Below are 71,333 nucleotides of genomic sequence, written 5' to 3'. Positions count from 1 at the left end.
GAATCAACAAATGGGACTTACTCAAACTAAAAAGTTTTTTCTCAGCAAAAGAAACAATAAGAGAGATAAACAGGGAGCCTACATCCTGGGAACAAATCTTTACTCCACACACTTCAGATAGAGCCCTAATATCCAGAGTATACAAAGAACTCAAAAAATTAGACAATAAGATAACAAATAACCCAATCAACAAATGGGCCAAGGACCTGAACAGACACTTCTCAGAGGAGGACATACAATCAATCAATAAGTACATGAAAAAATGCTCAGCATCGCTAGCAGTCAGAGAAATGCAAATCAAAACCACCCTAAGATATCATCTCACTCCAGTAAGATTGGCAGCCATTATGAAGTCCAACAACAACAAGTGCTGGAGAGGATGCGGGGAAAAGGGTACACTTGTTCATTGTTGGTGGGACTGCAAATTGGTGCAGCCAATTTGGAAAGCAGTATGGAGATTTCTTGGAAAGCTGGGAATGGAACCACCATTTGACCCAGCTATTTCCCTTCTCGGTCTATTCCCTAAAGACCTAATAAGAGCATGCTACAGGGACACTGCTACATCGATGTTCATAGCAGCACAATTCACAATAGCAAGATTGTGGAACCAACCTAGATGCCCTTCAATAGATGAATGGATAAAAAAATGTGGCATTTATACACAATGGAGTATTACTCTGCATTAAAAAATGACAAAATCATAGAATTTGGAGGGAAATGGATGGCATTAGAGCAGATTATGCTAAGTGAAGCTAGCCAATCCTTAAAAAACAAATGCCAAATGACTTCTTTGATATAAGGGGAGTAACCAAGGACAGGGTAGGGACGAAGAGCTTGAGAAGAAGATTAACATTAAACAGGGATGAGAGGTGGGAGGGAAAGGGAGTGAGAAGGGAAATCGCATGGAAATGGAAGGTGTTCCTCAGGGTTATACAAAATTACATATAAGAGGAAAGGAGGGGTAAGAGAAGAATAATACAAGTGGAAGAAATGATTTATAGTAGAGGGGGTAGAGAGAGAAAAGGGGAGGGGAGGGGAGGGGAGGGGAAGGGGGATAGTAGAGAATAGGATAGACAGCAGAATACATCAGACACTAGAATGGCAATATGTAAATCAATGGAAATGTAACTGATGTGATACAGCAATCTGTATACGGGGTAAAAATGGGAGTTCATAACTCACTTGAATCAAACTGTGAAATATGATATATTAAGAACTATGTAATGTTTTGAACGACCAACAATAAAAAAAAAAAGAATAAGGTTGAACATCTTAGGCCTCCAAGGTCGTTTTAAGATCGTCCAGGCATCTTGCAGTCTGTCCTCTTGGTCTGGAGCACCTGGCTCAGCTGGAGAGCCTGCCCCAAGGACCCTAGGATTGCTCCTAGCAGGAAGAAAGGGAGCAGAGATATTAGGCCTGGAGGGTTGGCCAGGGAGAGGAGGGCGGGTGTTCTGAGCCAGGTGAAAGGAGGCAGGGGGCTGGACATTTGGGGGAACGTTTTGCTTTTAGCTGTGGCACATCCAAGAGAACCTTGAAAATTAGTTTGCTGTAGAAGATGGTCTGAATCAGTGACTTACTGATCCTGGGCATACCACCTGCCCCCAGCAAATGAGATCCCTGTGAGTGATGTGGATAAAACTCCAGACGCTCCCGCATCCTTCCTGACCATGCTTTCCTCCGGGAGAAGACTAGTGTGTGTGTGTGTGTGTGGGGGGGGGGGGTGCAGATTAACCTAGAGGGAAGGAACATCTGGATATTAAAGCCAACTCAAAAAGCATTGTGTGTGTGTGTGTATGTGTGTGTGTGTGTGTGTGTGTGAGAGAGAGAGAGAGAGACAGAGAGAGAGAGAGAGAGAGAGAGGGGGGGGGATTCTGGGCAGGGGGAATAGAGATGGGGAGGGCACTACTGGGGACTTATGGTTGGTGGCAGTTGGTTTGATGGTCTAGTGACACTAGACACAGAGGCCTGAATGCTTACCTCACAGCCACATGGTGCCACATCAGTGCCACAGGGAGAAAGCCAGCCACAATGTCATTCTCCACCTCTCCTTGTCCCTTCTTCTTTTTCTGTCCAGCCTGTTGACATGACTGGTGACAGGGCACAGTTCCTGACAGGACACAGCAGAGAGAAGCACTTTGGTCCCGCTTCCTGGAGAAAGTCGGGGTTCCACCTACAGTACTGATCGGGACCCTCCTTTGGCTTGAAGTGGGGCCATACACCATCCCCAAGGAGGACCTGTCCCCTACTGTGCCAGTGCAGTGCCCTGGCCTCACCTCGTACCCCTGTCAAGGGATCACTCTTATTTTGCCTAACAAGCCCAGGGCTCCAACAGACTGGTGTGAGATGGGGGACTCCCTACAGCTCCCCCAGTTCCTTCTCGCCCGCCCCTCCCCCTGCCTTCCCTCTCTCTCCTCAACTTCAAAATGTCCTCACGGGTGGCTTCACGGGAGCTTCCCTTACGCTGCCAGTCATCCCTCTCCTCCTTGGGGTCAGTGTCACAAAGGCCTCATAGAGCTGACAGTCAGGTGGGTCTGGTCCTTGAGTTCTGTCTTTGAACATGAAGAATCCAAGGAGAGTCATGCTTACAATGTCCTTCTGTCCCCCACATCAGGACACCTTGGGTGAGCATTCCAGTCATGCTCAGGACTCAGGCTTTGGTGACCTGGCCGGCTGATGTGGTGAAGGCTGGATCAGTGTGAGCCTGTGGACAGTCTCCCAGGAGTAGATCCGCCGTGTGCCTGGCCCACGATGTGGTTGGCCTTGAACTTTTCCATGTTGACCAACCGTGACTCCTGAGGTCGTGAGGGCGTCTAAGCTCGTGACCTAGAGGCACTCTGACGTGCCTTCTCACTGTTTCCCTTAGCCTTTTCATCACTGTGACCAAAGACCTGACAAGGACAATGTAGGGGAGGAAACGTTTATTTTAGTTCATGGCTTCAGGTGTTCAGTCCGCGACGGGCCAACTCCGCAGTTCTAGGCCCAAGATGAGGCAGAACATCATGGCGGAGGAAAGCAGCTCAGGACGTGACAATCAGGAAGCAGAAAGAGCTCTGCTGGCCAGGGACAAAATATACACCCAAAGGCACGCCCCCCGCCCCCCCCCCCGTGCCCCACCTCCTCCAACCACACCCTGCCTGCCCACGGTTACCACCCAGTCAGCCCATATCAGTGAATTCATTCACCCATTAGGCTACAACTCTCAGGATCTAATCAGGTCACCTCTGAATATCTGCATTGTCTCCCTCCTCAGCTTTCAGGGGACACCAATTATCCAAGCTGTAACAGTCACCTCACATGGCAGTTCTAGCCTGTGTCTGCCTCTCATTCCCGGATCTTCCCTAAGGATGAAAGTGACGTGGAGAAGGAGTGATAGCTCTGGGCCTGGCAGCCTGTAGAGTCTTTTACCTTTCCTTATCTGGAAGGCAGCCATGATGTCTTCTCCGCAGCCAGACGGGTCCAGATCCCAGGGGACATCAAACAGAGAGTCTCTCTTTGGTATCTCCTACGAGAGACCTCCCGCCTTGCCAGGCCGCACAGGTGGAAGGGAGCTTGTATGTTCTTGACAGGCTCAGGCTCACGTAGGGACGCTGCCTGGCGCTCCAGCTCCTTCTCCTAATTGTCAGGAGACCAGGCTCCACACGGTGCCACTGGAGCCTGGTAATGAGATGCCTGCTCTCCCAACACAGGCCTCGTGGCTAGTCCCAAGAGAAGCTCATTAAGTGAAAGGGCTGATAATTCAATCACGGCCCGGCCAGACATCAGCAAACCATGCCACCTCCCCTGGGGACACAGCTCACCTTGTTCTCCCCCGTGTTTCTCCCCAGATCAGGCCTCAACCCAGGTTTCAGGAATGAGAGCCACGTCTAGAAATGGGCAGCCTCTCTCCATGGAGAGGTTCAGTCGGATGAGTCATGGAGAGAGGGCCAGCGAGGCCTCCCCTCTTGTAGATTCTAGAATGGGAGCTGAACTTTGAGTCAAATCATCCTCACGGTGGAGAATCTAAGAAGGCTCTGGATGCTCTTCCCAGGAACATGCATTGACCACCCAAAGGCCAGCATGCAATTTGAACAGTTCACTCGCAGGCCTCGGGAACAACCCCTCTGTGGACCCAGGAGACAGATAAACACTCCTCTGCAGGTTAGGCCCCACAGGTCAGCTTCTCCAGCACACGTCCCTTCAGTTCGAGGGGAGCCGTGACAATAAAGTCAACAGTAATGTGTGTGATGATGCTTTTATGCTACCTTTGAGATGAATGGCATGGACAGACCCCACCTGCACACACCCCCATGTATGTTCTTCGGGCCTCAGGGCAAAGCATCTGAAATCCTTCCCATCCTCCTCCTCCTTTATCTGAGCAATCAAAGAACTGTACTCCTAACGATGGTGGTCATGTCCTTCTTGCATTATGCTCATATCCCTCTGTCCTCTCTGAAGGAGACCTTTCCCTGCAGGTGGGGATCACCCATATTTGTCCCATCACTGACTGACCCTCTGCACAGAATGCCAAGTCTTTTGTGTGGATTCAGTGTTCACTGGGTGGATGAAGGGGTGACGGACAGCTGCTCATGTATAACCAGCCAGTCCACAATGGGATGCAGCTGGACGTTGGTCAAGAGCTGTGCACCTGGACTTCTCTCAGGCTTCTGGCATGGTTGATCCCCCATGCATACCCACACAGGGACGCGGAGGAGGATGTCCCTCAGATGAGGGGTTCCTCCCTCCCCTCTCCTGCAATGTGCTCAGGGGCCTTTGACATTTAACTCCAGTGCAATTTGTTTGTTTTCACCAGAGTTTAAAATACCAACAAATGTCACCCGCCTTCCCTCGCCTTCCCAGTGTGTCCATCACACAAGACTCCACACAAATGGACACTCAGGTGTCCACAAATCAGGGGCGAATGGCTGAGCGCTGGTTAGGTGAGAAGGGTGTGCAGGCTGAGCATGGCCTCAGAGAGGGTGGTGTCAGAGATGGAGAAGGGCCAGGAGAGGTCCGTCCTGAAAGCGTCTGCAGAGGGAAAGTCAGCCAGATGTCCTGTGCTCCTCGGTGTTCCAAAGGCCTACCCACGTGTCCTGAAGCTTCCTACTTCCTTGCACCTGTGCAGATCCATCTGCCCACTGTGTAGGTCTCATGGAAGGGGCTAGGATGACCCCATATTCTTTTGGGAGTGATTTAAAAAAATTAGATTTCTTTGGGAGAGATTAAAAATGCAGAATTTATTTCTAAGAAACAGTAATCCCGGTCAACAGTGCCATGCTTACATGAGATATCATCAGCAGGAAACTGGAGAAAAGAGTCTATAGGCACCATTTATGCTATTTTCATGACTTCTTATGAATCTTAAACTACTTCAAAATTAGAATTGGTAATGAAAAGAAATTGCAGGAAGTCTTCAGGGCTATATGGAGCTGTCATCATCATCTGGTATCTGGGTTTTTGTTTTTTTTTTTTTTTTTATGTTTTGCCTCCTTGAAACATGGCTACCACCTCGTGGCCCATGATGGCTGCTCAAGCTCTACACATTGGCCTATCTCCCAGTCACCAGGAACAGAGAGGAGCTAGGAAGAGTGTGGACTTTCTAAAGGATGCCTGTAGGCATCACAGACCTATAACCCATTGGCTAGAATTTAGTCACATGACCATGCCTAGGTACAAGGGAGGCTGGGAAATGTAGTCTTCTTCTGGGCTGACCTTGTGGTCAAATAACACTTGGGGATTTTGATTATTATTATTATTTTAAATGGATAGTTTATAAATTGCGTATTTAGGAGGTTAAAAGTAAGGGCTATAATTTATAAGTATGATAAGGAATAATTAAATACTCAACATTTGGTGGTGAAAACATTTGAAATTTATTTTCTTAGCAATTTTGAAATGTGAAACATTCTATTATTAATTATATTCACGGTATACACCTGGAGGTTCTTAGCAGGGAAAGGGGACAGCGGGAGGCTCTGCACAGTTCCCTTGCAGGAAGGGCCATTTATCCCTCTACAGCAGCGGGAAGTTGCCCCCACTTCGTTTCTTTAGCCAAAGTCCCCTCCTCCTCTGCTCTGCAAGTCCTCCATGCAATCTCCTGGGATCCACAGGGAGCTGAGCCAGGGGCCTCGGTTTCCTAAGCTTGCTTCACGTCAAATGGTGGGGGGTGCATATGTGATGTGAATTGGGAGAACCAGGCAGGCTCCCCCAGCCCTGCAATCCCTCCACAAGCCACAGACGCCATTAGGGACCCAGCACCTGGGTTAAGGCAGTGCAGATCCTCAATTAACACAACCAGCCATTAATATTTCAACTACCTACTTAGCTGATCTTTTTGAGTATTGCAGCAAGACAAGCATCTTAAAAGGTGAGGGCTGAAAGAGGATTCATCATCTTATCGTCCCCCAAAACCCCTCCTATTTTGCATTGGAAGCAACAGGGTAATGGTCTGGCTTGGCCAGCTGTGGTCACATGCTGGCAGAAGTGGGTCTCTTTCGGCTTCAAGCTCACCCTGACCACATGATCTCTAGATCATTGTTCATTCACTCTAACTGAGGCTGGCTGGGGTGGGGTTTGGAGAGGAGCTCTCACTTGCTGAGCACACTAATCCCCACAGAATCACAGAATCTACTACCCCCCTTAAGACAGCTTCCTCTTCTCCTGGTCCTAGAGGGAAGGTGTGGGCACCTACCCAGCTCTGCAGGTGTGAGTCAAGATAAGGCCACATTCCACCCCAGGTGCGAGGGACAGTGCTCAGGAACACCCAGGCTCTTGGTCTCACTGCGAGGGCACCTTTCTGGCCTTTAGTACATCTGGCCTGCCCACCCCCAAGCTCTGGTGCATGCTCCTTATGATGGTTTGGATGTGAGACAAGAAGGTTCAGAGGAAAAATGATCGGGTTGTTAGAGTCTTAACCCAATTAATCCCCTGCTGGAATTAACTGAGTGGTAACTGGAGGCGGGTAGGGGGTGGCTGGAGGAGAAGGGTCTCTGGGGGCATGGCTTTGGGTATATATTTGAATTTGGCAAGTAGAGATCTTTCTGCTTTCTGATCAGCATGTGAGCTGCTTTTGCCATGATGTTCTGCATCACCTTGGGCCCCGAGGAATGGAGCCAGCTGTCTATGGACTAGGACCTCTGAAACCATGAGTCCTCAAACTTTTCTTCCTCTACAGTTACTCTGGTCGGGTCTTTTAGTCACAGCAGCGAAAAAGCCGACTAAAATACTCCCCATTCTCACTCAATTAATTATCAGTTATTATCACTGCTTGATAATAAAGTGATGGCTGTTTGGTGAGCTTCACGTCTGTTTTGTTGGTTGGTTCTATTGGAGGAGAGCATGGTGGGCCTAAGGGTCCCTAGACCCTATTGACATCTACAGGGACATGAGTGCCCACTCACTAGGAGGGCCACCTGGGCAAGTCTTCTAAACTCCAGCCTAGGAGTTGCTCATCTCACCTGTAAAGTGGGGCTGGTGACCATGCCCACCTCCCAAGTGGAGGCCAACGAAGAGGGTTACAGCAGGAAGTGCTTAGCATATAGTTGGCCCTCACTAGTCTTTGCCATCAGATGAGGAGGAGGAGGAAGAGGATCTACATTTGAAGTAACAACGAGTGACAATTAATTGAGCTAAATGCAAGTCAGTCACCTTCTGAGAAATTCACTGAAAGATAAAGATTGAGGACAAACTTTGAAGATTCTAACCTCAGGTTCCCAGTTAGGTCACCTGGAAGCACCCCTCTCCTGCCCCCAGAGTGGCAGCTCTGCCTATGGAGATGCTAAAATGGCAGCCAGATTTGGAAAGAGAAGAAAGACTGAGGGCGTGGCCCATCTCAGAGTCTGTGGTTGGTGTGGCAACATAATGGCAACTTTAAAGGTAATTAGTATCTCCCAAGTGTGGTGGCACATGCCTGTTATTCCAGTGCCCCAGGAGGCTGAGGCAGGAGGATCTCAAGTTCAATTTGCCAACCCCTGCAATTTTAGTGAGAACTTGTCTCAAAATAAAATAGCACTTTAAAAAAAAAAAAAAGAGGGCTGGGGTGTAGCTCAGTGGTCAAGTGCTTGCATAGCACATGTGAGGTTCTGGGTTTGATCCCCAGTACCACACACACACACACACACAAAGGTTAAGTTACGTCCAAATTTACACAGGACCAACTGGGACATAATATGGGGACATGCTTTGTTGGAGGTTAATGAGAAGTTCCTGGGGTCTTCTGTCTTGCACAAAGAGGAAAGAGAAATTCTTGGAGAACTACTCTCATGGCGAAGAAGTGGAGGGCCCCAGGGTGTCCAAAAGGGAGCCTCCGTCTGAGGGAGTCAGCCCCCCACCTTTCTCAAGTTCCAGTTTGAGGAAGAGGCTGTCAGCTTTTTCCCCTGTCACTTGTCCCCTGCCCCATACAACTCTCCCTGCCTCTGGAAGAAGAAAATTGTGTGTCTTCCCTCTCGGGAGCATTTCTATCTTGCGTGTGTGTAAGAGATGGAAGCCTCCCAGAGGACAGAAGGGAGCTCTCGCTCAGGCGACAGGGAGCTCAGCACAGCAGGTGCTCAATAAATATTTACAGCTGATAATGATTCAGCTCAATAAATAGTACAGCCTCCTGGCAGCAGCAGAAGACAGCACTCAGCAGCCATTGGGGGTTAGGAACCAGAGGGGTGGAAGTTCTTAAGAGACCCATGGTGACCCGAGAGGAGGCTGGGACCTCTCTCCTCTGTGACCCCCATGGTCATATTAGATGGCCAGAAGTGTCAGAGCAGGGCTGCACATTCCTCTCATGGGCTCTGGACCCTTTTGCTCTGGTAGGTTCCCTTCTTTATTAAGCAAAAATTCTGCCTGTACCCTTGGCCACCTTTCTCCTGGACCAGAGGACTGCACCCTACCCCGCCCAAGCCTGTACCCTGGGGTGGCAGGTGGAGAAGAGTTGGTGGCCCAGGGTCACGGCCTTCCCTGTGCTCTCCTATCCACACAGCCCACTACAACCAGCGTTTCTTCAACTAGTGGCCCAGGTCCCCCTGGGAGCGCTGAGTTCTGCGATAGAGCTTTGCGGTTTCACGTTCTATTTCAGTGGCAATCGAAAATCCATTCTGTACCCAACTTCCATCTGAGAGCAGCAGTCCACAGAAAAAGAATTCTACCAGGCAGCACCATTTTGAGATTTCACAACGTGGCTTCAGTGTTTTACCCAGTGCATCCACCCAATGAGTCAATTTTACAGATGAGGAAAATTGAAAGCCCCTGAGAGGTCAAGTAACCTGCCCAAGATCACACAGCTGGTGAGAGGTAAGGCGGGATTCGAGGTGAGGTGAATCCCTGGCCCATGAGGGCGAGCCCATGGGTTTACCTCCTGTCACCTCTCTGCTAAGTTCTTAAGACGCACTTCTTATACTTGGGCCTCCCACAGGGTCTTGCTTTAAACGGGATCTGTAATGGCCCACCTTGGTCAGCACTGCCTCTCCCCAACGACACCTGGAACCTCTGTTCTGCCATCTAGAACATCCCCATTAAGCACCTCGCCCTTGCATTTGCTGCATAGATCCTCCCATCTGTCACTCAAGGCCACAGTCAGTGCCACCCATTCCAGGAAGTGTTCCCTGGCTGTGAGGAGGAAACTTCTGCAGAATTTCCACAGAATGTTGTCCCCTCCTTTTCTACCATGGAAACGGTGTCACGGGATGGGGCAGGGCACCCCTGGGCTGGGGTCTCTGCTCTGCCTCTTGCCATGGGTCACTGAACACGTTACATGAGTTTCTGAGCCTCTGTTTCTCTGTCTGTGGAATGGGCAGACGGTATTGCATTCTGGAATGGTTGGAATGAAGTAGCATGTGTCGAGGGCCAGGGTCACTGTAAATATTTCCCTCCTCCCCTGATGACAGTCATTGTGGGGCGTGTTTGTAAGCTAAGCACCTTTGAGAAGAGGGAGTCAGCCCATCCAGCCCTGCCTGTCCCTCCCGCCCCGTGAATGAGCTGCCTGACAGGAGCCTGATGCAGGGTCTGCAATGGTGCTGCTGAGCAGAGCATGTCCCCATGTTGCAGGGTGGGGTGGAGGTGGACAGGAAGGAGGAGTTGATTAGAGGGGTCCGGATCTAGGCTCCAGATGAGGTCTCAGGGAGGAGGCCAAAGGAGGGGGAAAGAAAAGCAATGGAGAAGAGAGATGTAGAGGGAAACACAGCACCTTGAGAAGAAGGGGGGAATCTGTTTGAACTTCAGGACGTTGAAGGAGACAGCCAAGGTCTCACCCTGCACACCTGAGGGCCTGGGGTGGGCTCTGGTAGGTGCTGGGGTGGCCTGGGACGTCCTTGCTCCCTCCCCAAATCTCATCAAACTGGGGTTGGAAGGTGAACTTGCATTGATGGCCGTCCCCATCCCCCTATTCAGCCAAATTGCCCAGGTGAGGAAACCAAGGCAGGAAGAGGAAAAGCAGCTCGTGGAGGCCCAAGGCAGGGCCAGCATGTGGCCTAGAGAGCAGAGGCCCTGGCCTCGCTCTGTCTGCTACCCTGCAGGTGAGAGCCGGATGCTCCTGTTCCGATATGGAGACGGGCGGTATTAGGAATGCAGAGAGCAAATCCTGGGGTAATGGAGCCTGGTGTTTGCAATAAAAATTTAAATGCACCGTCCTGGTGGCAACAGTGGCTTTTATCTGATCAGTCTGTCAGCGCCTGGGAAGGCTGGATTCTGTAAATGGCAAAACCAAATTGAATTCATATTTACTGCCCCTGAGTCTATGGGGCTTGTTGTTTCCAATGGATTAATTTCTCTTCTTTCTTTTTCCTGTCTCCCCGTCCTTCTTTTTTCCTTATATTTCCGAGGTTTTTCTTTTAATTATCCAACAGCTCTTTGGGACAGTTGAGGAGGGGAAGGCTCTCTGGTTATTCTCCATTTGCTCTTCCATATTAACTCTCTACCTTATTAGCCGGGCTCTGGGCTGCTCGGCCAGGTCCAGGCAGGTGGGCTCCCTGTCCTCTGGCTCCTGGCTGGGTTTGGCCCTGGAGCCATCAGTAGGAGGTGGGGTGGGAGCGAGATGCTCATGCCCTGGACTGCTCCCTCCCAGGCGGGTGGCCAGTTGGTACACCTGTGGACTTGGGCCTCAGCTCCTGGACTGCAAACTTCTCCTTCTCTGTGGCTAGGCTGGATGAGTTCTTGAGGGCGCCCCCCCCCCCCCGTCTCACCCCTTCAGGCTTGGCACTGAGAGGGTGAAGGGGTCCCCGTGCTGCCAGCCTGGGGTGCTGCACCCCCACTCCTGCTTCCTCAATCCCACCCAGGCCTCTATCAATAGTCCCCTCCTTTCACTTCCTGCAGGTGTCCCTTTGATTCTGTCATCTGTTTCCTCCCAGGACCCTGATTTTGTGTCAGGGGACAGAGAGGAGTAGCATAACAAAGGTGCTAGGTTGGGAGGAGCCTGTCCCATCTGCCTTTGGCCAAGTGGAAGAGACGGGGAGGGGCTGGGCGCTCCCCCCCACACCTGGTCTTCAGGAAGTCTTAGCAATGTGTGCAAAGGGGACAACGAGGACACACCAGCCCAGCACCCTGTGCCCTCAGAGGCCCTGGAAGTCTTGTCCCACATCCGATCCTGCCCCTGAGCCTACTGTGGCTTCCTTGTGACTTACGTCTGCCGAGGGACTTGGGGAGAGCTCTCACAGCTGAAAGGCTCTCCTGTGAACCCAGGTTGGAAAGGCCAGGCCCAGGCATGGCACGGGAGCCTCGTGTCTGCCACGTTCCCCTGGCAGAGCACCCTGCCTGCCACCTACCAACAGGTGCAATCCAACAGGCAAACAAACACCCATCGAGAAGCAAATTTCATGTTCTACACTCTTTTTGTCTTAATAACTATAAGTGTTCTCAGGAGCCTAATATTAAACCTGTCATGCTTGATGTCCTACCAAATGCAAAAGAGGGCCCACTAAGGACCGCCGGCCTGTGTGAGGCTCGGTCCTCAGAGCAGACTCTGAGCTATCCTGAGACTCAGCACGGCCTGTGTCCCTGACGAGGCCCAGATGTACAGCACTGGGAGGGGTGTCCAGGAGACCAGGCCTCACAGGGCAGCTTCCTGGAGGAGGTGGGGGGACATTGTGAACATCTGCCTCAGACCTAGGAAACAGGAATTTAGTGCTTGGGATAAAGGAAATGGACACTGCCCCAGCCTCAGAGAGCCCCAGTCTGCTGGCAGAAACACAACCCCTCCCTCTAATGATCTTCAAATCTGATGTCCCTCATAAGATGTCACTGCACAATCATGTCCCCTAGTCACAATGGACTTTACCACTACCTCGCCTGGGCTAGCCTCCAGCCTGGGGGGCTCGAACATGAAAAGCCAATTTTAATTTTAGCCTGAGCCAAATGTAATGAGGAGAGTAAATCATAGAGTGAACATTCTCCGGCCAAATGGAAATGCGGTTTGGATTATCTGCTGCTTTGAATTATCCACCCCACTGCCCCTTCGCTAGCCCCATCCTGCAGAGGACCGGGACACGTGGTCCTGGGGCAGAGCCAGAGGGCACTGGGAGAGCGGTGTGCTGGGCAGTCAGGGCGTCTGGGGCATCTGTGATTCAGATGTGAAGGGTGGAGATGGCGAGGGCTGGGTCCTTGGGTTTCACCTGCTGGAGAAGACCCAGGGCAAGGGACAAAGGCCCCGAGAGTCCCCAGTGACTGGAAACACACCCCTGGGTGTCCACATTCTCCATCCTGGCTCTCTAGGGTGAGAAGGTCACGTCCCCTCAGGTTTCTAGAGATACTTCCTAGCTGAAGATTTCGAGTGATGAACCCCAAAAGATGCTTGGAATCGGGGCAGGGAGGATTTTAGAGAAAGAACCTTGAGAGTCACAACTGAACCAAAGCAGAAGTCTGTATGTGTGTCACCTAAGCCCCATGGCTCACACCTGAGGCTCGAGTGGAGGCTGGCAGGCAGGAGGAGGGTGAGTCTGAGGCCCAGAAGGATACAGAGAGCTGCCAGCCGTGGGCTGTCTGTGTCCCCAACACAGGGACAGATCACAGGCAACCATGGAGATTAATGCATTTGAAGTTGACAAGGCGGCAGCAAAACGGCATTTGTTTCCATCAAAGCCAAACCAACAGGCCCCTGTCCCTCTCCTTCCTCCTGCAGCCTCAGTACATCCGGGTGGTTTGGGAAACCAGCCCTCCTCCACCCACCTGGGCCTGGTCCTGTGAGCACACCCTTCCCTCCCTCCCTCAGCGCCATTCATGCCCCTCTCCTCTGTCACACACACACACACACACACACACACACACCCTCAGAGGCTGTCATTCACACCCGCTGTCCAGGGGTCATGCTCCATTCGCACTCAGACCCTCACTAACACAGGGGTTCCCACCAGGTCATGGCCACGCTGGGCAGGAGACGTTGCCATTAAAGGGCGGCCACCCATCATTCGTGTGCAAACTGAGGTCTCCTTCCTCCAGTAACTTGCTGGGTCCGTTGGTCATTGAGAAGAAGCCGCATGGTTTTCCTAACAGTTTTCATTCCCCTGTATCTCACAGTGCCACGGTGCCCGGGCTGTCAGTAGCTTATATAATGACAGCTATAATTAAGGACTTTGCCTTGGGCTGGCTTCCTCAGAAGTGGAACAAGGATTTGAAACGAGGGTTTGAGTGTAAGTGGTTTATTTGGGTGATTTCAGGAAACATGAGAAGAGAAGTGGGGAAATGAGTCTGGGCCAGGGAAGGAGGCCAGCAGACACTGCATTAAGGAGCAGGTGACTTCAAGGGAAACTGAGACTCGGTCCCACTGGGGTTCTCTAGGGGACACGGTAGAACATGCCTCCATGTTGTCTCTGCCAAGGCGAGAGGGAATCCAGGTATTCATCCCCCATCTGCTACTAGCCTTGGTGGGGGACTGTTCTCTGGGTGGGGCACTCATTCCCCAGCAGACCTGGCCGGCCCACAAGGACAAGCCCTCCCCCTGCAGCAAGTCAGAGGATACAGGCTGTGACAAGTACCAAAGGCTATGGCCATTCCTGGTAGAGCACCTATTCATTCACTCATCAGACCCATCTGGGTGCCTACTTAGTGCTGGGTACTGGGCTTGCTACTGGGGGATTCAGAGCTGAACAAAATTCAGTCCCTGCCAAGAAGGGGGTCCCTGGTGAATGGGGGGTAGAAGGCAGGCAAACACATAATTACCTTGCAACACAATAAAAGCCATAGTGGATGCCGTGACAGAGAGGCGTAATGCTGTCATTGAGCCCAGGGAGGAAGCGTTCTGTGCTTAATAACTTAGGCTAACAACTGCTTATCTTGCACAATAGAAGTTTAAACAGCCTCAATGGTCGCCTTCTTCCCTTGCCACGTTTTAGACATTGTTTTCCCTTTTCTTCGCTGTTGTCTGTGCCAACAGAGGCTGCTCTTCTTCTCTGGTTTATGAAGGGGTTTGGCGGTTCAATGTGTGGCTCCTTGTCTCCACCAAGCTAGGGATGGAGTGGGCCAGGGCCTCTCGGTGATTCTCTCTCTCCCTGTCTGTTTTCTTTCTCTGGAAGCCAAGACTCCAATATCAAAATCGGGGCTTCTGAGGTCACGGGTTGTGCCTCTCCTGTCAGGCCAGGGCTCTCTTCTTCCCCTACACACACTCATCACACATCTTTTGTGGTTCTAGAAGGATCCCTATAAGTGGTGGTGCTGGGGAGGGGAGTGGGAAATCACCTTCTGAAGCCTACTGGCTTTTCTTGCTCTTAGAATAACTGTGGTCCAGATTGTCACTTTCTGAGTCTCTAGGCACCCCTGGGGCCCGGGATCCCCCCACCCCTTGCCCCAGAGCCAGTGCCCCAGGCTCCTCTGGAGTGGTGTGATGCGGAGCAGGAGCAGCAGATTGCTGGGAGGGAAGTTGGAGAGGAGCTCAGGCAGGCAGCTGCCTCTAGGAGGCACATCCCAGCCCCTCCCACTCTTATTAATTCACACTTTCCCAGCCTGGAGCACCCTGGAGGGGCTGATTCTTTTTACCTGAAGCCCGAGACAAGCATCTTGCTTGATTTACAGGCTGGAGGGGCGGGTGGCTCGGCTGGTTGCTAAGGTATCTTTTAAATGGAAATCAGGGTGGAGAGATGGCACAGACATTGAGCCAGCCATCTGCTAAATGCTGTTCCTTCCGTCTGGAGCAGCTTGGAGGTGATGCTGACAGGGAGGCGGCCCCAGGAGGGAATGGAGGCAGCGCCTGGGGTGGGAATGACAGGGCCTGCAGTCCTCTGGCCCAGGAACGGGACCTCTCCTTTCTGCTTCCATTCTCTGTCCAAACCTTTCTTTTTTCCTTTTGTTTTAAATATAAAATTCTGTCTGGAGCCTTTGACTACAAACACACAGCCTCGTTTCACAATTCTGTATTCATTGCCAATACATTTCTCTCTCTCTCTGTGCGTGCATGTGTGCATGCGTGCATGTCTGTGTGTGCACGTGCATGTGTGCGGGGTGTGTATGACTCATCACTGTTGGGGGCTGGCATGCGGGTCTTTCTGAGCCAGTGCAGTTTCTGAGAACCTCCGTGTTCCTTCCAGGCCTTTCTCCAAGACTGTAGTGGAACAGCTGGGGCATCACCAATTCCTAGGCAATCCTGTAGTGGAAACAGCCAGTTTCCCTGGGTATACCCAGAGAAACCTCCAAAAGGGGACTCCTGCGCTCTGAGCATGGCGTGGAGCCAGGCAATCCTCAGTGTGAATCGTGGTTCTTTCCAGGGTAGCAAGGGGAGTTTGGGGAAACCCAACCTGCTTTCTGCATAGTGGTTTAAATGTTGCTAACAGTACCCAGGGCCACAAGGAAAGGTGGGGCACGTTGCTCACCGTCCTGGTGACAGCACTCACCTTGCAGTTTTTCAAGGACTCATGAAGAAATCCAATCAAGGGAGGGAGGAGATACTGTTCCTACACTGGATAAACACCCAAGCCTGAGCTGACTGGGACAGTGCAGGCTGGAGCCCGGAAAGAGTTTCTTCCCTTTTCTGCTCCTCTGATTCTGCCTCTCCTTGTGTCCTACCCTCTCCGCTAGTGCCAGTGCACAGCCTTTCTGAGCTGAGGAGCTCACCTGGACTCCTCCTACAAAGCTGATCCTGACATTTGATACCAGCATCTATTCCACAGTCTGGCTTCTGATCTCAGTACAGCTCTCCGCTTTGCCCGCAAATAATCCTCTGGCCCTTCCACCTACTTTCCTTTGTGATCTTGTACCTGGTCTCAGCCCTTGTCTCCTAATGGCCACCTCGCCTGTTTCCCTCCACCAACCACACCACAGGGGTTGATGGAGTGACCTACCTGGGAGATTCCTTCCCACCCCTCCTTCCCACTCCGGATTCACACCATTGCAGAGTCACTGAGTTCATTGTCTTCCTCTGTTCTTGGGGTTTAAAGCGCCTTTTGTTTGACTGTTAGAGGAATATGTTAAGTGACAGTTCTCGGAATACAATTTTAATTAAGATTCAATAGTCACTTCTCTGTCAGTAATCTCTTCCATGCTGATTACTTAAAATATATTTACCCGGCTCTATTATGTCACAGATTTGAATTCATTAGACATTTGTTAATCCCCCCAAAAACTTTTTTTTTCTTTTTTTTAAGTGTGGTTGTTTAGCATTTACAAAGACACGGCTGTTTGAAGTAATAGGCCCTGGGCTCCAGCTCGGGCTCCAGGGGCTGCATCCCAAAGTGGCCTTCCTTCCCTGCTTGCTGCCACCTCCTCTGCCAGCTCCTGAGAGCCAGCAACAGAGCCACAGGATGCAGCAGGCAGACATCCACATGACCCTGATGTAGTCCATATGGGTCACCTGCCCAGGACACAGAACAGCTGGGGAGGAAAGAGGATCCCAAGGGACAAACAGATATCTGACAAATATTATCTTTTTTTTTTTTTTGTATCAGGGATTGAACTCATTGGCACTCGACCCCTGAGCCACATCCCCAACCCTATTTTGTATTTTATTTAGAGACAGGGTCTCCCTGAATTGCTTAGCGTCTCTCATTGCCGAGGCTGGCTTTGAACTTGAGACCCTCCTGCCTCAGCCTCCCAAGTGGCTGGGATTACAGGCGTACACCACTGTGACTGACAAATATTATCACATCTGAGGTACGCCACGATGATCCAATATCGGACAGCGTCACTTGGCCTTAGAACACTGCAGCAATTACTCACAAGGGCTCATGAGGAAGACAGCCTTCCTCATGGGGCCACAGAGCACACACATGTTAGCCAGGGACTCAGGTTCTGGCTGTCCCTGATCCCCAAGGAGTATGGGGTACCTCTCAATACAGTCAGTCAGCCATGGCAGGCAAAGGAATGTCACCTCCTTCACACTGCATCATGGGGTCCAATAGCTGGAAAGCCTGAGAGGACTCAAGGCACAGGGAGAAGACTCCGGTTGCTCAATTAGGCCACAGCTGAGCAGGGACCCAGAAGGCCCGAACACGTGTGAGCACAGCTCAGGGTAGCAGGTGGAAGCTACCATCTCTCCACATGGGGGGGATAGATGTACTTACATGGCAGGACGTGGGGCGGGGTGGGTGTGCCCACCTCAGGCAGGAGCTTGGTGAGAATAGGTGCTGGGGGGCGGGGCAGCTGCCCATGGGGAGCCCAGAGCAGAACTGGGTGGAATTAGGCATTTTGTAAATGCTTTCAAACAGAGTCCTCACAATAAAGAAGATGAAAAGAAATTAAAATCCTCTAGAACAGAAGTCAGAAAACATTTTACATGAGGACAAGTAGTAAGTATTTTCAGCTTTGCTGGCTACATGCTATCTGCTGCAACTACTCCCCTCTGCCACTGTGGCAGGAAAGAAGCCCTAGACGGTATGCAAATGAATGAGAGTGGTTGTGTTCCAATAAAACTTTATTTACACAAACAGGTGGCAGGAGAGATTTGGCCTCTGAGCTACAGTTCCCATCACTGTCCTTTATGGAAACCAAAGTCCATCTGTGGTGGACAAGCTTTTGACATGTGCACTAAGTATAAAATATACACCCGATTTTGAAGATTTCATACAAATAAAAGAATGTTCAATGCCTCATTAATAATTGTTTTGACGATATACTCAAATAGGATTTTGGATATAGTGAAATAAAATATGTTATCAAAATTAATCTCACCCATTTCTTTTTTAGGTTTTTAAAAATATAGCCACTAGAAAATTTACAGTCACATTTCTGGCTCACATTGTATATCTGCTTGACAGGGCTGTTTTTAGAGTACCACTGTCTCCTGCTGAAATGAAGGGTGAATCACTGGCCCTTGAAGGGTCTCAGGTGGGGATTTACCCTTCAACAGGCTGCATAATGGAATTCGAATCTACATGATAAAGATTCTGATTGGAATAGTGTTTTAAATTACTACAGTATACATCCCTTTTTTAAAACTCTGCCAGTTTTTTGTGTGCAGCAATGGTCTTCACATTGGGACCTCTGGAACTCTACTTCCTCAAGATGTTAATAACTGTTGCTTACGAGGGGATGTCTTTAGGGTTTAAAAAATGGGAGTAAAGTGGAATTAAACGTTAACTGCTGTCTGACTGCCACAGTCTCCCTCAACTCTTCTGAACTGGTGAAATGTGTGTAGAGCTTCTGCAAGAGCAAAGGAGTAGGCAGCACTTCCCCAACTTATTGGTCTCAGAAGCCAGTTTTGCAGAATCCTAATTAGCACTCCTAGAAGGCAATTTGAGAAATGCTGGTCTTCAAGATGCTGCACAAGAATGTGCATGATTTTCCCAGAGTCCAACTCAATTGGTTGTTTTTAGTGCCACACAAATAAGGTTCAGAAAGTTGCTCTAACATGGACAACTGAGAAAACTGTAGGATTAGGAGGCACAGAGGCTGCAGCCAACCGCTGTTCCACTCTGCCTTAGAGAGTAGATTCATGCAAAAAGTGCCTACTAAGTACCAGTGGTGCACACAGTGGTGAGTAAAAAAGAGCCCCTTCTCCTGGGGGCTTTGTCACCAGCATGGAGGACAAACAATAAACCAGACAAGTAGGTGAAATATCAAGTCAAGTAGACCATGGCAGGTTCCAAAGAAGAAAGACCCATCAGGGGAGGGGGATACACTGAGTGGGGGACCACAGGGGAGGGTGGTCAGGAAGCCAAAATGATTTTTGAATAAAGACCCCAGGAGACCCTGTGGCCACCGATAGTCCTGGCCTGCATGCGTGGGCAATCCCTTCCTTGTAAAGGGAGTCCAAATACGTGAGGGGCCACACAGAGGACCCTGCAGGAAGGAAGTGCTCAGTAGTTGGTTCCTTTGCCTCCCTTCCTACATCTCTCTTCACTTTCCCCAACTCTCAAAGACCTGTGAACTATGTGGATTCCCCTTGGTGAAGATACTATCCAGTGCCACTTCCCTACCCACCCTGGTGCTCTCAAGGACAACTCTTCTTGTTCTCATCTTTATCCTCTCCTCCTCCTCCTCCTTCTCCTCTTCCTCCTCGCCTCCTCCTCTTCCTTCTTCTCCTTCTCCTTATTCTTCTCCATACCACAGATTGAACCTAGGAGTGCTCTATCACCGAGCTACATCCCCACCCTTTTCAAATTTTATTTTGAGACAGGATCTTGCTAACTTAACCAGGCTGGACTGGAACTTGCAATTTTTCCTACCTTAGCCTCCAAAGAAGCTAGAATTATGGGCATGTTCCATGTTCTTATTAAGTTCTATGTCCTTATGCTTAAAAAATGCTAGCCTAATTTTATTTCATGTTAAGTCTAAACCAACTAAGCAGATAACACTGTACTTCAAAAGACAGCTATAATATGCCTTCAAACTCAACTACCATTGGGTGAACCATTGATATGGTATCATCCATCCATCCATCTATCCATCTACTCATCCATCCATCCACCTATTCATCTATCCCTCTATCCATCCATCCAACACATATTTATTGAGCACCAACTGTGTTCCAGGCACTGTGCTAGATGCTTGGGATATAGCAATTCATGGAGTGTGGAGCTGGAGTTCTAGCAGTGGGTATAGGAAACAATCAATAAGCACAATAAATGAGTAAATTAAATAGGATGTTAGAAGATGGTAAGAGCCAAGGAAAGAAGAAAACTAAGACCTGGGTTAGTGGGACTGAATGAGAAGGCAGGAGAGCTCGCCTGGGCACGGCCAGCCTCTGCCTCTCCCTGAGGCAGTGGGTTGGTGGAGGGAGGACATTAGGAAGTCACCTTCTGACCTTAACCTTCTATGCCTCCCTTTCAGGCGCCAAGGCGGAGTGACCAGACCATGGAGACCCTGCTTGGTGGGCTGCTGGCGTTTGGCATGGCGTTTGCCGTGGTCGATGCCTGCCCCAAGTACTGTGTCTGCCAGAACCTGTCTGAGTCACTGGGGACCCTGTGCCCCTCCAAGGGGCTGCTCTTCGTGCCCCCCGACATCGACCGGAGGACAGTGGAGCTGCGCCTGGGCGGCAACTTCATCATCCACATCGGCCGCCAGGACTTCGCCAACATGACGGGGCTGGTGGACCTGACTCTGTCCAGGAACACCATCAGCCACATCCAGCCCTTCTCCTTCCTGGACCTGGAGAGCCTCCGCTCCCTGCATCTGGACAGCAACCGGCTGCCCAGTCTGGGAGAGGACACCCTCCGGGGCCTGGTCAACCTGCAGCACCTCATCGTCAACAACAACCAGCTGGGTGGCATCGCAGATGACGCCTTCGAGGACTTCCTGCTGACGCTGGAGGACCTGGACCTCTCCTACAACAATCTGCATGGCCTGCCCTGGGACTCCGTGCGGCGCATGGTCAACCTCCACCAGCTGAGCCTGGACCACAACCTGCTGGACCACATCGCCGAGGGCACCTTTGCCGACCTGCAGAAACTGGCCCGCCTGGACCTCACCTCCAACAGGCTGCAGAAGCTGCCCCCAGATCCCATCTTTGCCCGCTCCCAGGCTTCTGCTCTGACCGCCACGCCCTTTGCCCCGCCCTTGTCCTTTAGTTTCGGGGGAAACCCGCTGCACTGCAATTGCGAGCTGCTTTGGCTGCGGAGGCTCCAGCGGGACGATGACCTGGAGACCTGTGGCTCCCCGGGGGCCCTCAAGGGGCGCTACTTCTGGCACGTGCGTGAGGAGGAGTTTGTGTGTGAGCCGCCTCTCATCACACAGCACACACACAAGCTGCTGGTCCTGGAGGGCCAGGCGGCCACGCTCAAGTGCAAGGCCATCGGGGACCCCAGCCCCCTCATCCACTGGGTAGCCCCCGATGACCGGCTGGTGGGTAATTCCTCAAGGACCGCTGTATATGACAACGGCACCCTGGACATCCTCATCACCACGTCTCAGGACAGCGGCGCCTTCACTTGCATTGCCGCCAACGCTGCGGGGGAGGCCACGGCCACCGTGGAGGTATCCATTGTCCAGCTGCCACACCTCAGCAACAGCACCAGCCGCACGGCGCCCCCCAAGTCCCGCCTCTCGGACATCACCGGCTCCAGCAAGACCAGCCGAGGTGGTGGAGGCAGCGGGGGCGGGGAGCCTTCTAAAAGCACCCCCGAGAGGGCTGTGCTGGTGTCCGATGTGACCACCACCTCGGCCCTGATCAAGTGGTCGGTCAGCAAGTCGGCGCCGCGGGTGAAGATGTACCAGCTACAGTACAACTGCTCCGACGATGAGGTACTGATCTACAGGTGAGCGAGTGGCTGTGGCAGAGGCAGGGGCTGCATCTGGCGGGAAGGAGGAGGGGGCCACCAGGGTTTTGAGCTGTTGCCACCTGTACCCCTTTCCCCTGGGTGCCTGTGGGACTCACCGTACCATTCATGCAAGTAAAAGGAGATAGATTACTACAAATCTAAGAAAAGCACCTGCACAGGGTATGTGTGCAGCAGAACTGTGCCCTTCAGTGGCTGTGGTTGCTGGTCCTTGGTCTGGAGCCTCTAAACGTTCTGCTAGGAGCCCAGCTATGGGTCCTACAAGAGCAATGAGGAGACCTCTTGGTGGAAAGAGGTCCAAGGAGGAAGGCACTTGGCAATTTGCCTTGGTTTCTGTGCAATTGTGGTGAAAGCTTTTGAGGTCTGAAAGAGTGGGATTCATGTCATGGCTCTTCCACTTGCTAGTCTTTTGATTATTCTGGTCTATCTCCGTTTCCTCATCTGTAATTCGGTATGATCTATGCCTGACTTAATAAGTACATCTGGTGGCAGAGAGTTACATCAGACTGGCTAAAGAAAACAGAGGGCGGGGAAGAGAAGAAAAAGAGCACAGTAATGTGCTGACTCATGTAATTGGAAAGTCAGGATCCCATTTCAGGCTTAGCTGGGTAGAGGTCCCCACAAATGCCTTGCCTTTGTTTCTGACCTCCCCTACATTCCGTTTCCCTCTGGACTGGCTGCACCCTCAGGCAGCCTCTCTCCTTTGGGAGACCTCTGCTAGGTCTTCTAAGCCACCCTAGAGGGAGAAGAGCATCCCTTTCTGGGTTGCACTCTGCTGTGTGGGACCAGGGTCTTAGAGGAGGTTCATCTTGTCATCTGTGCTGACCCCACTGGGCTCCATTCTGCTGATGGAGGTGGAAACAAGGATGTTGACCTTGCAGACTTACTGTGAAGGTCAAGGGGATCATTTCCTCAGCCTGGTAGAGAGAAAGGAGCAGAAAGCTGCAGTAGCTGCCTACCTTACTTGCAGAGGGACACGCAGAGGCCTAGGGGCCCATGTTTCATTTTACACATGCTGGTTTGAGAAGGGAGCCCATAGGCTCCACCAGACAACCAGAGTCCCCGGAACAAGAATCCTGGATCCATTACTGAGGACTTTGTGATTGGCCTAGTCTCTGGATGGGAAGCAGTGGGAGAAGAGAGCTCAAGAAGGAGAACAGGTACATGTGATTGGGGTGGGAATCAGAGTGGGGCTAGGGGACTCCCCCTCTCCACATCTGCAGGACTGCTCTGCAGTTTCATATCTCAGAATGGAAAGGAAGCAGTGTTAGATTTGAACTCAAACACATACACATACATACATATATCAAAATATACAGAGATATATCATTCAGCTTAAGAATACAGGTATTTTTCTACTTATAAAAGCCATAGTCTTCATAGAAAATTTGGAAAGAAAAGAAAAATTATAAAGAGAGAAATAAAAATGACTTGCAGTCTCATTATCCAAATGTAACCAGAAGCATTTGGAAACTGCCTTCCGTTTTACATCAGTTCTAAATGATATTTATGGTCAATCTAGTATACGCTATTATATCTTAATTCTTTCCACTCAACATTACAGCTGGCTTAGTTCCCGTGATATGAACATATTTTTCATTTCTCTGGACCATAATTTATTTAACCAATCTCCAATCCTTGGACATCCAGGTTGTTTCCCATTTTTCCATATTAAAAGTAGCACAAGGATGGATATTTTCGTACATAACTATGTTGGTGCAACTTCAGTGATTGCCTTAACCTATTTTCCTAGGAGTCGAATGATGGATTTAACAAGTCAATTTCCATCTTTGCACGTACATGTGAGCGCTTTCCTGCCCTTCCCTGGTGGTGGGTGACAGCGCCCCCTACTTGACCACACCTTTGCTGATATTGAGTACACAATGCCTTTTATCTTTGCCAATTCCAGAGATGAAAAATAGAACTTGTTTTAATTTACATTTTTTGATAACTTGGGAGGCTGACCTTTTGAAAATAAGTCTATTTCTTCCCTGGTGAATTTATTATATGGTCTTGACTTTGATAAAAAGCATGAAGGGAACGAGCCACCAGCAGAGGGAAACACAGCTGAGGATTGCAGAGAAGACGTGGGCATCTAGGCAGCGGCCCACCCATGTCACCAAAGTGATGTCTCAAAAATACACCGGGGGCTGGGGGAAGGCAGGGGAGGGCTTCAGGTAGTCTTCCTGGAAGAGGAAGTTTAGATATACAATTCAGTCTTATCTTTAAGAAGACAGACTTCCAAAATTTGGGAGAAAAAATGTTAAACGTGGGTCTGGAGCCAAATAATAGTGAGAGACTCCCTAGCCAGCATGTTTACAGGCTTAATGTGTGTTTGATGCGCTCAGCTTTGTAGGCACTATCTCATTTAATCCTCCTGCACACACCAAGAAGCATAAAAGGTCAAGAGAATTTGACAAAACTCTCCCAAGGTCACTTAGCCAGAAAGAGGCAGGGCTGTTGCTAGAGTTTAGATGTGTGTCCCTCAGAGGTCCGACTATAAAGGCCTGGTGGTATCAGAAGGTGCCGTGGGCCTTTAAGAGGTGGGGCCTTCTGGAAGGTCCTTAGGTCTTAGTGCCCCAGAAAGGATTGTGGGGCCCACAGAGTCTTCCTTTCTCCCTCTGAGTGGTTTGTTCCAACCCAGCTTCCTGTCAGTGGCATCTGGCAGCCTCATCAGAGGCCCAGAACCAAAGGACTCCCAACTTTGGACTTGAACCTCCAGAACCATGAGCAAATACACCTTTTCTCTTTATTAAGCTAATTGCTTCAGCTATTCCTTTATGGAAACACGAAACCGAACCATAAACCATATGTGTACCTTGGCCCCTGCCTTTAATGGCCAGCTCAACCACTGTGGTCACTGTCCTCATGGGACCACGGCTAGCAGACTTTAAGCAAGAAACTGGGTTTTTAGAAAATGAATCATCCCCATGAGGAAACAAACAAACAAACAAACAACAACAAACCAGATGTCAGCAGGCTGCATGGACTCTCTTCCAGGCTTAGGTTTTAACCAGAAGATGGACCAAAGAAGGAAGGAAAGTCCTGATCCGAAGGTGAATATTAAAGGCAGCCCCAAAGGGCGTTTTAGTCTGTATTCATAGCAGGAAGAAATAATGCTGGTCAGGAAAGAGGTTGCAAGGCACAGATAGAGGCAAACATGGGCACCTTCCACTGGCCTCCATCTCCCCCAGCAAGGAGAAGGGCACAGCAGGGTGGCGCAGGCTGCCCAGAGGGAGGCCTTGCCTGTTGCTGTTCCCAGGGCTTTAATGCACACAAATGGCCCTGGTTCCCGAGGAACCCCAGGGGGTAAAACCCATTACTCTGCTTTTCATACAAGAAACCTGCCCAAGGTGTTCCTCTGCAGGTAAGTAGCAGAGACAGAACCCAGATGCTGGCAGTCTGTGCTTGCCCAGAGCCCGGTCCAGGAGGGATGAGACCGGTACCACGGAGAGGGATGTCCAAGCCCAACAGACATGCCTCGGAATGTCAAGGGCGAGTTCTGAGCTCCTAGGACACGTTCCAGGACTGGAAGAACACAGAGGCGACAGGTGCAAGCCTTGGCGGTGACTTTGAGATAGACGAGCAGGAAGAAAGACATTCTGGTTTTCAAAGAATAAACCCAATAAAGCTTACGGTGCAAGACTGGGCATGAAGTCCCTAGAAAATTCTAGAAAGACTTTTTTATTAGATGGCGGTGAACCCTTGACAAAGACTGCTGAGCCAATATGGGTTCACAAAGGACAGATCTTGCCCAATTATTGAACCCACGTCTTCAGGAGACGCAGTGGGCTAGTAGTTCTCGACCCGGTTATCCCTTGTTATGTGCCCCCTTGACAGTCCCGAGGACAGTGCTCCTGGTGGACATTCTCTCTACACAGGGCTCTCCACTGTACCCACCTGGTGCTCCACCTCTGGGGTGACCGGTGAACCAGGCAAACACATCAGGGTTTCCACTGGACGAGTCATTACTACAAACAGCGTATTACAACTGTGTGGGATGTTGGCAAAGCCCCCTGCTGTCCCGAGGACAAAATGGAGAAACTTGACCTCCTGAAGGGGACTGCAACTGGTCAGACCCCCACACTGACTCAGAAGTTGATGTGAACATGTAGAAGGCCGTGGACTTGCACCCCAGCGGCTGTCCCCATTTCTGTGCAGCTCAGTGTCTTGTTGCTGGAACGGATATCTGCAGAGAAAATGTGTTTAGAAAATTGTTATGGCTACCAGTCTATCATCAATCTGTCTGTCTGTCTAACTATCCATCTGTCTACCCACCTGCCTATTTTGGTTCAGGGACTCGACTGCAATTGCCCAAGCTCAAGGTGAGGAGACCCTGCCTTGCTGGGGTTCCGGGTGCCTAGGCTCAGAGTTGTACCTGCTCTGGAGAATCCCACCGTCACCAGTGCTGGGGGTGTTGAAACGCTGCCCTAGTCTCAGCTGTGTTAGCAGGAGTCTGATGACAGACCGTGGGAGGTTAATGGCCGTCCTGAGTCATTCAGACCCCCTTCACAGCAGGGCCGTGAGCGGGTGAATTCAGGATGGCTCAGATTTAGGGGTCATGTACACACATTGCCATGCCTTCAGAGGCTGTGCATGAATGGGATCCTGGAGGCTCATGGGAGACAGGGTGAAGTTGACCTTGGAGATGAGAGGACGCAGGAAAGAAATCCTGGGTCCTTTAATGTATTTGAAGAACTTACGGGTGGGAGAAGAGAAACACACACACTCTTTCTCTCACACACACACGCACACACATTCACACAGCACACACGCACGTACGCACACAGGACAATAGGCATTGGCCCATTACCAGAATAAAATTCCAGCAGCACCCGCTTTCCACACCCTCCTGCTGCCCTCCTTGGGGCTCTGAGAGGCAGTGGAGGAAGAGCCATCATGCAACCATTAGCTGCCCACAGGAGAACCTGGCTGTCCCATCCCAGGGATACCAAGCCGGTGCCCTGACTTTAAGGCAGGGGTGGAAACGTGACCTACGTGATCCTGGCCCGCTGAGGCCGTCGCTCCACTTCATTCCACGGCTCCCTGAGCAGGACGAGGAGGCACCTGCTAAACTCACCTGCTTCTACCAGTTGGGACCACTGTGGCCTCTGGTACCCCAGGGTTAGGGACCCTGTCTCATAAGACCTTGATAGAGGGTCAGAGGGTCCAACCCAACCTGGACATAGGTCATTGACAGGTCACCACTGAGCTACCCCAAGGTCCCCCAAGAGCCCCGGGGAACTGTGAGCATGTCTGGACACAGGAGCTGTAACCCGCATTCCAGGGGGTGCCGTGCAGCCTTGGGTCACCCCAACACCTGCCCAGCTCCTGCGGGATCCGGTCTGACTGTGCAACCACGCCTGGCTCTTCTGTCACACGACAAGGCCCCTATTACCCAATGGGTCTGGCTGTCCTCCCAAAGCATTTGTCCTCCCCAAGTACACACGGTGGGCCCTGCAGGTAGACACTGGGGACACGCCCGTCCACAGACAGTCCTCGAGCAGGGCCTGGCCTGTTCACCAAGTGACTGGGGACGGCTGGCAGTCACGTCTCTCATGGCCAGGGCCTGCCTTCTAGGTCGGAGCCAGCATCAATGGCGACATATCACGAAAGAAGAGTAGACAGGGGATGGGAGGGGCGTCCCCCACTCCCTGCCCCAGAGAGAGCGACAACCCATCCAGCTGGACCTCATCCCTGATGTGACATGGGAAATTAAGTGCCCTGCATGTCATTATCAGCCCGAGTGACATTCACAAACACTTGTCTCTAAGAGTCGTCAAGAACATCTGTCACCAGGCATGATGTTAGAACAGTCCCCAGGAGGACCAGGGGACAGCAAACATACTTGCAAAGCACAGTGTGGAACTAGCCAGGATGCTACTCTCCCCGCCCTACCGCTAGGTCACAGCCCGGGTCCCCTCCAAGGGCAAGGGAGGGTCTATGAGAAGAGGGACCCTGGAGGAAGGGCAACGGCCCTCCCACCCTGCTCTACCAGGCTTCTCTGCCACACCCTGCCCACCCTGGAGAGACGGTCCCCTGCCGGAGCTTGGCAGGACTGGAGGCTGTAACTCTGGCTGCTGCTGGTCTCCCATCTGGGGAAAGACCAAGGAGAACGATTTAGCCAGTTTCCACCCCTCGAGGACCTTCTCAGTCACGCCTTGGGGGAGCTCCGTCCCCAACCCAGGAAAATACTGCCACCTCCACCATTGGGTGGAGGAAAATTTACTAATGAACCTGGCACCCAGGTTCTAGGACATGGGGAAGAGCTGGTAGGGACACATGCTCCCTCCAGGCAAGGGGGCGTGCCAGGACAGGCTGCCACCAATCCCAGGAAGTTTCCTGGACTCAGCTGTGTCCCCAGGCTGGCGTCTCCTGAGAAGGTGGGTTGAGCTCCCACAGGCAGAAGAGAAAGGCAGGCACGGGAAATGGGGGTGCATGGGGGAGAGGCAGCTCCTTAGGCAGAGCCCAGATCAAAATCAGCCTGCCCTGAATTCCACGTTTACAGATTTTGACACGCTGACCATTGAAATCTGACATCCACAAGAAGGAGCGGGGCAAAGAATATTGTGCCCTCTTCGCAGGTGATAAAAACAAGTCTCAGGTGAATTGAGTAGATTCCCTGAGTTTAGCAAAGCAAAGAATAAGGAATACAGTATCCCAGACCCGGGCCTTCCCCACCGTGCCAGGCTCCGCGCTATAGGGCGTCTCACGATGACCCGGAGTCTTCATCGAGCCTGGAGATGTGAGTGGGGGATAACAACCAGGACCTCTCTTTATCCTGCCAGAGTCTGCAGGGACCTTCTCTGTCAGCTTCCTCGCTTCCCCACATTTCCAAATTCCAGCAATGTTGGCACAAAGCAGAGACACGGGTGGCAGTGAGAACCTCGATTCCACTGAGAAGCAGCCGCTGGGACCACCTGGTAGGAATTAGGGGCAAGATGAAGAGCAGCATCCCATACCTCATTTCAATGGTGAGCCATTGAGAAGTGGCAAAGTTGCTGGAGGTCTCACAGAAAAAGTGGGTGAACAGAAAAGTGAATTTAACCTGGATGTGAGAAGAAGGACCCCAGAGGAAGGGCAACAAGGCCCTCCCACCTGGCTGACATCCACAGTAGTTTACGTGCCCCTCTGTTAAGAGAAGTTCAGTGGAAGAGAGTGCCCAGATCTTTCTATCTTTCTCCCCTGCCTTCCTCTGCACACAGTTTCTGTCTTTAAGGTCTCCTCATAGCACATAAGAGCTGCTGCAGCTCTAGCTATCACAGTGCTCTTTTATGCAGCAGGAAAAATGAACAAAAAGAAAAGCAAGAGGACAAAGTGAGAGATTTTTCAGAAGCCCCACCCAATTCCTTCTGTTCACACTTCAGTGGTGCCCATGTGCACATATCTACAAGGGAGTCTGGGAAATTTTGCACAAGGCACCCTTAGTAATCCAGAGAAGATAGGGAGACAGCTAACCCTTCCGTGGCTCCATGACCTTTGCTTGCACCTCAGTGCCATCGTTTACTAGTCCTGAGACCGCTTCTCTGCTCTCAGTCTTCATTTTTTCATCTGTAAATGGGATGACTCCTTTATGTATATTCCACAGGACGAGGTGTCCTGGAATGAAATCACAGTCAACTGGGACGCACTGGTACCAGTAAGTGCTCACTGTGGTGAGGAGCCTTTACTTTCCCTGCTTGGGTGCTTCTTGTCTCTGTTGGCCAGGATGCCTCTTGGCTCTCCATTTTTCAAAACCTAGAGAGCTGTAAACCTGGAAAAGAATATGAAGAGAGATCTGTTGTAAGGGCTCGAGGTCTAAGGTGTACCTTTTAGAAGTATTTGCAATTCAGTTTGCAGCTCTGTAAAACCCAAAGGAGTGAATCTCTAATGGTGGAATTTCAAAACCCACTGCGGGCTCATGCACAGGGGAGACGGTACCAGGGTGCCTTCTAAGAGTGCCTTAAATCCTATCATTGGCCCTTCATCAGGTCCCTCTCTGCTCAAGAATGTGACACCACTCAGATTCAAAAACCTTCAGGGCAAGAGTTCAGAGGTGACTGATTTCTCTGCATGTCTTTCCCTGTTTACTCTCAAAAGAGCTCCTTCTCTGAAGACAGGGATGACTCACAGGATTGAGGAGATCACAACACACACCCACCTCCGGCCCTTAGAGGTGAGGCTGTTAACTCTCTAGTAAGAGAGGACGGGAGCCCACCCTGTGGTAACCTTAGACGTGTGTGGGCAGCCGGAAGGACTGGATGGAGATGCCCTGGACTTCCTACCTTGAAACGCCAAAACATGTTTGCAGAGGGGGGTGCTGGGCTGGGAGGAGGACAGTGCTGCTGCTGGTGGTCACTGGAACCACACTGAGCCCTACCATGACACGAGACTTTCCCCGGCGTGTTCACAGGACCCATTTCCTGAGTCTACCTGGGTCTGTACCCAGATGTCCCATTCCCAAAGCTCTCGTGGTAACTGGGCCTAGTCCCACGGTACCCAGGGTAGTCAGGGGCTTGGGCAGTGCTGATCAACAGAGTTTCTGTAAATCCGAAGCTGGGGTTTGGTCCCTAACTCCTAGGGACAAAAGGAGCCAGGAGACCCAGGTTGGATCCTGGCTCTACCGTGCACTGCTCCGACCTCTCCAGGATTTCGCTTCCTCTACAACATTGCACGTCCAAAGAGGAATGTCTGTGAAAACCCTTCGGAAGTCAGAGCCTGGGCAGTGTGGATGCTGGAGCCATTTCTATTAGCTGAGTCTGGGGCTCCAGATGTGGAATCCCTGACTTCCCTTGTCTGAGCCTCAAGCTTCTCATCTGTGGAATGGGGATGAAAACAACCATCCTGCTACCTCCCAAAATGCTTGTAGAATTGGAAGGAAATGACAGACGTGAAAGAGGACATCTTGAAAGCGTGGGAAGCACTTCTAGCTGCAGAGATCTGATGACAGCAGCTCATCCAGACCCAGGCTCTGTTCACAATGGCCAGTCATAGAATCAGCCTGGAGCCCATCCACAGATGCAGGGAGACAGAAAATACGTTCTATATGCACAGTGGGGTTCCATCCAGCCATAAAGAATGAAATCCTGCCATTTGCATGAAAACGGATGGCACTGGAGGACATCATGTCAAGCAGAATAAGCCAGACACACACCAGTGGACCCATATCACGTTTTCTCTCATACATGGAAACTTTAAAAAAAAAAATGACCTGAAAGTAGAAGAGGGACAATTAGGGTCTGGAAAAGGGGGTCAAGAAACGGAGAAAACAGTAGATCGGAGGGGTGCATGCTCTAAGCTTGCTATACACAGGTATGGAAATGCCACCCAGAAGCCCTTCATTTGTACAACTGACCTGTGTTGATAATAAATAAACACCAAGCAAAAGCAGCTGGGGGTGGGGGTGTTCCCAGGATGCTCTGGGAGCTCCCTGGGCCCGGGGAACTGAGGCAGGGCTCACCGGCCTGTGTCTGTTGACGCTGTGCCCGGGGCTTTCTCTGCAGTGCCTGGCCATGACAGAGCTGGTGTCCCCAGGTGCAGCCTCTTGTCTATTACAGAGACAACGGGGGATGGATCCCCAGCTTCCTCACGCTCGGGAGAAGAGAGGACAGCCGTGGGGCATGTTCTAGGCCTGTGGGGTCCATAGTGGAAACCTGCCTAACAAGATGGCCTGCGTTGATCCCTTCTGATTCCTTCAGGGCTTCTGAGTCCGCCTCCCGAATAAACTACTGCTACCCAATTTTGTCCACCTCCTGGGAGCTCAGAGTAAGGCTCAGTCTCCAGGATGTGTCAGCCCTGTAATGACGCAGCCCCGGAAGCCCCGCCCCCTGACTCTGCTGAGTCCCCCAGTCTGCCGTGGAGGCCGAGCAAGGGAAGCATCTGATCAGACCCATGAAGGCCTCCTCCCTCCCAGTGAAAGTCAGTCTTGTGCTGGGAAAGGAGGAGAGGAGGGTGCGTGGCAGGTGGCACAGGGCCCTGTCACTAATGTCCCTCTCCACCTGTCCACACACTCCCTGAGACCAGCAGCCGGTCTGGGGAGCTGAGGCCAGGCTCGGGAGGTGGGTGATCTGGGCCTCCTCTCTGTGATGCTGAGTTGGCTTTTTTCTCCTCTCTGGGGACACCAGGACACAGAGGGAAGCTAGGAGGGATGTCTCAGTTCTCGCCAATTAGGCCTGCGGCCTGGAACGTGTGTGGGGGTGAGAGTGGGCACCCTGTGGGTGACAGAGGGCTCGGGGTCAGACGTCAAAGGGATGCCCATCATCTTCAGATATGGGGGAGTGAATGGGAGGAGTCCCAAGAGCGTTATGGGATGTGCCAAGCCAGGCCAAAGGCGATCACAGAGGTACATCGTAAGGATGAAGAAGCCCTCTGATTATTCAGAGAAGGGTTATTTCTAACCGGGGTGGGCTCCACATGTGGGTCCCCACTTGTTCTGAGGTGGCGGGGTTGAGGCTGTGGGTTCTGATCTGGACCAACTCCTAGTGCCTGGTAAAGAAGACAGGTGTCGGGAAGTCCAGCGTCACCTAGAGCTATGACACCCGGAGCCTCCAACCAGGTCGGGAGTTAGTGATGGTACCTTAAAGAGCCTTTCCACTGAGTAATTAGCCTCTTCAAGGGTCAGCCCGGAAATGAATTGCCTGGAGAAATTTGTCCTCTCGAGCTTTCTCAGGAGCTTGCTGAAGTACCTCCTGTCCTGGGCCTGCAGGGCCATATCGGGGGACCTCTGAGACCCTGAGGAGGAGAAGCTACACCCTGCGGTACAGGTGGGGTTCGGAGAAGAAGGGAGGGTGTAGCTTTTCAGATGGAGTCAGCGAAGAAAGAGACCAAGGGGGACCGCGAGGCCCAAGGGTAGGTGTGTGGGTCAGCTGCTGCTGCGGCTGCGGGAATGTCACCCAGCAAGCCATCTCAGTATCTAGTGGCTGAAGCTGCTAACATTTGACTTCCTTGTTCGTGGCTCTGAGGTTGATTGGGGTTGAACTGGTCTCTGCGGGCAGGGCTGCCCGTGGCTCTCAGTTCCAGGTGGGGATCTCCTCACCGTGGCTGGTTCTGGAGTCCCAGGGGAGGACAGGTGTTATCTGCGTATGTTTTTCTCATGGTGAGAGGAGAACAGGGTATGTCCCCGTGGGCAAGCCAGTGGCAGGGGCAGGTGTCAGGCTGCTGGGGTCGCATCTGCTAGATCATATGTTAGCCGAGGCACGTTCCCTGGCAGAAGCAGGGCGAGGGGCAGGGCAGGCATTCCCCACCCCACCTCCAGGCCAGGAGGAGGCCCTGGTTATATTATTGCAAGTGAAGAAACAGGGCCAATAACTCAGTAGAGCACTCCTGACATCCTGGGTGGTCAGGCTGGCTCTGTCTGGCTTTCAAACCCGACCAAGTGTCAGAATCAGCCCTCAGGCTTGTCAACACAACGCAGGACCCGCCCCTGATCCAGTCAGCCTGGAGGGGTCTCTGGAAATCTGCATTTGGAACAGGGTCTCTCAGCGAGGCTGCCACTGTCCTGCTGGTCTGGGGACCAACACTTTGAGAACCCTGGGTCTAGTGAGATAACAGGAGGTTTGTGCAGGGAGGTTGGAAGAGGGCAGACGGCAGGCCTTGCCTGTCACCCACTCACTACTCTCCTGGGAGGTGGGACCCGTTATTTGTCATTTGGTGGACTAGAACTCAGTCCCAGGGAGGAGATGTGACTTTGGGCTTGCTCATGTTGGCAGCAAGGAGCCAGGGCCTAGTTCTGAGAGGATAAATGGCGTGTGCTTAGGAAAACCCTGGATTTGGCACTGATATTCATTGATTTCAATATTCACTTATTCAACCAACAAATCTGTATTGAGAGTCCAATCCAGACTCAGATAGGCAAAGTCCTTGCCTTCATGGATCTACCATTCTTATGGGGGAGAGAGAGAGATGGGATTAAAAATGTGCACCAGGAGACAGAGGCTGGGGCTACTATTTTATACAGGTGGTCAGGGATAGTCCTGCTGAGGAGTGACATCAGAGTAGAGACCTGAGTGGAGTGAGAGAATAGGCCAGGCAGGGGAGGCAGCTGGTGCAAAGGCCCTGGGGCAGGTTGCACTCACACTGTTGCACAGGCAGTAAGGACTTTGGTGCCTCTGAGGGGGAAGTTGCAGGGGGTGAGGTGAGGTCCAGGCGGGGCTTCAGCAGACAGGGCCACATGGGCCAGGGTAAGGCCTTGAATTGTATCCTACAAAAGGTAAGAGCCATTGAGAGGTTGGGAAATAGGCATCATGTGACTGAGAAAGAAAATTCTAGCTGCTGCAGGGAGAATACACTGTAGCCAAAGGATGGAGCCAGGGGACCTGCTGAGAGCTGTGTCTCTAGACCCTTCTGCTCCTCCATGTCCACATCTATAAGATGGGCAGCAGGACCTGGGTGTCCTTCCGGATGAGCTCAGCAGCGTATTGCAGTGGTTTTTCTGGCAGAATCCTTGGGCCTGGGACCTGGATGAGGCCCAGCTCACCATCCAAGTGGAGAAAAGGAGTTCGTGCCCTCCCTGAGCAGGGCAGAGTGTCCCACGAGGCCACTGTCCCAGCTCCTCAGCCATCATACCCCGTCCCTCACCACCCGCGTCCTCTTACCCTGACGGGGAGTAATTATTTATGTTCTTGTTTAATTAGCTCATTCGGCATGTGCCGCGGCGCTTCTGATCATAAGTCACCTTCTCTAGTGGCTCCTAGGTGCGCGGGTGCCGGCGTCTGGCCACGGGATGAAGGTGGCAGTTGCAGGTTAGAAGGTGGCCAAGGACTTGGGGTTCTGTGCTTCCCTGTGGAAGGACAGGCAGGGGTGCTGCCGAGGACAGGACTGGGCACAGGACAGGATCCTGGAAGCTGGGGTGCTTTGGTGGCAGCCGGCACTAAACTCCAGAAAGATATTTTTAACACCTGTCAAAATGCCACCGTGTGTGAGCCACCGGCTGCTCCCCAGGGCTGGGCTGCTCCCCAGGGCTGCTCTGCTCCCTGTCCCTGGCTTTGAGTGTCACTGGGAAGCAGGTCTGAGTGGAAAGGGGGGGCTTTGAAATTCGCAGGTTGGCATGGCTAGTAATTATCAGTCTGTTCCTCAGGGCCGGGACTGGAGGATGTCTCTGGCTTGTGGCCACTGGGTCAGGCTGGGTCCGCCACCCCTAGTGTCCCTGTTCAGGCTCAATCCTATTTCCTGCCACCCTACCTGGAGTGGGCCAGGAACAGGAGCCCGTCCAAAATAGACTTTTTCATGGATCAAAGGGACTGAAATTCCACCATTAGAGGTGCATTTCTTTGCATGTAAAATGTACAGAAACCTGGGAGACGTAGAGGTGGCTGCCTCTGAGTTGGGCCAACAGGGGGTGCTGACTCTATTGGAGGACACAGTGGAAACTCTGGCAGCAGCAGGAGGGAAGAGGCCAGAAGAGGTGACAAGAGACCTCAAGCCTAGTTCCCCAGGGTGGGCATACTGAGAGAGCTATAGACAGTTTGGGAAGAGGAGCCATAAAGCCAAGGTCCTTGGATCAGCCCGGCTGCCAGCTCATCCCAACTATCCTGGACTCAGGTCTTCTGTCTTTAAAATGGGCCTCCTTCTTGATGCATTCACAAGCTGAGAAATTCCCAATGAGGAAGGGCCAGTTCAAGGTCACCCAGACCAGCCCTCCCTGTGTGAGTCCTAGTTGCCCACACTTCTGCCACCTGTCACCCCTCACCCCGCTACCCTCTTGGGATGCTGACTGGTCCCATGTGGAATAACTTCCAGGGACAAAAACTACCCCACATTTCCCCCAAGGCCCCACCCCGATTCAGTGCCAAGGACTTCTGAGCCCTCCTTAGTACAGCCCCCAAATCCATCCCCTGGCCTCCTGTCCTGAGATCCTACCTCTGTCCTTAGCAGAAATAATTAAAGTAATTAATTATTCCTGCTGATGGGTTCCCCAGGGAGACAGACAGGGCACCTCAGGAGTTAGGGCCCTGGGGAGTGCTAAGCCTGTGACAGCAGGTGCTGGGGACTGTCCCAGCCCCGGGGAGTCAGGGAAGGGTTTCAGGAGGAGGGACCCCTGTGCAGCAGGTCGGGGCGCCAGTGTGTTCCTCTCTGGGCTGTGTATGCCTGAGGTCTGTCTCCTGGGGCCTCACCTCCATTGTGGACCAGTCTGTGAACACTCTGCAGACCCGGGGTCAGCCGTGGGTGGACGCTGGCCGCAGCCTGGCCAGGGCTCAGCGGGCGGAAGCAGCCCCGCCCCGTCCTGGGCGGTCCTCGAGAGGCCACGCCCATGAGGCCACGCCCCTCGCATTGCTCTGGGCCCTCCTGACCCCTCCTCCTTAGGCTGTTCCCAAGATGAAGTGGCCCGGACCCGTGGCAGTTCCATGGTGGGGTGCATAGGGGAAGTCAGTGTCTGGATGTCACAGCAAACCGTCCTGGGGACCCAGGGCCTCTAGCTCAGGTCTGATGTTGACTTTTGATCTTCAATAAAACATTAAAAGTTGCACTCGTCTCACTTCTGCATGTTTCTAGATTGTGCATCTTTGAGTGGAAGTGCATGGATTAAAACCAGAGACTGAGGGATGGAAATTAGATCACAATGATATGCTCGAGATGGGGACCCCCAAAAGACCACCAGAGACCAAGATTGATGTAAGCAGCAAAGAAGCGTTTATTGCTAGCTAGCTCGGTCCTCCGTGCACACAGCAACTGGTGACGCTGAGAGGCCCCGAGCCCCGGGTTTGCAGCAGTTTTATACACTCTTTAGGGAAGGCAGGGACTTCACATACATCATAGCATCTCTTAGCAAATCATCACACACCGCGGGAAGATCATAAAACAACTCTAAAACATGATTAGCACGTTCACTGGTGGGAACAAGTTGGGGAAGGGTGATTGGTTAGTACAAGAGGGGGATTCATTTGAACCATTGGTTTAAGCCATGAGGGGAGTGCATGCTGAACTACATGGTTTCCCAACATGTTATCAACCACCATAAACTACTGGGAGGGTCATCTGGCATCCCAGGTATTTCCCTGACTCATGCTGATTGGTGGCTTCTAGGGGGTTGCTATGGATCCTCACCTAGCCTGACTGAGTCAGGGACACCTGGCGCTGCAGATCTCTCCAGTTATTGGTAGATAAACAACTTAGCAGGGTGGGTATGTGCCTAGGAGTGCTCTGTGGGTCTTTCCAAGGACAAGGGTCACGCCCCCTTCCTTGGACAGGCTTTGCCCTGAGGTAGAGTCTGGTTTCTCAAAAATGGAGTCACATCAGTTTATCAACAAGTGCCAAGTAAACGTGGGTGGTTTCTCCTCAGTGATGATGAGGATAACGGCCAGCTGTCCCAAGAGCTGTTAGCACCGGGGACTTCCTAGCAGCCGCCGCTGATCGGCTCCTTTAGTTTGTTCAACATCCCGACCAAGAAGGGCCCTGAGATCAACTTCACTTTGCAGGAAGCACAATTTTCCGGGGCACAATTTGGTTAAGAAGTTTTGCAAGGTCTCAGCTGGGATTCACACCCAGGCCAGCTGGCTCCAGGCCTTGGCGGCAGCCTCCAGCACCCATCTGAGTGCCTGCTGGGTCCTCCCACTGCCCGAGCATCTTCACAGCTACCCGGGAGTAGCTATTACGCCTGCTTTACTGGTTGGACTCTCTGGGACAGAGTGGGAAAGCAAGCTGCCCAGCCAGGAAGTGGCAGGTTCAGAATTTGAATCCAGGCCTATAATGCTCTAAGGAGTACCTGGCCACTCCTCTTCCTTCCAGATCATGAGAGGATGGTGAGGAATAAGTTGTCTTGGGGTCACAGGTGATGTGTTTAAACTAGAAACCAGCAACTCCATTTCCTTTCACACTGTCGCCTTCTCTACTAACAACCTCCAAATCATCAGCCTTTTGTCACTCAGAGTCACCATGAGGAAACAAGTGATGCATGCACCAGACCAACCCACCCCATCCATCCACAGATACGGAGACAGGTGGGTTGTGGGAAGCCATCCTTGCACGTGATTTGAGTTGCCTCCCTGGCTGGGTGAGAGGCGCTTAGACACAGCTGTGTCAGAGCTATTCCCCACCCTTTCCCAGGTCAGAGGGCTTGTCCGTGCAGAGGCGTGTCTGGCCACTGCCCCAAATACCCAGTCGTCACCCCTGACCTTGGGATGCTGCCCCCTTTAACCTTTATTGGATGGGATTTTCCCTTGAATTTTTTGTTCCCCAATAAAAGCCCACTCCCTGGTGTGTTCTCTCTCTCTAGTCTCTTTGTAAACCTCGCCACCGCATTAAGTGGCTGGAGGCGGGAGCTAGGAGAAGCCATCCTGGAGCTGGTATTAAAGGTAATAAGAGTCTTGTCTCTTTAATTTAAAAACTCCCTAGCAATTACTCATGAATGGAACCTTCTTTCAGGAAGCCAGCGCTGTCATGTGACAGAAGTGGGTACTTCAGGAAGATTCTAAGTTAGACAAGTGGAAGAACTTCCAGGCAGTGCTGGTGATGCCTGACAAAGTCTTGGATTGGAAACAGGAGGTCCAGAGTGCATAGAGAGCCTGGAGGAACCATCTGATTCCTCTGGCTTTTTTTTTTTTTTAATGAACCCAGGGGCGCTTTACTACTGAGCTACAACCCCTGCCTCTTTTTAAAATATTTTATTTTGAGACAGAGTCTCGCGAAGTTGCTGAGGCTGGCTTTGAACTCGCTCACGATTCCCCTGCCTCCACCTCCTGAGCCTCTGGATTACAGGCGTGGGCCACCATGCCTGGTTTGGCCATGCCCTTGAGAGTTCTCATTTATAACGCGCCATTTGGACCATGGCTGCCCCTCCCCGTTACCGCCTTCCCCCAGGCTGAGATGAATCGGGTCGTGGTCCACCCCAGTGATGGGGCGGGCCTGGGAGAGAGGGAGGAGATTTATGGTTTGGCCTTTGCCCCGCAGGCGCCAGCATCCCCCAGAGCTCCTGAGGGCCTGCGGGGCTGGAGGATGGCACCATGAATCTCTGACAGCCATGGGGCTCCCCGCCGGAGGACGCCCAATGGAGGAAGCAGCCCATAGATCACAGCTGGGCTGTTGACCTTGAGTCTTAAGCAAAGTGAAGAATAAAAGGTCATATTTATTCCATCAGAGGCTTGGGAGTCTGAAATACGGGAGTGTGAGTAAAGACGGTGGTAAATCACTCACCACTCTGGGGAACTCGCCCGATCTGTCTTCCACCCTGTCACCCGCTGGGCCACCGGGCATCCGTGTGCACAGAGGTGGAGGGAGAGAAGATGTGGGGGCTCCGGGGGACCCCAGATGGTACTCACTCTGGATTATAGCAGTCCTGAGAGTCAGTGAGATTCACAGACCTCTAGAATGTAAGGAGTCCCTCACCTCCAATGTCACCTTCCTGTCCCACTTAGCCTGACACCCAGGTGGGGCTCAGCCTGTCCCCCTCACTGACACTTCCTCTCTCTCTTAACCTGCTGAAACACCTCTTCAGTTGTCCCTGGCACATCCCGAGTTCTAACCTACTGAATGAGTTACTCACGCACAAAGATGGCACCGTGCCCCGTCTCCCTCCACCTTCCCAGATCTCCAGCCCCCTCAGGCCAGGACTTTGGTTGTGGTCATTGCTGTACCCAAGGGCCCAGGACAGCTCCACCTATCATGTGACACGTGCTCCGTGGACATTTTTTAGATGGATGAGTCTCAGGAAGTTACCTGAGAGATGGTCTGACTCCGACCCCTCACCACACTAGGGAGAGCTGAGCTCCGGAGGAGGAGAGCACTGATTGGGGTACAGAACTGGGAGGAGGACCCAGTCTCCTGCTCCCAGCCAGAGCTCCAGGTCCTGCAGGGTCCAAGCTGCTCTGTTACCACGTTGCTGTCCGTCATGTTCCATTAACCACCCAGAGGACCCAGGGCGGGCGGCGCAGCCCAGGGCTGGGAAGGCGTGCTTGCTTCTTACCTTGACTTACAAAACAAAATAGGTGACAAGTTGCCTGATAACACACCTCCTAACCCAAAGGGGGCCCAAAACTATGTGTTCCATTAATTGGGGAATTAGGGGAGTTTCTTTCCTAAGAATTGTGGGGTGGGGTGGGAAATGGGGAGAGGTGTTTCCTAAGCACCACCCTATCCTCCCGCCTGGCTGGATCCTCCCTACGGAGGCTCATCCCACCCTCACCCCCAAGCCGTGGTGCCAACACATCCATTGAGCTGTGTGCCAAGCTCCGTACTCAGCACTTTTACTTACACATTCATTAAACCCGTCTAGGAAGTGGCGATCTCCTGCCATCATCCCCGTGTTAAAAATGAAGCAAATACACTATAAAGGAAACACTCTGTTCCAAGTGCTGGGGACACATGAGGAAGCAGGACGACAGGAGAGGCTCCTCTTCCTGGAGGGACCAGGTTACAGCATTGTCCTCGAGCCCGCCAGGATGGAGGTGCAGGGAGGGGACCAGCTGTGCCAAAGGAAACAGCACAGCAGGGGAGGGGCGCAGGGGACTTGGGTGGTGGAAAAATCACAGCATTGAATAGGGTGGCCTCCGGGGATTGACTTGGAGGGGGCTGACTTGGAGGGGTGGGCCGGTGGGAATCTCTGGGAAGGGATCCAGGCAGGGGAGCAGCAGGGAGAAGCCCCAAGGCTGGGGAGCATCGGGACCCTGCGAGGGGGCCAGGGTGGCTAGAGTGGAGGGGGGGGCAGGGTACGGTGGCCCCTGGAAAGATGTTGTGTCAGGGTTCACCCCTGGGGACACATTCACAGATGCTCACAGCCCGAACCAAGAGCCTCTTCCCGCCTCTGCTTGCTCTCCCAGGGTTGTTTCCACACTTAACGGTGAACACACTTACACACTGGCCAATGGACACACACTCACGCATACACACATTCACGAACACACTGGCCAATACGCACAGCTCTCCTCCACCCACACCCGGCTTCACTGCCACCCTCCTGCGTGGGTGTGAGTGTGCCAGAGAGGAGCAGGGGGACTCCTCCCCAGCGTCCTTCCCTCTGCCCAGCCACAGCAGGAGAGGGGGACAGAGCACCAGGTTCTGGGGCCTCAGACCAACCGCGCACCTCATGGAAAGCAAGTCTGCGACTTTCTCATGTGTAATTTACTCACGTGACCACGTCTAAACTAAAAGGTCTCAGGCCTGCATGCATCCTCGAGGGACACAGTCTGTGGCTCTGGTCTGTGCTCTTCATACCATAGGAGACACCTGCGGATGGGGTCATGACACTGCTGCTCTTAGTTACTCTCAACCAAAACTAGAACTGTGTGCCTCCCAGCCGGAGGGGCGCCTCCACGCTCCTGGATAAGGAGTCAGGTGCCTGATGAGGCTCATCTTCCCCCAGCACAGGTCCAGACCAAGGCTCCCTCCACCCTGCATGGCTCGCCTTCACCATCAGAGGGCTCCTGCTGAGAGGGTGGTGATGCCAATGTTGCCTGTAAAAATGATGGACAGTTAGATAAGTTAACAATTGATTCATCTATTGATAGATGATAAAGGAAAAAAGCATTCGCCATATGCATACATGGGTGATGGAGCTATTTTTTATGTCGGTGCTCTGCATACGTTGATTGTAATGCTCCCACCACTGCAGTTATGATTGCAACTGCTTTTACAAACAAGAAGACTAACTGGGCATGGTGGCCCCTGCCTGTCATCCCAGCAACTCAGGAGGCTGAGGCAGAAGGATCATGAGTTCAAAACCAGCCTCAGCAACTTAGGGAAAGGACCTAAGCAACTTAGCAAGACTCTGTCTCAAAATAAAACATAAAAAGGGATGGGGATGTGGCTCAGTGGTTAAGCACGCCAGGTTCAATCCCTGGTATCAAAAAAGAAATAAAAAAAAAAAAAAGGAAGACTAATGCTTTCTGGGAAATCCAGAAACAGGGTAAAGATATAGTGGGAAGCTGTGGAGTCAGGATTTAGCCCAGAGCCCAGGTTCCTTTGGTGCTAAATCATGTGAGCTTAGGGACCTGTCCCTGCCTTCCCACTGTCCTTCTATGGCTGTGCCCCGCCTGCCCTTCCCCCACCCCTTCCCCTCTGGTGATGTTCTTGTGGAAACTTGGAATGTCAGAATTGGGTGTGGAAGTATAGAGAAGGGAAGTGTCTTTCCCCAGGTCGCACAGGGCTCATGACAGAGCTACTGCTTGAGGCTCCGGTACCCAGCCCGAACCTGGGTGCCTGGTAGGTGGGAACAGCTCTGTCCCCGTCCTCCTTTCCTTGGGCTCCTGGGTTTGGACTCTGTCAGAGGCTGCAGTTGTCTAGATAGAGTGGCCTCCCTGCTGCCCACTGGCAGTCTCCCTCCTGAAGCCACGCCTCCTCCCTTTCCTCCCTCCTGTCTGCTCACTGCAGATGTGGTGTCTGGGAGGATCAGCAGAACCAGCCCAGGGAAGTGCTGAGTGGGCTCCACCTGACCACTGCTGGAAAGGGCATTTCTCCAGGGGCCCAGGCAGCGGGCAGATGATGCAGCAGCTCTGCAAGCCAGATGACCAGCAGGCCATGCATCAACCCCCAAGAAAGCATCGGCCAGTTTCTCCACCAAGCTGTCATACCAAATATCCTCGGGATATAAAAGTGACAGCTCACACTGGTGCATGCTTTGCCACTTGCAGCCTGCCCCAGGAGGGATGCGTCTCTTTGGGCTCCTCAGCAGTCCTGAGGGGCAGGTACTAGTGTGGGCCTTCCTGTTTCACAGATGAGAGAAACATCTCTTTGTCCAAGGTCACTCAGCTGGCAGATGGCGGAGGTGGATTTGAACTTGACCTTCAGACACTTGGTTTTATGCCCACAGTATTTCCATAAAGGAGGGGTAGGCTTCCTGGGCAGAGGGCTCAGGTAATCTGCCCAGGGTCACACAGCTAGTCAGTGCCAGAGCAAGGTTTGAACTCAGGCCCAGGTGCTGCAAGTCACTGGGTTTTAATCTTCAGCAATTCCTCTTGGGCATTGGATTCCTGCCATGTCCTGCCCTGAAACTGCCCCAGTCTTCAGCCCTCAATGAGTATGGAGAAGAGCAAGCAGATGGCCAGGGGCCACTCTCCCTGCTGGGCACCTTCTCCAATGCTGCCTGTGGCCCCAGGTCTGACAGGGCCAGCCAGCCTGGGCAACAGAACTAAGCAGCCCCTGTGTGCATTGCTGGCCGCCCGAGCATCCTCAGCCTTGCTGGAGCGACACACAGATTCCCAGCAACCCCTGTTCTTCCTGCTCCCCTGGCACAATTTTCTTTGTGATAACATTTTATATATATATATATATATATATATATATATATATATATATATAGAGAGAGAGAGAGAGAGAGAGAGAGAGAGAGAGGTACAAAATGTACGCGTGTAGCAGGGACTATTTTAACCACTTTTAAGTGACAGTTTGGTGGCATCGAGTTCATTCGTGTTGTGTAACTATCGCCTCCGTCCATCTCTAGGAGTCATCATCCCAGTGTGAGACTGGGCACTCTCAGACAGCAACCTTGTACCCCTCCACCAGCCCCTAAGCCACCCTCCCACCCTCTGTCTCTCTGAGTGCATTCACGCTAGGTGCTTTGTGTACAGTATCTGTCCATTTGCACCCAATGTCTTCCAGGTTCATCCTGGTTGTAGCATGTATCCGAATTTTACCAAAAACTGGTGACAGCTTCACAGACGTGCATGTCACCTTGTGCATGTCACCGACGTGCAGGGGTCACACTCGTCTCCTCTGTAAGGTTCCAGTTTTTAGTCTATGTGTGCTGAAGAGAGCACTGTGGTGGCATTCTGAAGGATGCTGGCACTGGCTTTGCCCCTGAGTGTTGCCCCGTGAAATCACGGGTCTGCGGGTGGAGGTGAATCGTGACATTCAGTTGGGTGGTGCTGACTCGGCGCCAGCTGGTTGTCCTAGCGCATCCTGGACACAGCTGGTGGGGAATCTTCGGCTCCCACCGTTCTGTTTATGACGAGGTGTAATTGACCTGACATCTTCTGCGTTTTTCTGTAAATGATGACTTGTTGAGCAAACTCTTCTCAGCTCCTCCAGGAGATGAATGGCAACTATTGTCATCATAGCCATCATTGCTGTGGCCCTGAAAGGCCCCGGGAAGGGACAGGTGTGCTTATCCCCATTGCCCGTAATTTCTCTCAGAGAGTTGGCTTTGCTATCCCATTTCACATGTGAGGAAATTGAGAGGAAAAATGATCTGGTGTCAGCTAGGTAGAGGAAGGACTGGTCTTCGAAGAAGTTTCTGTCTGATTCCAAAGTCCACAGTCTTTCCTCTAAGATACGCTAAACCAGTCCCTGTGTGGGTGGAGGTTGAGGAGGAATAAATCCAGAGGGAAGTCTCACATCTGTGAAGACCTGGATGAAGACAGAGAGAAAGGAGAGACAGACAGACAGAGGCCTTGCATGGGATAAGGGGGCTGGTCCTGGTGGGCTGAGCCCATGGCGACGGAGCACTGCTCTAAGAGAACAGAGAGAGAAAGGAGTCTCAGGAGCAGACCCGGGGGTTTCGCCGATGGCTCGGTGTGGGCCACCCACAGATGGCAGCTCCCAGGGAATTCAGAGTGGCTCTGAGAAGCGTGACATCTGATGGGGAGAATGGGTCCAAAGACAAGTCATCTAACGGGAGGGGAGCAGCTAAGAAGCACTGGGATCTGTGCCTGTCAGTTGCTGGGGAGGATGGGATGCTAATTCTGGAGAAGTGGGGTGGCGTGGCCTCACAACGGGAGAAAGTCAGCCAGGGGTAAAAGAAAGAAATAGGAGCTTTCCAGGCGGACCCCTGGGGTTGCACTAGGGACAGAGGGGTGGTCCCTGAGGAGGGGAGGAGCAGGCTTTCAGAACACAGCCCACTGAGCTGAGCATCGGAATGGAGCCTTGGGCGTTGCCCAGAACTGGGAGGGGGCAGCAGTTGGCGTGTCCCAGGAAGTGCAGGAGCAGAGTGCTGCAGCCAGAGGGGCCTATGTTGAGGGACTGAGGAATCCGGTGACTGTCAGGGCCCCTCTTGTTCCTGTGGTCTGAGTGGAGATGAGCAGGAGAATTAGAAAGAAGCCAGCAGCCGGCTGAGAGCCAGCAAAGGCAGTGCTGGACAGAAGGGCCCGGGAGGCCCAGGGCTGCACCTAGACAGACCCAGATCTCAGCCCACAGCAACTCTGGGAGGGACTCCATCACCTGCCCCTTTTACAGAGAGGTTAAGTGGCATGCCCAAGGTCACACAACTGGTCACTGGTGGCACAGGGGTTGGAGCCCTGGTAGTGATTACTGGCACCTGTCCCCAACCTCCTGGCTTTCTCCACCCTGTGAAGGAGCACCCTGAAGCAGCAGCTGCCACACAGACACAGGCAGCAGGGTCTGCCCTGGTTCCCCAGCCAGGAAGCAAAGGCAGGGCCTTCCTGATGGGGCAGTTCACCTGTCTCCAGGTAAGCTCTTACTCTGGGGAGATGGGTGCAGAGACAGCCTGCTGGGTCTCAGATCACTGTGGCCTAATTTCCAGTAGTGGCCAGGGCTTTGTCCTTGTGTCTGCTGAAAACAAGTGGCACATCCGTCAGTGTGCAAGCGCCACACTCAAGATGGCTTCCTGCGAGTGCCACACCCAAGATGGCTCCCTGCAAGTGCCACATCCAACATGGCTCCCTGCATGCTCAGTCAGGACCAGGCCCTGCCCATCTCCAGCTTCCAGCTTGATGAACCAGGGATGCCTCTCTCTGGGTTGTGGGGGTGAAGCAGTGCCCACTCCTATATGTGGCTCATCCTCACGCAGACCTTCCTCTGTGCCAGACCCTGACCTGGGTTCTTCATGAATTGTGACGGGACAGATCCTCTAAGGCTGAGACAACGAACACCCCATTTTACAGAAACAGGTCATTCCTAGGACACTAAGGCACAGAGGACACTAAGACACCTCAGGATATCAAGGGCTTACTATGTGCCAAGTGTTGTTCTAGGCCCTGGGGAAATCCAGGAACAAAAGAGAGGAAAAGTTCTGACCTCAGGGAGCTGACATTCCAGTGGAAGGAGAGAAAGACAGACACTGAACAGTAAGCACAGGGAGGGAGAGATGATGTCTGTCAGGCAAAGGGCAATGGAGGAAAATGAACAGAGTAAAGGGCTTGGGGGAGCCAGGGTAAAGGTGGGCGGAAGCTCACATAGGGTGATTGAGATGGTCTCCCTGAGGAGACATTAGAGCAGAAGTTTGGAGAAGGTAGGTAGGTGAGCATCTAGCTACCTGGCAGAAGAGCATACAGGCAAAGAGAACAGCCAGTGCAAAGGCCCTGTGGCAAGATGCCCTGGGTTGGTCTGAGGAGCTGCCGGCAGCCAAGGTTACAGAGTGAGCAGGGGGAGTATTTAGAGAGGGAATCCATGAGGTGAGAGGCAGATCACCTGGGACCTGTGCACCATGGAGGACTCTGGGTTACATGAGATGGGCTTCACTGGGGTGGCACCGAGCAGAGGAAGGACAGGATTGACCTGTGTTCTAACTGTATTCCTCTGACTGCTGCAGAGACGCAGCTGGGGGAGGGGAGCAAGGGAGGACACCCAGAGGCAGGGATTTGACCTTTAACTCTGCCTGCAGTCCCCAGGGCTGTGGAAGGAACATCTGGATGCACCTGAGGCTGGAGGCTTTGGCTGGGTGCTTCATCTCAGAATCTCAGGCTTGATGGAAGGAAGTGTCTCCTCGGCTCACTGACCCGTGGAGCCACCAAGGCAGGGGCACTTGGGAGGTCCCATGTTCTCAGGAGGGGCAAAGGCAGTGAGCAGGTTCACAGCCAGCTCCTCATCCCGGGCCCTGGCTTGCAAGTGGGTAAAAGGCCTGACCCTTGGGGCCCTGAGGCTCCCCCACACTCCACCATTCTGAAGAGCAGCCCTGCACCTCCTCCGGTCCTCACTCAGGGCCAGGTGTTCAGGTAAGGCCAGCGTTTGGCACCAGTAGAGGGGACTCCATGCCTTGCACTGGTAATTCTGATAATTTTGACTCCTCTAATCCCTGGACCATCAAATATGGGGCCCGGGGTCTTCCAGATGCACAGCACTCCGTCCTACAGAGTTTGAATGCAACCTCAGAATCCTTCTCAACACTGGCACCCAAAAAACCCTCAGAGGTGGAATACAAGAGTAAACATATTTGCAAACCTTCTAGAACCTGGTTCCTGGCCACTGCCTTGGTGACCTCATTCCCTACCACCCTCCCTTTCTATCTCTGTTCCAGCCATGCTACCTCCTCACTGTTCCTGTCTCAGGGCCTTTGCATAGCCTTTCCAGGCAGCTCCTTCTGCCCCAAAACTGTGCCCACATGTATCCACGTGGCTCTTTTCTTCCCTCAGACCTCCCACTGGCATGAAGCCCTGAGACCACCATCATCCCTCACAAGATCCCATCTCTGTCCCAATTGACTGTGTGACCTCAGGAAGTTCATTTAATCACTGTCTCTAAAATGGGGAGCAAAATTAAATGTACTTTCCACATAGCTTGAGAAAACACGAGGGTTCTGGGTTTTCATCTTGGCTGAGCACAAAACTCTGCAAGAACTTGGGCAAATCTCATAACCTCTCTGTGCCTTAATTTTCACTTCTGTAAAATGGGGATGATAATAGCACCTCCCTCACAGGCTGCTATACAAATTAAATTAATTAATAATGTAAAATACTCAGAACGGCATTTGACAAATAGTAGATGCTCAGTAACCGTTACCTGTTACTGCAAGGTCACATGTCTTCTTCTTTGATAATTGCCATCAAACAGTTGGCTTGATTCAAAGACTTGCTTCCTGCCAAAATCTCATTCTGCTTAGTTCAATTTAAGTAAAACAGTACAGTCATCCTTTAATGTCTGAGGAGAACTGGTTCCAGGACCCCTGCAGGTACCCAAATCCACAGATGTTCAGGTCCCTTATATGGAACTGCATAGTATTTGCATATAACCTACACACATCCTCCTGTATTCTTAAGTCATCTCCAGATTATTCATAGCACCTAAGAAGATGCGATAATAGTGGTAAGAAAAAGAGTCTGTATACAAACAGTTTTTTTTTTTCCTTCAAATATTTCCAATCCACAGCTTGGTTGGACTTTGAGGCTGCGGAATTGGAGGATTCGAGGGTAACACTGCAAAGGGAGGTCTTGCTTGGGTGGCCTGGCAGGCCTATGCAGGCAGCCTATCTGCCCAGCCTCCATTTCTTCATCTGCAATGTGGGGCAACATTCCTGCATCAGAGTCAGTTTGCAGAATGAGACCCTGCCTGCAGGAAGTGCCAGCCTCACAGGAAGTACCCCATGCAGGGTGTGCAGATAGAGCATCCAATCTCCTCTCCTGCCTTGGGTTTGCGCAGGGAAGCCAGCAGGCCCCTTAGGGGCTCGGCAGAGGAAGGAGAGGCTGCAAAGTCAGGGCCTCTCCTCTGGGTTTAATGAGGCTCTTTCATGCGGTCGGAGATGTGAAGGCGGCTGAAGAGGTTGGCAGGCCCGGGTCCATGAAGGGCTGGTAATGAGGATGCGGAGCCAGGGAAGGGGCGCGAGGCGCTTGACGCGGCCTCTGCAAATTAGTGCTGGGCTCAGCAGGCAGCTGTGCGCATCACTGATGGAGGGGAAGGGGGGCAGAGCTTCTGCAAAGGGGAGGTGCTGGGGGAGCTGAGGCGGATGGGGCAGAAGGAGCCCCGAAGATAAAAGGGGTGTTTGACAACTTCAGGGAAGGAAGGAGCTGCTTTCTTACATAGACACCAGCACCCTACAAAAGCACCCTATACAGCCCCCGCCCCACAGCTGCACAAGGCCAGCGACTCCGCCCACCTATCTTCTCTTGGGGGCTGCATTCCTGGGGGAGGTTCATGGCTGCTGCAAAAATGGAGAAGCTCAAACACAATAGGATTTGATGTCTTTCTTGGCCTCCTGATGTTCAGCGTGGCGTGCCAGGCCAGGCAGGAGACCCTCCTCGTGTGCAGGCTCAGGGTGGGTCTGCAGCTCCCCTCAGGGCTTATCAAGGCCAGGTTACCGCAAGGTCCAGGGGTGAAGGAAGGAGCATGTGGGGGAGGCTCTCCAGCTCTTAGAAAGCTGGTGGCACACTGTGTCCCCCATTCCATTTGCCAGAATGAACTGTCCTCAGACATCCCTAGCTGCAAGGGAGGCTGTGGAAGAAGTCTAGAGGGGCCCAAGAGGGGAGGGTGGCTGGTGGTGGTCATTTACGCTTCACCATGAGGCCCAGGGGGAAACTCAGAATCCCCCCCATTCCTGTTCCCACCCCCAATCCTGGGCCCTGAGGCCCCAGAGGTGTATTCTGGGGGTAAACTATGCTGCTAAGAAAGAGCAGGACCAGCTTGCATATGTCTCTGGGAGGTCGCATGGGGTGACCCCTCCCAGTGTCAGGGAATGTGGGAGTCTAGGGCTAGGCCTGGATAGAAGAGGGGCCCAACAGTGGCTAATGTTGCCTGGGACCAGACCCTTACAAATGATCCAGGAGTAAACACCTCCACTCCACACACACACTCACCCATACACTCACTCACACACACACACACACACTCACCTGTACGCTGCACTCATGCATCCCAAACCCATACATGCACATCAATGAATAGCCTTCAGGAGCCCACGCAGTGAGCCTGAAGGACACAGAAGACCCTCTGCAGAAAGGTCACAGGCCAGCAGTATCTGAGAGCCTAGCACTAGTCCCCAGTGAGTCTCAATAAGCCCCTCCCCATGCACAAAGGGACTCCGCCCTCATCACCTAACCAAGCACACATCCCCCAAAGAGCAACCCAGACCCCAAGTCCAGAGGTACAAGAGAGACAGGACACAACCTGGTCCTCAAGGAGGTGGCAGCATGAACCAGCCGTCACCAGGGAGAAGGGCCCTGAGGGGAAGGCGCGGAGGGTTGAGGAGAGGCAGCAGGACATGCTCTGGCTGGGGTCAGAAATGATATCTGTGTCAGCCTCAGAGGGTGAGGACCTGGGTAGAGAAGGAGATGGCCTTTCTGGGGGAGAGGGACCCCCCCATGCAAGGGGACCAACCCGTGCCTGCGCTAGTGCACTGGACCTGGCAGCCCAAGTGCATGGAGACCTGGGGAGTGTGAGGGATGTCCCAGGTGGAGTCCCACCAGGCACAGCCAAGATGTGAGCCGCTGGCGTGGAGGAATGATAGTCTAATCCCACTTACGAGGAAAAGATGGTGTGAATGGGATGTTGGCATCCCATCAAAGCTACCTCCTGTGTCACTCAGGATTCAGTCAGAGAGGGGGAAAGAGCCCTGCGAGTCTTTCCAAAGAGACTTCGGAGTAAGAACTTGTGCGGATGATGGAGTGGCTGGGGGTCACCCAGGAGACAGGGAGCACCACAGATGAGCCTAGGCGAGAAGTGACCGCCCCGCCCCATCCAAGGCTGGAAGAGCATAAGGAGGGGGTGTCAGCAGGACAGGGATCCAGATCTCTCTGGAAGGAGCTGGAAACAGGGAGCCAGCCTCCTAGAGGGGACTCAGGCTATCAGGGAGAAAGCACTGGAAAAAGAAGAGGAAGAGGGACTGTTCACAGCAGCTTCTCCCTCTTCCCACCCTCTAGCCTGCACTGGCCAGCTGGACCCAGCAGAACCAGGGCACAGGAACCTGGGAAGAGCAAGGGAGCATGGGAAATGTAGTTCCCTGCCATGCGCGGTTAGGGAGGGGGCCAGGGAAAGAGGGAAAGCAAATTTGAGAGAAAACAGCAGGATGACTGGGCTGCTCTTGCCTGTGAATTCTTCTTAAACTTCTGGGGTCAGCTGAAGATTGTTGGATAGTGTTCAGCTGAATGAACAAATGCCAAATGAATAAAAACACAGAGAGGGAGTGGGGGCGGGGGGTAGAGAGAGGGAGAGGAAGAGACTGACTCAGAAACAGCCATTTAGGCCTGCTTTGTTTTCCCGGGTAGGCGCCGGGATTGCAATTTCAAATTGTGTTTTAGAGTGTGTGAGCTTAATTAAATTTAACACGTTGGAGCAACTTACCTTAAAATAGCAATTCATATTTTCTGCTAACAGAGACGTCGCCAGTTTATGTGATGGAGGGAAATGCATCAGGGTTTCAGGAATGTGGTTTTCATAGACAGGGCGGAGACCTCTGGCCATTCAGTTAATGTCATTGACCCCAAGTGCACTCTCCCCTCCTGCACCTTGCTCTGGTGGAAGGCTGACCACTGTGACCAAGGGCTCTGCCTTCAGTGGGCTTCTGCCATGGAAAAGAGCAGCAGAAGGTTGGGCCTGGAAGAGGGAGGTTGGGCTACTTGTTTGTCTGGTCCCCACCCCAGGAAGTGACCCTGGAAGCTCCATCACCCCAATCCTGTAGGCCATTGTGTCTCAGTGAGGGGTGATTTTGACCCAAGAGGCCATTCAGTAATGCTTGGAGACATTTTTGGTTTGTAGAGCTGTGGGTGTGTTCTGGACTGCAAGTCCTGGAGGCCAGGGTGCTGCAAACATCCTGCAGTGCAGAGGGCAAAGGCCGGGTCAGGACTTAGCCAGGCCAGGGGTACTGAGGGCTGAGGCTAAGGAACTGTGCTCTCGCTTGCTGCTTCTCAGATTCCTCCAAAAGGACCAGCTCTGTTTCTTCCCTGTCTGAATGCTTTTGGAATTATGTAACAGACATTAGAAAATACCGTCATGCGCTTGGATGTGACAACCCATGTCAAGTTGCTCACAACTGTAATGCCTACTCTCAATTTCTGGGCAGCTGATCATGGAGCAGGAATAAACAGTTCATGGACAGGATTCTTTTGTGGGCCATCGTATGAGCAAGACCCACCTCTGTGATTCTCTGTCCTTCCTGGGACAGCAGGGGATGACAGCTAGGTGACACTAGCCTTGGGTTATTGCCTGTTCCCTTGTGGTCCCCCATGCCCTACCCACCTCCTTGCAATGGGTCCTTTTGTAAATGCCCTCAGTTATTATCCCTCTGCCACTGAGCCCTCTGCCCGACAAGCCCCCACTGATCCTGGGATGTTTTCCTGCCTAAGTAAGCAAAGTTGGAGGTTGTGTAGGTGGGACGACAAGGAGGTGATGCTCAGGCTGTGGCTGCGACTACCTCTTGTAGGTCATGGCTCGCCCTTGACCAGCACATCAGTGGCAAGGGACACAGTCACAGCCATGACTTGGGTGGATCACTCTGGAGATGGTGGGGCTGAGAGGACTTCTAGGAGCATTCCCGACCCAGAGCATCTGTGTGGCGGCTGTGCCTCTGTCCAGACCAGAAGTGGAGAGGTCCAGGCAGGGCCTGCGTGTGGCATCGGGAGGCGGGGGGCCTTCAGGTAGTAGAACTACCTCCCAGGGAGGGACAGGAGGGCATGAGGCGGAGCCCAGGCCCCCAGTGCAGCCAGGGTCAGCAGATGGCTCTGTTGGGGGTGTGATGGGGTGTACAGAGCACGGGGTGGCAAGGGAATTCCATTTCTGTCACTAGGATTTGAAGAGTGGCCATTCTATGTGACTTTTTCATGTGGCTTGTCTTTGCTACCTGGAGCCAGGAGCGGCCTAGCTTCAGATGAAGAAGGGTGGGATCCCAGTGGAGCCCATCTGGTCTCCGCTCCATCATTCCCCCAGGGAAGAGTGCAAACTCTTCGGCCTCCTCTTCCTCTGAATCAGAATGATGCTAACTTCCTCAGGGGTTTGCAGGAGCTTAAATGTGATATGCATGGGAACTTCCCAGCCCCAGGTAAGGGCTCTGCAAGTCCTGGTTATTGGTGTTAACAGAGATGAACTTGACCTTGCCAGCTGGGGCCTGCTGAGTCAGCTACTCTGGCTCTCCTTGACATCTCCTGCCCAGATGCATGGGCGTGCACACACACACACACACACACACACACACAACCCAAGACCCGCACTACATACACCCATACACCAGATACATGCCACACCTGTACAACACACACACACACACACCCCCCAGACCCACACACACCACATACATACACCCATACACCAGATACATGCCACACCTGTACACCACACACATACACACACACACACACACACACACACACACACCCCAGACCCACACACACCACATACATACACCCATACACCAGATACATGCCACACCTGTACACCACACACACACACACACACACACACACACACACCCCAGACCCACACACACCACATACATACACCCATACACCAGATACATGCCACACCTGTACAACACCACACACACACACACACACACACACCCCACAGGGGCAGAGGATCCAGGAGCTGCCTCCTGGCTCTTGGTCCTGGCCTGGGGAAGCAGGATTATTCCTCCTGCCTCGTTGCTGAGCTAGATACCATGGGGGGCTTTTCCAGGCAGACCTTGCAACTCCAGTGCCAGCAGCCTGCCAAGAACCAGCCTCACCCAATGGCACCTCCATGAGAAGCTTGGTCCAACTAGCTTTCATTCCATTATGATTTCCCTTATTTGGGAAGCAGGCAGGGCTCCAAAGTCACCCAGGGACACCAGGAAGATGAGCAGTGTCTGAGAGGAGTGGAGGCCATGGAGCCAGACTGCCTGGTTTGGGGCCCCAGGCTATGGCTGGGCACCCTCAGGCAGGTAGCGTAACCTTTCTGTGCCTCCGTTTTTTGTCTATAAAGTGGAGATGCCATCGTGGTAACTACCTCTGGACAATTGCTGGGGGGATTATGTGAGTATTCATGCTCCCTGAAGAGCTGAGGATGGAGCTGGCCCAAGGCAAGGCCCTGGGAGCCCCCCTTGTTTCACTGTCATTTTAGTAATGACAGCAACAGGAGCAGCGCCTGCCTCCCAGGAGGTGGGTGCACATGGAGATGACCTCAGGGGTCTCGAGGCAGGTCCTGTGCTGGGTGGTTGGGAGTGTCAAATGCAGGAGTGATGGGGACAGCCGTGTGGCTGTAGGTGTCCAGGATGCAGCATGCCCCCCTCCTCTGGTGGCTCTGCTTTTTCAAGTCACCCAAGCCCTCCAGGTGGTGGAGGGCAGGGATTCACAGCGACGGCAGCTGGGCCCCTGGGGTCTGCACCCCGGCTCTGTCCCCCACGGCAGAAGGAGCACCATGGCAGCGGCCACCCAGAGAGCTCCTGGAGAGCCAGGTTGACGGGCACAGGGAACTACAAGAGCCTGGCACTCAGGTGCCAGCTGCTAGTTGCTCTTACCACTGTCATCATTCTGGGTGTGCCCAGCTCCAACCTCGCTGAGTTGCCTCTATAGCCTCAGGGAGGAGGAACTGGGCTTGGGGATTGCCAGTGTCCCCGGGAACACCGGTCACATAGGGATCCTTGGGCTCTGTCCTGGGGGCCAGGGATCCTATGGGTGGAGAGTGAGCTGCAATGGGGCCTACAGGACTTGAAATGAAGAAATGCATCCCCGTATCCATCACAAGCCCAGAAGTTGAAGTCCCCAAACTGCCTCATCCCAGCAGTCCCAGCTGTGTGACCTCTGGTAATCACTTACCCTCTCTGAGTCTCAGCCGTTCCTCCTGTGAAATGAAAGCCCTAAGCGCTCTTTCACAGGAGGACACAGTGCCAGGTAGAATGGTGGCAGTGGAGTCCTCAGACAGATCCACCTCTCCTCCCTTCTGGCCTCTTGTGCCCCAAACCCTCTGGGATGCAGAGGGGCTTGAGGGCCTTTCCCTGAGTGTGGCTTCCCCAGCAGCAGGACCCAGGATCTGGGGGGACAGTAGAGCCTCCCGGGCCGTGCACTGATGGGATGTCAATATCTGCCTGTCAGCCCTGATCTCTCAGGTGGGTGTGTTCAGACCTCAGTATTTCACATCTGAGATCTCAATCACGTGGCCTGTCTTGGGGCTGGAGGGGCGGGCGGAGCCTTCTCGTTCTCAAGTCCTAGGGAATAGAGGCTTGGGGTAGAAGAGGGGCCACCAGGGAGGCTACAGGGCATTCATTCAGGCCCAGGGGGTATTTCTGCAGGAGCATTTACAGGGTGATCCAGGCATCACCCCTGGAAACAGAAGTGGGCCCTCGATTAGAGATGGGGCCTTGCGTCCATGCTCGTATCTGGAAGGCCCAAGCAGGAGGGGCCCAGGCTGCAGTGGACGGACCCCAGTGTGGGAGACGGCTGCCCCATTAGGCCGGTTCTGAAGGTGGAGGCCCTAGCAGGGTCCTCCTGACTGAGAAACTTCCCCAGAGTTGTTGGGGGGCCACCTGCTGTGGCCTGGAGTGGGGAGTGTCCATCCCTTCCCTGGGGAAGCAGTACTGCTCGGTTCTCCACTCCCCCCACTTCTACTTAAACCCCACCTGACCCCATCCCCAGCCCAACAGGCCCCTGCGCAGTCACCAGCCCTCCTGGCTCAGGAGAGAGCCCTGCAGGTGGGGGCAGTGCTGGTGGCCCAGGGCAGGACCCTGTCTGGCTCAGCACAGCACATGGCCCAGAGAGGGCTCAGTGCTGGTGTCCTGAGGTGCCCCAGAGAACAGGACATACGGAGCAGGGCAGGGCTGACCTGACTCCCCCAACCTCCAAGTCCCAGAGACTGGGGGATGTTGGCAGCAGGCCTGGGAGGGGGTAGCGAGGGCCCCTTTGTCTAAGTCTTGTTTCTTCACTCCTTTAATCTCTGCCTTGGTGTGCCCCCTGCCTCTCTCTGTGTGTCCCCTCTGCACTGTCCTCTGCTGCTTCTCTCACCTCCGCCATCCATTTCCTGTTTCCTCTGGGTGGCTTCCTGCCCTCCTCTGCTGCCTTGCTGCTCTCTGATATCCTTCCCTTAACTCCCCACGCTTCCTCTTCCACGGGCCTTTCTCCCGCTCCCCCTCCCTGGGTCTCGCTCCTCATGTCCTTGCTTTCCCACTGTTTTCTGTGCCCATGCCTGTCACCTGCCCCGTCCTCCTCCTCCTCTCCTCAATCCATCTCCCCTTACCTGTCCCTCCTCTCCCGGTGGCTCTTTCTTTGGTTCTGCGGGGCTCTCTGTGTCCCTGTCACCTTGACCTTCCGCTGCGCCCTCCCTTACCCTGTGTCTACCTCCCTCCCCAGGATGATCCCAGCCTCCAACAAGGCCTTCGTGGTCAACAACCTGGTGTCGGGGACAGGCTACGACCTGTGCGTGCTGGCCATGTGGGATGACACGGCCACGACCCTCACGGCCACCAACATCGTGGGCTGCGCCCAGTTCTTCACCAAGGCTGACTACCCGCAGTGCCAGTCCATGCACAGCCAGATCCTGGGTGGCACCATGATCCTGGTCATCGGGGGCATCATTGTGGCCACGCTGCTGGTCTTCATCGTCATCCTCATGGTGCGCTACAAGATCTGCAATCAGGAGGTCCCCAGCAAGATGGCAGCAGCCGCTGTCAGCAACGTGTACTCGCAGACCAATGGGGCCCAGCCTCCACCTCCGGGCAGCGCGCCCGCCGGGCCAGCCCCGCCAGCCCTGCAGCCGCGGCCCAAGGTGGTGGTGCGGAATGAGCTGGTGGGCTTCAGCGACTCTTCCTCTTCCAGCTCACTGGGCAGCGGGGAGGCTGCGGGGCTGGGACGGGGTCCCTGGAGACTTCCACCTCCTGCCACCCGCCCCAAACCCAACCTTGACCGCTTGATGGGGGCCTTTGCTTCCCTGGACCTCAAGAGTCAGAGGAAGGAAGAGCTGCTAGACTCCAGGACTCCAGCAGGGAGAGGGTCCGGGACATCAGCCAGGGCCCAACACTCAGACCGAGAGCCACTGCTAGGGCCCCCGGCCGCCCGGGCCAGGAGCCTGCTCCCTCTGCCCCTGGAGGGCAAGACCAAACGCAGCCACTCCTTTGACATGGGGGACTTTGCAGCTGTGGCTGCCGCTGCAGGAGGGGTGGCCCCCGGTGGCTACAGTCCTCCCCGGAGGGTCTCAAACATCTGGACGAAGCGCAGCCTTTCCGTCAATGGCATGCTCTTGCCATTTGAGGAGAGTGACCTTGTGGGGGCCCGGGGGACTTTCGGCAGCTCCGAGTGGGTGATGGAGAGCACGGTGTAGCCCCCGGGTGGTACCCTCCCTCCCACCCTCGAGGAGTGGGAGAAGTAGGGCAAAGGACCTTTTCGGGCAAGTCTTGTGGAGTTTCCATGGTGATGTTTACATCCAGGGGCAGTTCTGTCTCCCGGTCAAGGCCTCTCGTCCCTTCTCCCCAGTCCTCCGCCCCCCATGTCACCTTCCCAGGCCCGTCCCCACCACCCAGCAGGGTGTGCTCAGGGAATGTGACTCGCTCAAGTGTCTGCTGAGCCCTGAGTGTTTGGAGAGGCGGGGACTCCGTCTTTCTGATCACAAATGTAGCGTCGAGCAAGCGGCTTCGGATCGCTCAAGGGTCCAGTGCTGTTTTTATTTCTAATTTATGTTTCCATTTCCCAGACTTCTCCTCTTCATTCCCACAGATAACCGAGAAAATTCCCTCTACACGAGAAAGAGTCCTCCTTGGTTGTGGGTGACCATGGCCAGTTGGCAAGGCGTGGGGATGACTCTGGTCTCAGTCTTGTTTTGGAGGAGTGTGGAGTTCCCTGCCCAGAGCCCTCATTACCCGCAGCCATCCCCGCGCCCTGCTCTGGGAGGCAGGAGTGGCCGATAGTGACCCAGTGTCCTTTGCTTCTCAAATAGGCCCTCACCCAGCACAGTGGCTTAAGCCAGAGGGTGACCTCCAGGACTTACACATGGGTAGGGAGGGGGCTCTAGCCTGTAGGGCATAGGGACCTTGCTCTAGGGTTGCTTCAGGGCATTTGCCTCTTTTCCTGGGAAGCTGAATAACACAGACGAGGACATTTTCTCTGTAGATCTCAGCTTTCTAACTGGCAAAATCCTGAGACAGAACTAGAAGACCCCCCACTTCCCTTCCAGTCTCAGGACTCACTGGCTTTCCCCAACTCTAGCGTAGGGTGTCCAGCTCAGTGGGCCAGGAGCACCAGCTGCCAAAGCAGTCCCTATCCTCTCCAGGCACAGAGGGAACATTCTAGATGTTTGAGGGAAATCGGAATCAGAGTTTTGGAGCTTGGGGAGGTGTTGTGATCATCCCACCCTCATCCCTTCCTGCGTCTCCCTGAGAGCAGAGACAGGCCCACAGTCTCATGGAGCATGAGTGACCAAGCCAGGGCAGGGCCAAGGCTGCCTACCTCCTGGGGGCATTGGGATCCATGCCCCTGTCTTCACCCCAACTAGAACAGTTCTGTGTCCCAGGTCTGTCCCATGTCTGTTCCTGAAGAAGGAGGCTCAGGATGGGATCTGGGGTGCCTTCTGGATGGTTCCCTGAGCAGGGTGGGAGGGGAGGCTCACCATTCCTGTCTACCTAGGGATTAACCCCCCACTCCCAGAGAGCCGGGAGAGGCTCTTGAGGACACACCTGAATGGTGTTCCCTGCATCCCTGTGGTCCTGGCCTCTGCCTCCTTCTGCGTCTCTCCCCATTGCCAATGCACTACCTCTCCCTCCCTTGGTCTCCCCGATTCACGCCTCCCTCCCCCCAGCCTCCTCCACGGACCTCCACCCTCTTCCTCTTGTTCTTCCTCCTCCTCCTTCTACTTGTCCACCACAGTGGAAAAAGCACACAGGTGAGGCCATTCTGGACTTTGTAGAAGTTCTGATGGGCTTGGGCCTGATGCTAAGAGGCAAGCCCCGCCCTGCCTCCCGGGCGGGGCGAGTGGAGGCGGGGCTCCCTGCAGGGCCGCCTTCTGGCTCCATGTGGGAGCCTCCCCACCCAGCTGTGCCCTTCCGCCCTCTCTCCCCTCCCCTCTCCTGTCTTGGTTCTTCTTTTCCTGTCTGCTACTCTGCCCTCCCCCTATCTTTTTCTGGTTCTAACAAGGTCATTAGCAGATCAGGCCAGTCTCTCCCAAGACTCCAGGTTCATTTTCCAAGCCACCCCCAGTGCCAGGGGGATATCCCTTCCCTGTCAGGGTGGCACCCACAGAATTGGGCGACTTGAAGGGAAATCTCTCCCCCTCCCCTTCCCCTCCCCCTGATCTGTGACTCCTACCCCTTCATCCTGTCCAAACGTAGCCATTGTGGAAGTGGTCTCCAATGCCACCTGACGTTTTGCCTTTTTTAGACCCGCAGGGGGATGTGGTGGACAGCGGAAGGGGAGGAGCCAACTCACTGTCTGTGCCCCTCAGCCGGCAGAGCTCTGTCGTGACACGATATGTACTTGCTCTTTTGATTGTCATGTTTCTGACTTGGGGGTTGGGGAAAGCAACATCCCTGTGGTCAGAATATAAATGCCAATCTTCTCGCAAAAGATAAAGTACAGTCAAATGTATGGTTTTCCAAACAGCTACCAACCACACTTCCTGGGAGGGAGGGGGAAAAAAAAAAAACATTCTCCTGTCTGTGAATGTCTGCTGTTCATTTCTCTGGAAACTCTGGGTTTTCTAAAGATGACTTTGAAATGGCATTTTCTCTTGCACCTGTGTTTGTTACTGCCTGGCGAGAGCTTGCTTCCTGCCAAGTTCATGTAAAAGGCGGGGGAGTTTTCTGAAATAGAGGGTGGGGCCGTCCTCCCGGAGTAAAGGTGGACTGTGGAGTGAAACTCCAGGTGGAGAAGGGAGCAGTCCATCCCCAGGCCTGACTGCCCACCACCTTCTCTATCCCCTGATACACCAGCCCTCCCAGCCCTACCACACTTGGCCACTAGGGGCGCACGGGTACTTCCCCTCCGTTTTGGTGGAGTCCTGGGTGGTGTTTTCAAAAGGGGACCATGAAGACAAACCAACACTCAAAGCTTCCTGAACACAGCTTCCCAGCCCCAGACCTTCTCTCTATGTCTGCCTCAGTGCCACCCCAAAGGGATCAGATGTGAGCCACACTGTAATTTTTTAGTCTTCCTTGTAGCCATAGGATGAAACAGGTGAAATCAACATTAGTTATATATTTTATTTAACCCAATATATACAAAGTATTATTTCAACATGCAATCATTATAAAACTAGTAAAAATAATTTGCAATTTTTTGGTACCAAGTTTTGGAAAGCTGGTGTGTATTTTATGCTTAGAGCACATCTTAATTCTGGCTAGCCACCTTTAAAATGCTGGCCACTGAGTCAGACAGCACGGCTCTAAAGTGAGAGCAAAATTGATTAGAAAGCAACTTTTTGAAGGTGAAAGAGATAAACGCTTATTAAGTACCTACAGTTTCCAAGTACTGTGCTTGGTACTTCACATACTTTTCTTACTGAACCCTTTCTACATTCTTTCAAGGGAGATGTTATTATGTCCTTTTAAAAAATAAAACAACTGAAGTTCAGAGGGGCTAACTTACCCAGGGTCTGTGACGTCACATTGCCCCCCCCCCTTTCACCTTTCAGCCTGTTACAGATTGGGTTCTACGCTGACACAACTTCCCAAGTTTCGCCCGTGAATTTAGCACCCGGTTTTTATTTGATCCTCAGTTTTGACTTTAGGCAAGAACCTGTTGTTTAAGTGGTTTATTCTGACCTCACACTAGCCTTTCTGACCCTTATTGGCTTGAAACATACTCTCCTTCTGGCCAGGAACCTTCCTCCAGGATTCAGACTGCCTTGCCTGGCCCATCCCACGGTCACCTTTCACCTATCTTGGTGACCTCTAGGTTAATGAGCCTTCCCTCTCCAGTCTCCTTGGGTCCCCTCTGCCCTGGGAGCCTGTAACTTCTTGCCCTGGAGGTAAAAACCCTCACACCAGCTTGCTCCTATAACCAAACCTATGGTCTCATGTCTTCCTATTCCAAAACGCTGTTCCTATCGGGGGAGATACCTACCCACCCAGATTCGCTCTCCTGACAGCTCCCCGTCTTTGGCAGAGGAGAGATGGCAGAGATGGAGGGAATGCTTGATTGTCAGGTGTTCTGGCAGACAATGCAGCTCCCTTCCCCGCCTCCTTGATAATGACACATCGCAGGCTCCCCTCAGAGGAAATGTTTTTTTCATTTCTCCATCATAACAGTGTTGAACTTCTCCCAGATCTTAGGCACACTTTTTTTTTAGGGTTGTAATTTTCAGCCAGGAAAGAGAAAGGTCACTGTGTCAGATTTTCCCCTTCCCAAAATGGAAAGGAGCGATCGTCCAAAAGTATGGAGTATTGATTGCTCCTAAGCACAGTCCAATTGCTCCCAGGACTTTTGATCTCCAAGTGTCTACAGTGACGTTCTCAGGGCTTCAGTGAGCTGGGGCTGAGGGCTTCCTCCGCTCTTGCAGCCACTGGGGATTCTGCAGACTGCTGCTGGAAAAACTTACATTCAAAAGAAAAGACTGTTGGCAGGCAGCAGCCAGAACACCTCAACATGAAGCTTTAAACATCACACCCAGATTCCCAAACTCAGTGTGGTCCCACGCGATGCTGTTGGCAACGGGAAAAGTTTGTTGTGTCACGATAGCCTCTCCCAGCAGAATGCCTGGGGCTTGTCCCTTTGCAGAGCAGAACCAGATCCACCCAAGTTGCTCTCCCAACATCTAAAAAGAACATTGACCTCCATGTTTAAAATACCTCTATTTGTGCTTTCAGTCTTTAAACCAAAGATCATGGGTTCTCAGCTTCCATTGTCTTCATGACGCTTCTCCACATCACAGCCAGGAGGTGTTGACAATCAGGCTCCTGAGTTTCCCTTCTCTGCAGTTTATAGCAGAGGAATGTTGACTTGCTTCCCCAGACCAAAAAGAGGAGCTGGCCTTTACCTGTAAAGATGTCCTGGGAACCCTGCCATAGCCATGAGGATCGACTGACACATCAATGGCCTTGACCCTGACCTCAGTTTGGACAATGTCTTCCATCTGTCTTCTGCTCTTTGACCCAGGGGAAGAGCGTGCAGACTTCTGGTCATTTTCCTGTTCTTCTGGGGATTATTAACCTTTGGCCCCTTTATCCAATAGCAGGATGTGCTGCTGGGCAGCCCAGCCAGTGGCCTTGACCTCACAGGCTGGCATCTGTCTGGAACTAGGGCAAGATCTCCTGTTCTAGTCCCTCTGAGATGTCAGTGGATCCTGAAGGTATATGCTTGGTTTCCTACTGATGAAGAAGTGGAGCTAGGATTTCACCCATCTCCAAAGGATCCCCAAACCCTTCTGGTCTGTGGCCAGTCAGTCCATATACCAGCCTCCCATGGCCCCAGGTCCCTCCAACCAGCCTGGTGACTCAATGGTGAACTCACCACCTTACTTTTGCACATGCTCAGGAACTGTGGTTGCGATGTGCCCTGGCCCACCCAGCAGCAACTCAACATTTCAATACTTGATAATAGTTAATTTTCTTTCCTTTGAATCCCCTGAACTATATCCAAAATGTCCCTGTTCCCCAAACCATGGGTCCTTCTGTAAGCTGAACTACCTGACCCTGTTTCTACATTCCTGGGAAGAAACCTCAGAGCCTCACACCTGTCCCCTCCATCATGGACTCAGCAATCCTGGTCACAAGCGAGTATCTTGCTCATCTTTTGAGGAGGACTATTGCAAAAAGAAGGGATTTAATCCCTCAGTTACATCCGCATCTCTCCTGGGTCCCTTCTTGTGCTCTTCCCAGCCATTGCTGTGGAATTCTGGAGGACATGGTTCTATCTCCCAAAGATGGCCTGGCTGCCTACTATCCAGACCAATTATAGGAAATTCATTCAGTGGACATAAGGTTGGCAATTTTTAGGTGAATATTGGACTGCAAAATTGAATTTGTAATCATATCTGATATTTATTGAGAGTTTGCTATATGCCACGTACTTTCTAAGAGTTTTATGTAGATTATCTCAATTTTTCATCAAAGCAACACAATGAAACAGGTATCACTACTTTCTTTCTTTCCTTTTTTTTTGTTGATACTGGGGATTGAACTGGGGTACACTCAACCACTGAGCCACATCTCCAGCCCTATTTTGTATTTTATTTAGAGACAGGGTCTCACTGAGTTGCTTAGTACCTCGCTTTTGCTGAGGCTGTCTTTGAACTCGCGATCCTCCTGCCTCAGCCTCCTGAGCTGCTGGGATTGCAAGCATGTACTACCATGCCTGGCCAGGTATTACTACTTTCATTATGGGTGGGGAAACTAAGGTAAAGGAGGATTAACCTTGCCCAAGGTCACAGAGGTAGTGCAGGGAAGAGCCGGCTAGACTGTGGATTTGTCCTGAAGTTGCTTACACAGCTGCAGCAATGAGGAGCTGTTTGGGTTTCATGTCAAAAGCTTGCATCCTGGCATGTGAACCTTGCTCTTGAGGAGATGAAGCCCAGCAGAAAAAGCGAGAGAGGTGGAGAAATCCATGTGTGCTTATTCAACATGCATTTGCTGGCCTCGCATACCAGAAACAATTTTAAGTAAAAATGACAGTTGCTGTGTATGCCCTTGAGGACTGCATGTTTCTGCGAGGGGCACAAGCTGGCATCCAGATCTCTGGTTTTACAAAGACGGGTTGTTTTTGCTCATTTTAGAACAACACATAGCCCTGGGAAAACTACTATTCGAGAAGAGACAGAGAGTTACAAAGTCTATTATGGTACCTCTGGAGGAATTCACCAGATTTTAAGTTCCCAATCTTGGCCCATCTTAGAGGGAGGGAATTAAGATTTGGCAGGGGAAGTGGCTGGTGTTGAGTGGAGTGGGGGCCCAGTCAGGACTGGAATCCTGCACCTAGGAAAGCAGGAGTTATAGGAGGCAATGTTAACTGTCTCAGGAGCTTGTGGGGTACAGAGAGCTAAGCAGGCTTGGGAGAAGGGCAGCTGTGGAGAACTGGAGGGTCCTGAGTAACCCCACACAGATGCACATGCTCCTGGGAGGAGGGGCTGTTCAGTGGGAGGAGCTGGGGGCCTATTTCTTGGCTTCTGTTTCCTTTCCAGAAAAGCATCAACGGTAAGTATTGACCTCAGCAAGTGTGCTGCGGAGTCCTGTGGAGTTACACAGATCATCCAGCGATTTGGAAAGGCAGAATGATAACAGTCATTATTAGTAATGATATGCAACATTGAAAATATTATTATAAATTATAGCATATTAAGGGTAATTTTAGGTATGTCAGGCTCACAGACTCTCAGGAGTGGCGGAAGCTCTCAGAAGTCATCTACTCCAGAATGCCCTGTTCAAAATCCATGAAAACTCTTATTAATCTTCTTACAAGGAAAATGGTGCATGATGAATGTCAGTGTTCATCCAAGGCAGGGAGTGGCTCCCTGGACTCTGGTCAGACCCAGGTCTTGTGATTATGGCTCCATGATGGGAAATGCGGAGCCCCAACAGAAAGCAGCTCCCAAAACTATGATGGAGAAATAGTTTTAGAAACTGGGTACAGAGCCAGGGCCCTGGATGGGAACACCTCAGGGGGTGCTGTTCCTTTGCCAAGTCAGCACTGGTCTTTATGCCATTTGAGAAGGAAGGAGGCAGGGGAGGGGCAGAGAGGACACACACGGTCACCTCTGTGGCCCCTGGTATATCAGGTCCAGGATGTAGGCCCCATCCACCCACTGTGCACACTGAGGGGAGGGGGAAGGGGAACAGCATCCCCGTGGGCCCTCCACCTGGGGAAGCCAGGAGGCAGGCAGGGCCCACCTGGTGTGTGGTCACGTTCAGGACTCAAGTGTCTTGTCTGTCCCTTGAGGGCAGGAAGAGATGCCCAACCCCTCCTTCCAGCATGTTCTGACATACACAGTTCCAAATAGCTAGAAGGACCTGGAAAATTCTGGAACTCACTGCTGGGATGAGGATGGAAGTTCTACCCCTTACTCACCAGATATACAATCCTTGCTCACCCCTCATTCCAGGAGCAGCATAACAGCCAGAATCTGACCAGCAGGGCTTCAGAAGGACACAAATATGGCCACCAAAACCTCCCACTGGTTGGTTCCCTTCCTCCCTCTCTCTCTCCCCCTCTCCCTCCCTCCTTCCGTCATCCCTCCCTCCCTCCCTCCCTCCCTTCTTTCCTTCCTTCCTTCATTCCTTTTGATTAGCCAACTTTTCTGGGATAGGAAAACTCTACCAGCTACCAGAAAAATCACCCCATGAGAGCCTGGCCCTGATCAGAGGGCTGGAACGTGGCCCAGAGGTCCCTATTGACAAGCCGGCTCTTCCTCCCTTTAATACCCAGGGTCCCTCCAACCCCAGTGCAGAGAGGGCTGGGAGGGGGTGTGAGGGGCTCAACAGCACTAAGCAATGTAAGTGGTCCTCAGTCTCCACACTTACAAGAGTCCCTTAGAGGATTCCTTCCGAGGGAGGAATCATGCTTCTGCCTAGACCTGGGGAAGCACAGACTAGGACTTTCTCTTGCCCTTTAAGGTTTTCCACCCTCCCTGAGTTTATGGAAAATGGGGGTCTGTGCCAATCATGAGAAAGAAGAGCAGGTGTGCCAGCTCTGCTTTCACATAAGCCAAAGGTGGCAAGGGCAGCTGAGCCCACCTGACTCCAGGGCTGGCCTTGGATCCTCTGCTGCCTGAGTCCAGCGTTGTCTGCAGAACAGTGAGGAAGAAGCACTTCTGGAGGCATTTATATGGAGAGATCCACAAAATTATCAGAGTCAGAAAGTATCTCAGTTTTCCAGAAAGTTCTTTCTGGAAAAGAACTTGGATGATCACTCCTCCCAGTCTCACCCCAGACTCCCATTGGCACATTGCTGCTTCTGCATTGTGCAGATTTCCTACACTGGCCAGCAAAGCTATTTATTTATTTATTGCTGTTGTCCAAGATCTTAAGGGGTTTATGGAGCAGAAACACGTCTCTGACTTTGAATCTCGTGACCCCGGAAGTGATGTTCCTGTCACACATGCCCGTGGGCTCAGCCCCACAGGGAGGGCTGCCACAGTGGGCCGAGGGCAAGAAGGGAGGCTGTGAGGGCAGTCCAGAGCTAGGAGAGGGGAGGTCCACACAGGAGGACAGTCGGGCTGGGGGAGGGGGTGCAGGACACGGACTCTGGAAAGTTGGGATGGGGCTGCAAAGGGCAGCTTTACCAGAATTCTCCATGGACATGAGATGTCTCAGCCCTCCAGAGCCAAAGGGTCCAGTGGAAGGGGTGAGAGTCTGTTGTTCATTGTGGACTAAGCAGAAAAGAAGGGCTCCGGCCAGGAGATGTAGGGAAAAGGGAGGGGCAGAACCAGAAGAGTTGGGTGGGAAGACACAGCTGTCCAGGTCCAGGATGTAGGCCCCATCCACCCACTGTGCACACTGAGGGGAGGGGGAAGGGGAACAGCATCCCTGTGGGCCCTCCACCTGGGAAAGCCAGGAGGTAGTCAGGGCCCACCTGGTGTGTGGTCACGTTCAGGACTCAAGTGTCTTGTCTGTCCCTTGAGGGCAGGAAGAGACGCCCAACCCCTCCTTCCTGCATGTTCTGACAGAGGCCCACTGGAAACCTTGGCTGTGTCCTCCCCTGCTGCAGTGGAGGAGGAAAGAACCCATTTCTCCATGAATACGGATGGCTGCAAGGCACAGCCCCCCTCACTTGCCACTTTCAGGTCCCGTGAGGGGATGGATCAAGGTAGACGGGTGGGGGATGACTGAAGGCAAGGAGCCTGGCCTCCGGGTTGTTCTGAGGTGCACTGACTGGCCAGGTCCAGGCTCCTTGGGAGCAAGGTTGTTGCACAGAAGGGTGGGAGTTTTTCATGGGGTCTGGATTGGCCTTGAACCAGCAGAGAAGGGAGAAGGTGTGAGCCCAGGGCTCAGGACTCTTTTGCCTTAGATTGTGAGGCAGCACAAATAGAAAGCCCCTTAGTAGAAATCAAAGGACTGTCCAAACGTGGAAGAGGAACCCACGTTACTTATTGAGCATGGTGGTTGCCATATCATATTTTTAACATGCATCATTCTTGCCTATCACTGTTATGTAGGGAAATGAGCAGGCACAGCTGACCAGAAAGGTGCTTCCTCCCCAGTCAGGGTAGGTTCACTGCAAACTCTCTTCATCAAGGGCACTGAGGGTTTTTTTTTTGTTGTTGTTTTTTCTGCTTCTAGAATCTGCAAATATAGAATGACTATGGCATCTATCTCAAAGGATTTTTGTGTTGCAAATTACAGTGCTCTCTGAAGTTATACAAATAAGCCGTAGGATTCCAGGAGTTACCAACTCACGATGATTAATGTAATGGATCAATGGCAACACTATTATAAATAATAGGACATTTATGATCATTATATGGGTATTAAGCCCAGCGTCTCAGGGATGGGAAAGATCAGAAGTCTTCACATAAACCCTCCTCCACACATCAATATCCCTTCCAGGTGGTATTATTCTAATTATAAATCAATCCATAGTTTTAATTCATAAGACCTCCAAGGAATAGAACACATGAGAAAGTATTCTTGTGCTCTGGGCTCTGATGAACAAATAGCTTGGCTCCACAGGTTTGTACAGATCCCACAATTCCTGCTCCTCAAAAAGACCATAGAGCTGCTAGGCATGGTGGTGCACACCTGTAACACCCAGCAGCTTGGGAGGCTGAAACAGGAGGATTGTGAGTTCACAGCCAGCCTCAGCAATAGTAAGGCACTAAGCAACTCAGTGAGACCCTGTCTCTAAATACAAAATAGGGCCGGGATGTGGCGCAGTGGTCGAGTGTCCCGAGTTCAGTCTCTGGCACCTTCCCTCCCCCCATAAAGACCCCAGAGCCATTATCAAAGTCAATTCCCAGACTCTTCCATGGCCACCATGGGGGTAGAAAGCTAGCCAGGGCCCCTACTGAGAAGTCTTAGGGATATCCTTATTCTCACCAAACCAGCTTCCGTGACATAGGGAAAGCCAGAAGGGGAGAGGGGCCAGGGGCAGAGGGCACTGGGCAACTCTGAAGCCCCAGGAAGTGGATGTTTGGGGTTCTGCTCATTTCACTACCAGTTGTGAGGTGCAGGTAAGTTGCCCACCACCTCCCAGGTGTACAACAAGGCGGAATTTTAGTCGATTGTTCATTGCTGTGACCAAAAGACCTGACAAGAATAATCAGAGGAGGAAAAGTTTATTTGGGGGTTCACGGTCTCACATAGTCTCAGTCCATGGACAGCCAATTCCATTCCTAGGGACTCACGGTGAGGCCAAACACCGTGGCAGAGGAAAGCAGCTGGGAGAACTCAAATTCCAAGGGCACGCACACCCACCTCCTCAGATGCCTGCCTACAATCACCAACCAGTTAATCCCTATCAGTGGATCAGCACTGATTAGCTCGAGTCTCTCATAACCCAGTTGTTTCACCTCTAAATCCTCTTGCGTTGCCTCACACATGAGCTTTTGGGCTACACCTTGTATCTAAACCATAATAACCCGAGTTATGTCACTAGCAACCTTTTCACACTTCAGTTAGGACATCACCTCTCTCACACTAGAAATCCGCTCCCAATAGTTTCCTTTTGCCTTCATTCAAAGACCAGAACAAAGTTTCAAAAATCATAAATCAATTGCTATTTCCTCCTCCCACATCCTCTGAAGGCCTGATGTTCTGCAGGATATATCCATTCCCTTTAGTCCTTGCCCTAACACAAATACGCAGAGAAACCTTGCCAGGTGTCAAGTAAACTGGTGTCAAGTCCCTAAGATCCTGAACGTTATTCAGAGGGGGAGGTGGGAGGGCCAGGGTCACCCCCTATCACAGCCATCCTCGTAGCCCAGGTCCCTCCCTAGTACAAACACAAATCCATCTGATTGGTGTGGGAAGGAAAATGCGATCCAGGGCTTTGCTTGTGAATCAGTACACCAAATGCGAGCTCAGGCAGTAAAGCGTGCTGTCACGCCTTTATTAAACTCTTCCCGCTCTCTCCTGAGGTATGAGGGACTTTATTGGGGCCTGGGTGGCTGACCAGGCTCCTTAGGTCCCACAGGCTTCTTTCACAGAAGGGCAGTTTTGAGGAACAAGATAATGCATGAAAGAGGGAGAATATACCCTTGTGAAGAGCCAAGTTTCCATGTTGATGGTAAATGGAAAAACCTTGGGGTGAGAGCTAAGCTCTGGGACCAAACGGAGGAGGTAGGAAGAATTTCCTCTTTCCTAGTTTTAAGGACACAGTGGGGCTCCATTGAAGGCCAGCCCACTTAGGAAGGAATTACGGGAACCTTTGCCTCTGGAGGGCTAGGCTTTTCTTTGGCTGCCTGAACTCAAATCTCCTTCCTGAAAGTAGAGTACTGAATATTTAGAGGGGGAGTCATGGGAGTGTGGGTTCAGGGAACCAGAGTCCCTGGTCCTGCTAGCAGATCCTTTTCCAGATAGCTAAAGCTCAGCCCAGGCTGGGAAGGGGTGAGCCTGGGCAAGGTCTTGCTGGCATGGGTTCTCATGAAGGTTGGCTTCCCAGTTCCTAGAAAATGGCCAAGTGGGAAAAGGGACTGGCGGCTCCATGTTCCTTGTTAGAGCTTGACCGCGGGCGTCCTGGCCAGTGGCTCTTCCTATGGAAGAAAATAAACAGAAACTCAAAAGGTAGAAAGGGAGCATCAGGGAAGACAGACTTGAAATCACAAGTTAAGGGGCCGCCCATCGGTTTCCAAAAGTCACAATCGTCGCCATTCTCACGAGGACTTTGAATCAGGCATGAGTAGGCCTGGGCCTTTCAGGGGACACGGCATGCCCACAGAAGGTAAGGCGTCTTTCCCACGATCCCACGGAGTTTGAGAAGCCCTAGGGCTTCGTCATGGCGTCTCCTGAGCCCAGGCCTTGGAGGGCCAGCCTCCCCAACCCTTCACCTATCACAGCAGCCAGGGAGCCGAGCATTGGACCAGGCTGGGACAGGCGCTCAGGCCAGCTCCTGCAGCTGGGTGTGCACCTGCCGGCCCGCGCGTTCCAGGCCCCCTCACCGCAAGCAGGAGACTCGCTTCCTTGGGAGAATGGAATCCTTCTTCCACGAGAGACGCAATACCACGGCAGAGGGAGAGCAGCTGGACAAGCGCGAGGGGTGAGTCCCCAGACCCCGAGGGAAGGGAGCGGAGGGGCTTCGAAGCAGCTCTGGCAAACTATCCCAGGGCGGGGCTCTGCACCCCAGGACAGTGGCCCTGGTGAAGGCTTCTGAAAAACTTCAGATATCAATGAGGGTAAGCGAAGGGGCCATCCCTGGTCTCCAGCACCCGGGCCTCAGTGGCTTGCCGCATCCTTAGAGAGGTCCCCATCTTCCCGGTCTGCCCACCAAGCATCTCGTAGCAAGATGTCAGCTTGGGGACATTTCTGAAAATGACTCTGGGAAAAATAACCGCCAACGGCTGCCCTGGGCCGTTAGCCACGCCCACAACCCTGGCATCCTCCAATCAAAGGCCCGGATCCCCACCCCCTCCCCACCCCCTCACTCTCCCTAGTTTCCAGGGCCTAGGAGACCCTCTCCGGCTTCAGGGACCCAGGAGCGGGTGGGGAGGGCTATCCTCTGGACGTGGGACAGCAGGAGCATCCTGGGCATCCCTGGCCTGACTTCAAAGGGGCAAAGACTTCTTCTTTGTATTAGCTGCCAAAATCTTGGGCACTGACCCTCCTCCAATGCCCCCTTCAGATTTACCCCGAGAAAGCAGCATGCAGAAGACACTTGGCCAGATTGCCCAAGAGTGAGGGGTGGGGCTGCAAACTGGACCCTCCTGATGCCACTAGACAGAAACGCTTGAACAGGCGCAGCCAGCTCATGGGGACCCAGATTTCTAGCTGAAGGATTGGCAATACCCCCTTCAGCCCTTCTGCCCCTGCTGAAGTGCAGCCAGGAAGATGTGATCCTCATAGTCCTAGTATTTAGGGTCCAGGGAATGAGATAAGAAAGCTTGTGGCTGAGAAGGGGCCAGTTGGGAATGCCTGTGTATTAATAGTCATTGGGGATGTGCTTGGAAAGATCCCCTATGGAAAAGTTCAAGTGCACCATCACATTAGAACCTCTCATATCTCTGATAAAATTGATATAAAAGGAACATAACATAAAGTTCATTTTAAGTGTATGATTCATTGGGTTTGGTGCATTCACAAATTATGCCATCATGATCACTAATTCCAGGACTTTTTTCTTACCCAAGAATGAAGCCCTAAGCACATCAAGTAATCACACCCTATTCTGCCCTCCCCTCAGTCTCTGGTAACTACTAATTGGCTTGCTGTTTGAATGGATTTGCCTATTCTGGACATTTCTTGTAAATGGAATTATACAATAGATAACCCTTGTGACTGGCTTCTTTCACTTGGCATGAAGTTTGCAAGATTCATCCATTTTGTTGCATGTATCAGTATTCATTCTTTTAAAGACTAAATAATATCCTGTTGCATATGTTGTTTACACATTTATCACCTGATGGTTAATTGAGTGTTTACCACTTCATGAACAATTCTGCTATGGACTTGTGTAAGATGTTTTCTTTGGACATGATTTCAGCTTTCTTGAGTACATACTTAAGAACTGGATTGCTTGATCCCGTGGTAACCGTATGTGTAACTTTTTGAGGAATTCTCAAAATGCTTTCCAGGGTGACTATACCATTTTATACCCTGACCAGTCATGTATAAGGGTCCTGCTCTTTCCTCATACTTATCAACCTTTGTTCTTTTCTTTTCTTCCCTAATATTAAAAGATTTTGATCATTTTTAAGCATATTTCTTTTTTTATTGGTTGTTCACAACATTACAAAGCTCTTGACATATCATATTTCATACATTAGATTGAAGTAGGTTATGAACCCCCAATTTTACCCCAAATGCAGATTGCAGAATCACGTCGGTTACACATCCACAATTTTACATAATGCCCTATTTGTAATTGTTGTATTCTGCTACCTTTCCTATCCCCTACTATCCCCCCTCCCCTCCCCTCCCATCTTCTCTCTCTACCCCATCTACTGTAATTCATTTCTCTCCTTGTTTATTTTCCCATTCCCCTCACAACCTCTCATATGTAATTTTGTATAGCAATGAGGGTCTCCCTTCATTTCCATGCAATTTTCCTTTTCTCTCCCTTTCCCTCCCATCTCATGTCTCTGTTTAATGTTACTCTTTTCTTCCTACTCTTCCTCCCTGCTCTGTTCATAGTTGCTCTCATTATATCAAAGAAGATATTTGGTATTTGTTTTTTAGGGATTGGCTAGCTTCACTAAGCATAATCTGCT

General features: G+C 52.3%; 1 protein-coding gene across 1 annotated transcript; it reads left to right on the top strand.

Annotated features, from left to right (window-relative positions):
• Window positions 1–20,163: 20,163 nt before the first annotated feature.
• On the top strand, window positions 20,164–56,375 carry LRFN2 (leucine rich repeat and fibronectin type III domain containing 2; the record flags this gene model as incomplete). The annotated part of the gene is made up of 2 exons (XM_081295872.1): window positions 20,164–21,569; window positions 55,409–56,375. The coding sequence occupies exons 1-2, from the start codon at window positions 20,170–20,172 to the stop codon at window positions 56,373–56,375; spliced, it is 2,367 nt and encodes a 788-aa protein (XP_081151998.1). The 5' UTR covers window positions 20,164–20,169.
• Window positions 56,376–71,333: the final 14,958 nt, after the last annotated feature.

This window comes from Spermophilus citellus (genome assembly GCF_964194105.1).
Source record: "Spermophilus citellus genome assembly, chromosome: 5".
Taxonomy (NCBI): Eukaryota; Metazoa; Chordata; class Mammalia; order Rodentia; family Sciuridae; genus Spermophilus; species Spermophilus citellus.
Note: the sequence above shows the minus strand (reverse complement) of the source record. Positions and strands in the feature narration are given on the sequence as shown.